Consider the following 72,089-nt stretch of genomic DNA (forward strand, 5'->3'; position numbering starts at 1 on the left):
CAGACGTTTTCAGTCGTGCTAACGATGACTGTGTGTTGAAAATGGCTCAAAGAACACACATTGATGACGTTATGAGGGGTATAATACTAGGGCGGACTGGAGGCTGGTCAAACACAGCAGGTAGAAGCACGGGCCGTCCGTGTGCCACAAAGGGTGATCTCAAGATTATGGCAACGATTCCAGTAGACAGGAAACGTGTCCAGGCGCTACAGTGCTGGATGTCCACAGTGTACAACACCACAAGAAGACCCACATCTCACCATCAGTGCCGCAGACGGCCACGGAGTACTGCAGGTATCCTTGCTCGGGACCTTACCGCAGCCACTGAACAATTGTCTCCAGACACACAATCTACAGACGACTGCACAGACATGGCTTATTCGCCCGGAGACCTGCAAGGTGCATTTCACTGACCCCTGATCACAGGAGAGCGCATAAAGCCTGGTGTCAAGAACACAGTACATGGTCATTGGAACAGTGGTCCCAGGTTATGTTCACGGACGAGTCCAGGTATAGTCTGAACAGTGATTCTCGCCGGGTTTTCATCTGGCGTGAATCAGGAACCAGATACCAACCCCTTAATGTCCCTAAAAGGGACCTGTATGGAGGTCGTGGTTTGATGGTGTGGGGCGGGATTATGATTGGTGCACGTACACCCCTGCACGTCTTTGACGGAGGAACTGTAACAGGTCAGATGTATCGGGACGTCATTTTGCACCAGTATGTCCGCCTTTTCAGGGGTGCAGTGGGTCCCACCCCCCTCCTGATGGATGATAACGCACGACCCCACCGAGCTGCCATCGTGGAGGAGTTCCTTGAAGCAGAAGATATCAGGCGAATGGAGTGGTCTGCCTGTTCTCCAGACCTAAACACCATCGAGCACATCTGGGATGCTCTCGGTCGACGTATGCAGCACGTCTTCAAACCCCTAGGACACTTCAGGAGCTCCGACAGGCACTGGTGCAAGAATGGAAGGCTATACCCCAGCAGCTGTTCGACCACCTGATCCAGAGTAAGACAATCCGTTGTGCAGCCTGTGTACGTATTCATGGTGATCATATCCCATATTGATGTCGGGGTACATGAGCAGGAAACAGTGGCGTTTTGTAGCACATGTGTTTCGGGACGGTTTTCTCAACCAATCACCAATATCGTGGACTTACAGATCTGTATCGTGTTTGTTCCACATGTGCCTATGCTATTAGCGCCAGTTTTGTATACTACCACGTTCTGTGGCACCACATTCTGCAATTATCCTTAATTTATGAGCATGAGTGTAAATGAAAATCGGTATTATTATTGAAAATTACAAAATAGTGATAGATGTTCCTTCGTATGACCTGTAAATATGCTGGGAATTACAGAAAATACGAATCAAAGGAAAGCTTGCGTCAAACGGAATCCAAAATGCCTAAAAAGTCCAGTTCCAAGTGAGTGCCAGAGCTAGGACAGCAGCGAAAAGGAAATGAAGAAACGGCGCAGAATTATGCCGTAGCTGGGCCATCGAGCTACAGCGGACAGCTACATCCCTACTTGTGATTTCTCCATTCTGGAACCGTTATACTACTCTGTGTAACCACTGTATCAAACAAATTGATAATTAAATTACATATCAATAGGAGACATCTTTTCTGGTTATTTTTCATTTAAAATCAACGGTACAGACCTGAACTGCACACACAGGAATTTTTATGACATTTCTGGAGACCAAAATTTTCATTAGTAGAAATTGACACGGGTTCCAGAAACGATGAAAGGTGTGAAACTCATCCCGGTGTATTATTCCACTAGACCCGGGATGCAGTAGAAACCGGCACCGAGATTAATGTCGTGTTCCTTGACTTACGGAAGGCGTGCGATATAGTTCCGCACTTTCGCCTAGTGAAAGTAACTTCGGGCGTACCCAGGGGAGTGTCATAACACCACTGCTCTTCACAGTATACGGGGAGGTCCATTGATTGTGACCGGGCCAAATATCGCACGAAATAAGCGTCAAACGAAAAAACTACAAAGAACGAAACTTGTCTACCTTGAAGGGGGAGACTAGATGGCGCTATGGTTGGCCCGCTAGATGGCGCTGCCATAGGTCAAACGGATATCAACTGCGTTTTTTTAAATAGGAACCCTCATTTTTTATTACATATTCGTGTAGTACGTAAAGAAATATGAATGTTTTAGTTGGACCACTTTTTTCGCTTTTTAAATTAAAATACAAAACGTAGGTACGTCTGAACATTTTATTTTAGTTGTTCCAATGTGATACATGTACCTTTGTGAACTTATCATTTCTGAGAACGCATGATGTTACAGCGTGATTACCTGTAAATAGCACATTAATGCCATTCGACGACCAATCCACCTGTCAAGAAATATGATATTCAATACCGCTTCAACCGCAGGCGAGCTATGTGCCGGACATCCATTATGTTGGAAGTCCATCGCCATTCTGTCATGCAGTGAAACATCTTACAGTAACATCTGTAGAGCATTACGTAGGAAATCAGCATACATTGCACCATTCAGATTGCCATCGATAAAATAGGGGCCAATTATCCTACCTCCCATAATGCCGCACCATACATTAATCCGCCAAGGTCGCTGATGTTCCACTCATCGCAGCCATCGTGGATTTTCCGTTGCCCAGTAGTGCATATTATGCCGGTTTACGTTACCGCTGTTGGTGAATGACGCTTCGTCGCTAAATAGAAAGCGTGCAAAAAATCTGTCATCGTCCCGTAATTTCTATTGTACCCAGTGGCAGAATTGTACACGACGTTCAAAGTCGTCGTCATGGAATTCCTGGTGCATATAAATATGGTACGGGTGCAATCGATGTTGATGTAGCATTCTCAACACCGACGTTTTTGAGATTCCCGACTCTCGCCCAGTTTGTCTGCTACTGATGTGCGGATTAGCCGCGACAGCAGCTAAAACACCTACTTGGGCATCATCATTTGTTGCAGGTCGTGGTTGACGTTTCACATGTGGCTGAACACTTCCTGTTTCCTTAAATAACATAACTATCCTGCAAACGGTCTGGACACTTGGATGATGTCGTCCAGGATACCTAGCAGCATACATAGCACTCGCCCGTTGTGCATTTTGACCACAACAGCCATACATCAACACTATATCGACCTTTTCCGCGATTGGTAAACGGTCCATTTTAACACAAATACTGTCTGCACTGGCGGAATGTTACGTGATAGCACGTACTTATACGTTTGTGACTATTACAGCGCCATCTATCACAAAGCGAAAAAGTGGTCCAACTAAAGCATTCATATTTCTTTACGTACTACACGAATATGTAATAAAAAATGGGGTTTCTATTTAAAAAACGCAGTTGATATCCCTTTGACCTATGGCAGCGCCATCTAGCCGACCCACCATAGCGCCATCTGGTTTCCCCCTTCAAGCTAGATAAGTTTCGTACTTTGTAGTTTTTTCATTTGATGCTTATTTCGTGAGATATATGGCCCGGTTACTTGGACAACGTAGGAAGTTTCTTCACCCTTCTTACGAATGATGCTGTTGTGTACAGAGAAGTCGCAACGCTATAAAATTGTACGAAATGCAGGGAGACCTGCATGGGATGGAAGTTTGGAGCAGAGATTTGGAATTGGCCCTAAACATAAACTAAAAGTAATTTATTGCGTATAAACAGCCAGAAATACCCATTGTTGTATGATTACACGATTGCAGGACAATCAGTGGAAGCTGTCACATCCATAAAATATCTAGGAGTATGCCTACGGAGCGATTTAAAGTGTAACGACCAAATAAAACTAATCGCAGATAAGGCAGATCCCAGACTGAGATTTAATAAACGTAAACATGTTCCGTATTAGGCTGTAATGTGATGTTTATTTAAACGTGCTATTGGCTAATTTCGACTAAGCATCATTATGCTTAACAGTGACGCTCGTCGAAATTAGCTAATAGCACGTTTAAATAAACATCACATTACAACCTACTACGGACCATGTTTACCATTATTAAAAATTTAGAGGCTGTGGATCCCCGCAAATGCATAATTTTAAAGACTGAGATTTGTAGGAAAAACCGCAGGAAATTTAGTCCATCAACAAAGGAGGTAGCTTACTACACTGAATATTACTCGACAGTATGGGTTCCATACCAGGTAGGACTCATAGAGGAAACAGAGAAGATCCAAAGATGAGCAGCATGTTTCATTACAGGTTCCTCTAGTACGTGCGAAAGCGTCACGAAAGTATTCAGTCAACTCCAGTGACAGACGCTGAAATACACTCCTGGAAATGGAAAAAAGAACACATTGACACCGGTGTGTCAGACCCACCATACTTGCTCCGGACACTGCGAGAGGGCTGTACAAGCAATGATCACACGCACGGCACAGCGGACACACCAGGAACCGCGGTGTTGGCCGTCGAATGGCGCTAGCTGCGCAGCATTTGTGCACCGCCGCCGTCAGTGTCAGCCAGTTTGCCGTGGCATACGGAGCTCCATCGCAGTCTTTAACACTGGTAGCATGCCGCGACAGCGTGGACGTGAACCGTATGTGCAGTTGACAGACTTTGAGCGAGGGCGTATAGTGGGCATGCGGGAGGCCGGGTGGACGTACCGCCGAATTGCTCAACACGTGGGGCGTGAGGTCTCCACAGTACATCGATGTTGTCGCCAGTGGTCGGCGGAAGGTGCACGTGCCCGTCGACCTGGGACCGGACCGCAGCGACGCACGGATGCACGCCAAGACCGTTGGATCCTACGCAGTGCCGTAGGGGACCGCACCGCCACTTCCCAGCAAATTAGGGACACTGTTGCTCCTGGGGTATCGGCGAGGACCATTCGCAACCGTCTCCATGAAGCTGGGCTACGGTCCCGCAGACCGTTAGGCCGTCTTCCGCTCACGCCCCAACATCGTGCAGCCCGCCTCCAGTGGTGTCGCGACAGGCGTGAATGGAGGGACGAATGGAGACGTGTCGTCTTCAGCGATGAGAGTCGCTACTGCCTTGGTGCCAATGATGGTCGTATGCGTGTTTGGTGCCGTGCAGGTGAGCTCCACAAACAGGACTGCATACGACCGATGCACACAGGGCCAACACCCGGCATCATGGTGTGGGGAGCGATCTCCTACACTGGCCGTACACCACTGGTGATCGTCGAGGGGACACTGAATAGTGCACGGTACATCCAAACCGTCATCGAACCCATCGTTCTACCATTCCTAGACCGGCAAGGGAACTTGCTGTTCCAACAGGACAATGCACGTCCGCATGTATCCCGTGCCACCCAACGTGCTCTAGAAGGTGTAAGTCAACTACCCTGGCCAGCAAGATCTCCGCATCTGTCCCCCATTGAGCATGTTTGGGACTGGATGAAGCGTCGTCTCACGCGGTCTGCACGTCCAGCACGAACGCTGGTCCAACTGAGGCGCCAGGTGGAAATGGCAGGGCAAGCCGTTCCACAGGACTACATCCAGCATCTCTACGATCGTCTCCATGGGAGAATAGCAGCCTGCATTGCTGCGAAAGGTGGAACTCCTAAGTAAATCCCGCTTTTTGAAAGACCGTGAAGGAAAAGTTAGTGAAATTCGAGCTTACACAGAGGCTCACCAGCGATCTGCTTTCCCGCCAACCATTCGCGAGTGGAACAGGAAAAGAGGGAAATGTCAGTAGAACATAAAGTATCCTCTGCCACACATCGTGAATTGGCTTTGGGGAATCTAGATGTAGATGCAGAACACGAGAGAAAGTGCATAGCGTGTAACTCCACAATCGCTGCTTTCCCCCCCCCCCCCTCCCCCCCTCAAGAAATCGGCACACAGGTTTCAATCGCTAGTAAGTAGGTTTAGCAGCGATCCAAAACTGCGATGACTATTTTGAATGATGAAAGTGCTGTTGTTTTCGGAGCAAGCAAGATGGTAAGAAAGTGGTAGCTATATGAAATTTGACGCGAGCGTGAAGCGAATGGAGGCAGTGCACTTATTAGTGAACTGCAGCAAAAGCATTCTTTAGCAGTATTCTACGACGTTGTACTTATGTCGGTTGACACTTTTCACATTGCTTCTCATTGCATCTGAGGGGGAAATTTCAAAGTGGGACACTAATTACAACTGAACTTGGGACTTAGGGAAAGCAGGAAAAGCTGTCAAAGGGGCCTAATCAGTTACCGTTGGTTGCACAGTAAACACATACACTTTATTTAAGGAAATAAATTTTTAAAAACTCATTTTTTAAAAAAAAATTGATTGTAACGCAAGCTACAGTGACAGCCTAAGGCCTTATTAAGAAAGAATTCAAAATTATTTGTTGGTGGAAGGCCACAAGCAATACTTCAGACAATTAGCAGCTGAACGCCTGAATTACAAGTGAGGAAGACAACTACACGCTGAAAATACCAAAATAATTTGTAAGACAATCAATAAAAAAATTGACTGTAACACAAGCTACACTAACAGCTTAAGGCTTTATTAAGAAAGAATTCAAATTATTTGTTGGCTGAAGGCCACAAGCAGTAGGAATAATTTAAACAAAATACTATTTTTAAACAATTGACACAGTCAGACCAAATAAGAAGGGAGTGATCCACAGACAGTGCTCCAAAGATCGACGTGAGAAAAGTCCCTACAGCTGCGTAAGCGGTGAGACAGGCAGCTAAGAGTTATGCTCACGTAACAGGATGGTAACTCAAACTAGGGACAGTTTAAACGCCGATCAATCCTCTTACCAAATCCACCTAACGTGTGATAACCAGTACAACGATGGATTAATTCAAGCGAGGGCGGAATGACAGACATCACTGCGTCTTCAGAATCTAAAGGCAGAAGGAACCACTACAACCAACGTAGGCAAAAAATCCACAATCCACACTGCAATCAAGGAGGCTGTAGAACTACACGTCATGCCAGATAGCATCGGCAAGACGAGGAAAAGTACACTGACGTAAATATACGCTAACCACCAGGGCAGGTAACTGGGGTGTTAGCGGCCACTAGGCAGTAAAATATCGCTGGTTGCACGTCATCAATAATAACACAAAATTCAAAAATAATCACAGGCACTAGAAGACGGCTAATAGATTACGCCAACTCGACACGCTCCACTTGTTGCTTTTCGTCTCACGGCGACCCTATGAGCAGCAACGCACGAACAAAAGGCGTGATCGCAAATAGTGGAGGTTTCACTACTGGGTTAATGTTCACTCAAATCAACGTCCTGGGTCCGGTGGACAGCGAGGTTGTGGCCCTCGCAACTACAGCCCCTCGATCCGGCAATGCCTGCGTCCTGCCAGCGGTCGCGGCATGTTTTTGCGCTGCCGGACCTCTCTGCTGCGCCGTCCCAACCGAACTACTCACACACCCCACCCGGAAAAACACCTCACGTCCTTCAAAAGATAGTACAGGTGCTAGATATCGATAAACGCTGCTGCTGCCACTCGTGGACAGACAACGCTAGCAAATGTAGTGGCGCTAGTAAAAGAAGAAGAAAACGAGACGCCACTATTCCTACTATATCCCTATTATGCGATGCCAACCTACCAACGGCACCAACGCGAGCAGCACATTGCTCAGCAACATAACCGGAAGAAAGGCTAGCATTTAACTCTAGTTCTTAGCAATTGAAGAAGGATCCTCTAATACTTGTTTCTCTGTTCGATAGCTGCTATACTCAGATAGTTTCTGATATCTATAGCAATAGATGCGAAAAATACAAGAACTTTATTAGAGTATATAGAACAGATATTGAACATGTGGTGCAGTTGTCCATTGCAGTGGATAGCTGTTAATGCCGCATCTTTTGCGCTTTTAATCAGTCCTGAGCCAGCAAATGCACACAGTCCACTCCAGTGGATACTCCCTACTGGTGTTGTGCCCTGTTTGCTTTTTCAGCCTCAGAACTGTTATAAACACCAAAGAAATGACATGAACAGGTGTCCACTGCAATGACCAACTCCACTGCAGGCCTAATGTCGTGTGCAATGTGCATAAGAACTATCGCAAGGGCTACTTGACAGAATTTGCGGAGGGGAGGCGGCGTGATCAAGGGAAAAACGATTTTTATTTACTCGAATATTATATCTAAAGCTCCTAAAGTAATAGTGATACATCTGTAATGTAATTCTAGCTACCATGGGCTTAAGCCACCAGAATAATCAGGACTTCCCCCTACATTTTTAATTTCACATTAATCAGCATAATTTATTCCTATTCATATTGCATTACTATTAAAAAATTTATTGTGCTGTCCGCTTTTAAAAAAGAGAAATACAAAAGCTTGTGCCTTGTCACTCTATTTTCACCTAATGAGATCTAGTTACGAATTTATCGTCTTAATAGCGTCCACTGTTGAACCTTCGATTGCTTCGACAATTTTCTTTAGCTACGTACTATGCAAGATGTATACTGTATGTCACCACTAAGAGCTAACACGTGCAGGAATCCACCTTGGTTAAAAAGTTTCAGCAACTCAGCATCATCTACCACCACTGGGGTTTTAGATCCTACATACGTACACAGTCGTACGGGATTTCATCTCTATAGATAGATTTCCATGCTACTACATGTGTAATCGTAATTTCTCAAGGTATGTTGCCCTGTAGGACATTGACTGCCACGAGGCCGCTGGCAAACGCAACACAACCTCACATCTGACACCATGAGCTCACCGGCGGCCACAAGCTTCAAACCTTATTCAGCATACCTGGTGTCCCAGGAAGAATGATCAGTACTCAGGGATATGACAGAAACGATCATTCGAAGCAAAACCATCTAGTAAATATCGGCTCTAAAATGCAAACCTTAAGAGCTATGAGCACTTGTTCTATCAAAGAGATTTTTTTTCACAGCATCGGAGATGACGTGCTCATTGCACTTAAGATATGCAGAACCCAACGATAAAGAAACACCGAGTGAATGGATCAACGATGAAATTGAACGAATGTCATTTTTGCTTGGAATGATGCCTCCTGTCATATGTCTGAATATGGACTATTCCTCCTGGGACACCCTGGCTCAAATGGCTCTGAGCACTTTGGGACTTAACTTCTGAGGTCATCAGTCCCCTAGACTTAGAACTACTTAAACCTTACTAACTTAAGGACATCACACAATCCATGTACGAGGCAGGATTCGAACCTGCGACCGTAGCGGTCACGCGGTTCCAGACTGAAGCGCCTGGAACCGCTCGCCCACTCTGGCCGGCAGGGACACCCTGTATAGTGCGTTAATTTGTATTTCTTGATTGAGTTAATGCCGGTGTACAGAAAATCAGGTACAATATCTTGTTCAACAATTTTAATTTTGTTTTTTGCAACTTCATCTTCAACATAGTTTTTATTACTAGTTCTTATAAAATTTCGTCTTCTCTCTATAGCCATTATAAAGTCGACAGCTTCTTTACATTTTGGTAAGAACAGTACGATTTGCTTTTTCAAATAAGAGCACAAATGGTTTTATACACTCCTGGAAATTGAAATAAGAACACCGTGAATTCATTGTCCCAGGAAGGGGAAACTTTATTGACACATTCCTGGGGTCAGATACATCACATGATCACACTGACAGAACCACAGGCACATAGACACAGGCAACAGAGCATGCACAATGTCGGCACTAGTACAGTGTATATCCACCTTTCGCAGCAATGCAGGCTGCTATTCTCCCATGGAGACGATCGTAGAGATGTTGGATGTAGTCCTGTGGAACGGCTTGCCATTCCATTTCCACCTGGCGCCTAAGTTGGACCAGCGTTCGTGCTGGACGTGCAGACCGCGTGAGACAACGCTTGATCCAGTCCCAAACATGCTCAATGGGGGACAGATCCGGAGATCTTGCTGGCCAGGGTAGTTGACTTACACCTTCTAGAGCACGTTGGGTGGCACGGGATACATGCGGACGTGCATTGTCCTGTTGGAACAGCAAGTTCCCTTGCCGGTCTAGGAATGGTAGAACGATGGATTCGATGACGGTTTGGATGTACCGTGCACTATTCAGTGCCCCTCGACGATCACCAGTGGTGTACGGCCAGTGTAGGAGATCGCTCCCCACACCATGATGCCGGGTGTTGGCCCTGTGTGCCTCGGTCGTATGCAGTCCTGATTGTGGCGCTCACCTGCACGGTGCCAAACACGCATACGACCATCATTGGCACCAAGGCAGAAGCGACTCTCATCGCTGAAGACGACACGTCTCCATTCGTCCCTCCATTCACGCCTGTCGCGACACCACTGGAGGCGGGCTGCACGATGTTGGGGCGTGAGCGGAAGACGGCCTAACGGTGTGCGGGACCGTAGCCCAGCTTCATGGAGACGGTTGCGAATGGTCCTCGCCGATACCCCAGGAGCAACAGTGTCCCTAATTTGCTGGGAAGTGGCGGTGCGGTCCCCTACGGCACTGCGTAGGATCCTACGGTCTTGGCGTGCATCCGTGCGTCGCTGCGGTCCGGTCCCAGGTCGACGGGCACGTACACCTTCCGCCGACCACTGGCGACAACATCGATGTACTGTGGAGACCTCACGCCCCACGTGTTGAGCAATTCGGCGGTACGTCCACCCGGCCTCCCGCATGCCCACTATACGCCCTCGCTCAAAGTCCGTCAACTGCACATACGGTTCACGTCCACGCTGTCGCGGCATGCTACCAGTGTTAAAGACTGCGATGGAGCTCCGTATGCCACGGCAAACTGGCTGACACTGACGGCGGCGGTGCACAAATGCTGCGCAGCTAGCGCCATTCGACGGCCAACACCGCGGTTCCTGGAGTGTCCGCTGTGCCGTGCGTGTGATCATTGCTTGTACAGCCCTCTCGCAGTGTCCGGAGCAAGTATGGTGGGTCTGACACACCGGTGTCAATGTATTCTTTTTTCCATTTCCAGGAGTGTATACGTAATGTCTGTACTTTCGGACAAGGCTCGAGCTCTTACGGGAATCGGCGAAATGTCGCGAGTAATCAGGATAATGGGCAAGGCGCACGACATTCGTAGTTTGTGAACAAGTAGGGAATTTGGATCTGACGCAGTTGCCATGAACACAGTGTCGAGTTGGAGCAGTGATCAGCGCATCTTCCTAGTAATGCCGGCACACTAGCTCAGCTCGTTCGGTCAGAGGCTTAGCTGCTCTCTGTAATACAAAAAACTGAGTGAATAAATCAGCGATGAACTTCAACAAGTATCATGGAACGTCAAGCCCGAACAAATGCAACGAACAATAACGAACAAAATGAGATAAAAAAAGTAAGCAGGAGATCCGGGTTCGAATCCCTATCCGGCACAAATTTTCAACTTTTCCCATTGGTTTAAATCAGTGCCCACTCGCAGCCACTGTCTGTAACTCCTTTCTATCTTAATTAACTGTTTTAGATTAAATGGATCCCTTACCGTCAAGCTGGCCGCTGTGGCCGAGCGGTTCTAGGCGCTTCAGTCCGGAACCGCGCTGCTGCTACAGTCGCAGGTTCGAATCCTGCCTCGGGCATGGATGTGTGTGATGTCCTTAGGTTAGTTAGGTTTAAGTAGTTTTAAGTCTAGGGGACTGATGACCTCAGATGTTAAGTCCCATAGTACTCAGAGCCATTTGAACCTAACTGTCAATTAGTAGGACTGCACAACGCTGCAAAAGTCGACAAACGACTAGTTTCATTGACGAAAAATTACTTACAATGTTGGAAGAAACAGATGTTGATGTCGGTGATCCAGCATTATCAGAGTTTTCGGGCGGAGAAGATGCGTTTGTGGACGCAACTGATAGCGACACAGTGGCGATGATAATGATTGTGTTGATAGCAATGCTCTGAAAGCAATGGACTGAAAGAAATCTACAGCTGGTAGAACTGTACGGAGCTACAACTATGACCAATGCTAAATTGATAATGCCGCACCAATCCAAGATCGCATTTACAAGCACGTTCATCCACACTATTTGTTACAACAACAAGCCGCACGTGACTGTGATTCTACTACAAAAATACCACCCAAAGATATTATGTAACAACCGGTGAAGCTTGTGGTGGACACAAGGGCGTCAGGAGTGAGCCTCTGCTTTGTCTGCCGGAACCTCGTCGCAGTCAACGTGGTAAGTAGATTTTGGTAGATGCCGTCTCATCGTGTCTTGTTCCTGCTTAGTGGGGAAAAAGGTGTGGTGATCGTGTTGGCCACAGTAGTTGACGCCGGCCGCGGTGGTCTCGCGGTTCTAGGCGCGCAGTACGGAACCGCGCGGCTGCTACGGTCGCAGGTTCGAATCCTGCCTCGGGCATGGATGTGTGTGATGTCCTTAGGTTAGTTAGGTTTAAGTAGTTCTAAGTTCTAGGGGACTGATGACCACAGCTGTTAAGTCCCATAGTGCTCAGAGCCATTTGAACCATTTGAACAGTAGTTGACGGATATCTTGCAGTCCTTGTTGGGAAATTGAGCTAGTTTGGTACCGTCCCCTGTACGATGGATCGATTGTCTCAACTCTGCATGTTATCGCCGGCCAACATCCGTTACAGCGCCTGCCTAGGTGGCACTACGAAGATATGATTCGGTGTTAGAGATGGCCTCTCGGTTTCATGCAGTCTCGACGGGCAGTCAGTGCCTAATCCTCTGTGACGTAAGACTATTTTTGAGTGTCGGCCTGTGTTTAACTATACCACACCGACATCGCTGTCGCAAGTGGAATAGTAACGATTGTGATTGGAGCTATCACATGTCTGTCGTATGTGGTGAACAAGTTCGGCAGACAACTACCTTCACAGGTTGTATTCTATTCTGTGTGCAGCTATATGAAGCCATTTTACATTCTACAGCATTTTGGCCGTTGATGACAGGCATAGGTTTGTGGAACTAATCTAAGCACGTTGAAGAAGTCGCTCCGCTGCGCTTACAAAAGCGATCATCAGATGTGTTCGATGCGTCGGCGTGTTAATAGTATAATCAAAGGTTAGCGCTTTAGCCGAGCCAGATTCTACTAGATACAATTGTTTTAAGGCATTTCTTCGTAAAGAATTTCTCTTGCAATTGGTGAAAAGGCAGTATATTTTTGTAAACAGTGTATGGCACGTTTAATGACTTTTACACTACCTGTTGTATCTGTTGTGCTCCCTGTTGCGCTACACAAGAAAGAAATGATTTATAAAACAGTACTGTACGTTCAGCTATCAGTTAGTTTTACTAGTTTTACTGTAAATGCTTCTATCGGTTCTGCTACTGAACTACAACGATTTTAATTCCTTAATGTTTTAAGATATCGCTTTGAAGGCTTGTGGTTAGTCACATATTGATTATCACTCTGTTTGTAACTGATTAACTCAGTGTCTGGATTGTTTTGCTCCCTGTTACTTGCATTAATGAGTGTAATTATAGTGGAATCCTTTCTCAGTTTTAGTACTGTTATCGAACTGTAGCTAATTATTTGTGCCCACGGACGGTGGCAAAGGCTAAACGGGCTTCCCAACTGCTATGATGAAATTTTTTTACTGGTAAATTCAAGAGTATGCAAGATACCAAGTTTTCAAGACAGTTTGATGAAGCTGGTTCATTTAGCGTAAATCATTAAAGTATTATGATTTTTAGTACTATTTGACTACTTGTGAAGTTCGTAAACTACAAATTCAAATAATGGTTTGCCAAGTTTGTTTCGAATTGAAGTTTTTTTGGAGCGCTGCTGCTTTCCAGTCACTAGCAGTCAGTTTGAGAAACGTAAAAAAAAAGTATGAATATTGCCTTATTGAAAGAGACAATCTGTCTAACGCTTTGGAAATGGCAATACTACAGCGTTTTGGATGAGTCCTACATTGTTCAGTGTACTCTCAACTAGCACGCAAACTGTAGACAACTGCAGGACGTGGCTCCCCACACTGTGGATCCCGGAGCTGTTCTTACACACGTTAACTGTCCTGGATGACATCCCACTAACAAACGGTCATCACTGACGCCAAGGGAGGAAGTGTTTTCATCCCTTCAGGGCTTCTCTCTCTCACTGCACTGCTGGAAGGGGGCCACTCAGTGAAGAGGCGTGAGAGAAAGATTGCAGGGCGGTAAGTCGCTCGTAGCACAGAATCGAGCTAATTGTTTCTGATCTGCTTGGGTGTTATTAGTCCTAATTTTTCCTGCGATAGCTGGGCGAACTGCAGTGGCTGGTCATTTCATGTGATTGTCCAGGAATAGATGTATACCGGGCGAGACAGTTAAACAGGCCACTCCACATATACCCAAGAGTAAACATACAGGATGTTTCAAAAATACTTTAACAAAATTTGAAGACAGGTTCCTTCCACTAAAACAAGAATATAAGTTCATATAAACATATCTCCGAAAATCTTTTTTTTTTCGAGTTATTAATGAAAGTTTACAATATAGGTTATTTTCCCCATACATAAAAGTCCTGAGGTGTTAAATCTGTCGAGCGTGCATGCCAGTTTGTGTCTCCCGAGCGACTGATCCAACGATCTGAAATTGTTATGTTAAGAGGATCTGTAATTAATTATCTGTACAGAACGGGCGGGAGATCCGTTACGTTTGTATCATATGAAAAGTCTTACGTCCAGTGGAATTTCTTCCAAAACTGCGGTAGAATGTCTGTTAGAGAACTGCGGGTCCTTGTGATTATTTACAGTCTCATCTGTAAAACAAGGACTAAAGATATGGCCACACGTTGACAAACCAAGATCGTTATACTCTTCGCTCAGCCATCTTGGATTTTTTCTCTGATCAGTAGTGAATATTGTGAAGATTGATTTCCCCATAGTTTGTAATCAAATTCTTGCATCACTGTATAGGTTTTGTAGCCATCATTCTGAGAACTGTAAATTATTTCGAAAGCGTGAGTGATTGGAATGTTGTAGTAGGAGAGGGAATAGAAGACAGATCTTTCAATGTGGAAAGGAGTGGGAGACTGAAGTACTGAGAAATGATGACGTGTATTTAAAGTTCTCTAATGTTGTAGATGTTGCAATAGTGAATAATTCAATGGGCAGTTCAGTTGAAGAGAAATGGACGTCTCTAAGAAGTGCAATCACAGACGGTGGACAGATAAATATCTGAACAAGGAAAGTAATTACGAAGTAACTTTGGCTAACAGATGAAATACTTCTATTGATAGACGAAAGAAGGAAGTTGTTCAGGAAAATACAGAAATAGTGCAGTACAAGTCACGTAGGAACGAAATAAATAGGAAGAGCAGGGGAGTTTAGGTGAAATGGCTGCAGGAAAAATGCGAAGAAATTGGAAAAGAAATGGTTGTTGGAAGGAGTTGCGAGACGCCGTCTGAACTTCGCAATGAAGTTCGATTGAAGCGCCTGCCACTCCTGGACCTCCGGGAAACAGACCTCTCATGAACCTAATTGCTATAAAAGTGTCACACGAGGAAACTGTAGCAAGTACCCCAACTGCTAACAAATTAATGTAATGAAACTCTAGTTCCTAATAACAGGGTTACAGCGACGACCCTATATACAATAAACGGAAGCTGCGAAGCCTAGTTACGAAATTAATTTCAATGTCCAGGATATTACAGCTTTAACGTTTTATAAGACCTCAATGTTATAAAAATTGAAGAAAATGCTAGTTATAAAAGAGATGCCTCATTCGAAAGAACACATCATAAACAACAAAAATAACACTAGTTAACAGCCATTTTTCATCTGGGATGTGATACATCAACTAGTATGTATTTTGGAGTGTAGAACACGAATAGACCTTTCAAAATGTTCTAGCACGTACCATTTTTTGAGTTTTTAAAGGTTTTTTATTTTTCATATACAGTATTTCGATTTTTGCTGTTCTTCTGTTTTGATGTTTAATTGTTTGTTTTTGATTTACAGAAGAGAGCTAGAAGATCTACAAATCGTCAGTAAACGGTTGGTGTGGTAATCCAGTGGTGTGAAAGAGATTCTCAGTGAGTTTTCCTGTGAAATAGGGCGCAAACTTTTTGTGTTTCAAACTTACACTAAGAAAAAGGCAACTAGTAATTCTCGTTGCTGTCTAAATCACCCCGACAACTTTTATTATGTGTGTGGGATATTCACTCCAGAAACCCAAAGAAAACCAATCACTGATTTAGTTACGAAGGCATATAAATTGTATTTTGATTGTCATAATGGTGATCAAGATAAAAATCTTGCATCTCATATTGCCTGCATAACCTGTACTACAACCTTAACCAAGTGGTTGAAAGGAAAACGCCGAGCAATGCCATTCGCTGTTCCGATGGTGTGGTGAGACCCTAATGACCATTTTTCAGACTGTTACTTCTGTCTTACAAATATTTCTGGACATTCAAGCAAAATTAGACATAAAATAAAGTATCTTCAGTGCACTTGCCTGTGCGCCATGATGAAGGGTTGCCTGCTCCTGTCTGTAACGAAAGCCACGGAACCAGACACCATGTCAAGTGAATCAGAATGTATGGAACATACAGAAGAGTACTGCCCTCAGTATCATGCCACTTCGCCTCAGCTCTTTAATCAAAAGGAATCGAACGACTTGGTTCGCGATCTGAAACTTTCGAAACAGCAAGCTGAATTCCTGGTGTCGAGGCTGCAACAACGGAACCTTCTAGTTTCAGGGACAAAAATTTCCTGTTTCAGATCAAGAGGTGCTTCCTTCGCTCAATATTTCTATATGCAGAATTCAATGTAGAGATGTCAATGGTCTGATGATGCAGCTAAGTGTACAACATAAACCACATGAGTGGCTACTATTTAATGACTTTTCGGTGATCTAACAGAACCAGTGTTACCACTGCGGCAGGGCCGTTACAGACGGGATTTTACGTGCAAAAAATTTTTACAGGTGCTTTAGTACTACAGGATGTGGTTCCCAGATGATAACCGAGATGGCCGGCCGAAGTGGCCGAGCGGTCGCAGGTTCGAATCCTGCGTCGGGCATGGATGTGTGTGACGTCCTTAGGTTAGTTAGGTTTAAGTAGTTCTAAGTTCTAGGGGACTGATGACCTCAGAAGTTAAGTCCCATAGTGCTCAGAGACATTTGAACCATTTTTTGATAACCGAGTTACTTTACATGCATATTTCTCCGTGCTACGTTTCTTCATAAAATATACTTTCGCCTCAACCGGATCTTACGTGTTAAGTAGGGTAACTTTGAGCCTCTGTATCTCGTAAACGAATAAAGATATGAAAAAATTTTCAAGGTTGTTCGAGATCCGATTCTTAGAAATATATTGTAAAAAATTACAGCTATTTGTTGCGTATAGCCATCTTTGAGGCCGCAGCTGGGATTTGGTACCAAAAAATAAATTTTTTGTGTTTTTCCGAAAACAGATAAAGATTTTTGAAAACGTAGAGATGGGTGCTCTAAATAAATTCATAGACAATAAACCATTAAAATTTGAGCAATTTGCTGCGGTTATTTATTATCTACACTCATGCTCGTAAATTAAGGATAATGCTGATACACGGTGAAATACCTCTCTGGTGGGCGGTTTGCGGGTTTATATCACCACGGGGTATGACCTTGCGGTACATTTGACCTGCGGTCGTCGTCGGTGGCGCTGGCAGCAGTCTACTTAGACAGAGGTGTCATGGTGCATGTCACAGTACGGTGCAGCGAGTAAGTGTGCAGACGTTTTCAGACGTGCTAATGGTGACTGTGTGTTGAAACTGTCTCAAATAACACATATTGATGACGTTATGAGGGTAGAATAATAGGGCGACTGGTGGCTGGTCAAACACAGTAGGTCGTAGCACGGGCCCTCCGTGTGATACAAAGGGTGATCTCACGATTATGGCAGATAGGAAACGTGTCCAGGCGCTACACTGCTGGAAGTCCACAGTGTACAGCACCACAAGAAGACGGATATCTCACCATCAGTGCCCGCAGACGGCCACGGAGTACTGCAGGTAGCCTAGCTCGGGACCTTACCGCAGCCACTGGAACAGTTATCTGTAGACACACAGTCTATAGACGACTGAACAGACATGGCTTATTCGCCCGGAGACCTGCAAAGTGCATTTCACTGACCCCTGATCACACGAGAGCCCATAAAGCCTGGTCTCAAGAACACAGTACATGGTCATTGGAACAGTGGTCCCAGGTTATATTCATGGACGAGTCCAGGTATAGTCTGAACAGTGATTCTCGCCGGGTTTTATCTGGCCTGAACCAGGAACCAGATACCAACCCCTTAATGTGCTTGAAAGGGCACTGTATGGAGGTCGCGGTTTCATGGTGTGGGGAGGGATTATGATTGGTGCACGTACACCCCTGCATGCCTTTGACAGAGGAACCGTAACAGGTCGGGTGTAAGGGGACGTCATTTTGCACCAGTATGTTTGCCTTTTCAGGGGTGCAGTGTGTCCCACCTTCCTCCTGATGGATGATAACGCACGGCCTCATCGAGCTGCCATCGTGGAGGAATACCTTGAAACAGAAGAAATCAGGCGAATGGAGTGGCCTGCCTGTTCTCCAGACCTAAACGCCATCGAGCTCTCGGTCGACGTATCGCTGCACGTCTTCAAATCCCTAGGACACTTCAGGAGCTCCGACAGGCACTGGTGCAAGAATGGGGGGCTGTACCCCAGCAGCTGGTCGACCACCCGATCCAGAGTATGCCAACCTGTTGTGTGGCCTGTGTACGTGTGCAAGGTGATTATATCCCATATTGGTTCAAATGGCTCTGAGCACTATGGGACTTAACAGCTATGGTCATCAGTCCCCTAGAACTTAGAACTACTTGAACCTAACTAACCTAAGGACATCACACAACACCCAGCCATCACGAGGCAGAGAAAATCCCTGACCCCGCCGGGAATCGAACCCGGGAACGCGGGCGTGGGAAGCGAGAACGCTACCGCACGACCACGAGATGCGGGCTGTATCCCATATTGATGTCGGGGTACATGCGCAGGAAACAGTGGCGTTTTGTAGCACATGTGTTTCGGGACGTTTTTCTAAAGTTATCATCAATACCGTGGACTTACAGATCTGTGTCGTGTGTGTTCCCTATGTGCCTATGCCATTAGCGCCAGTTTAGTGTAGTGTCACGTTGTGTGGCACCACATTTTGCAGAGTGTAGATTTCGCCTCATACTGGATTTTAAGTGTACATGCAGGGTAACTTTGAACCGCAGTATCTTGAAAAGGAACAAAGATATTTAAAAAAAATTGAGTTTGTTGGAGATCTTAATCTGAGGAATATATGATAAAAATTTCAGCCATTTTCTATGCATCGCTGCTTTCGAAACCTCGGCTGGGTTTTGGTCCGCAGGTGACGGCAAAATATAGTAAGAAACATTTTTTGTACAGTTTTCCGAGGAACAGCTAATAAACTAATGGTGCCTCCATAAGTCCCTTCAGGCTCACAGTATACCACATCAAATTCAAAAAGAATCAACCTGTTTCCTCCACTTGCCTACGCAGGCGGAAGTGTGTAATATTCATACTTTATCCCCGTACTGTAGGATGGTGATACTGATACGATCATTATGTTGGGTATACATATGGATGCTAGCCCAAGAGCTGTCCGAAACACCTCTTCCTACCTTTTAATCACCGACAGAAATCGAGGCATGAGCAGCGGAAAACCCTGTTTTTATGCCCGGCGTTTTGGAACATATTAAGTACATATCCTTGAGAGGTGGCATGAGCCCCCTCTCATATTTCTATCTTACGATTCTCCTCTCTAATTGCATGCGGTGAAAAGTTGCTATTCCTTCACACGCGGACTTCCCACGCAGCGTCTCTCGTCACCTGGGTGGTCCGGTGACAGGCGGGCTCTGCTAAGCCGACGGGTGTGAGGAAGTCGAGTGAATGCTTTGCAGACGCCGACATTGTCAAAAGACACGCCCGGAGGGGTCTGAAGTAGCGGCTGGGCTAGAGGTTCCGTTACTTCGCAGAATCTTAGCGAAAACACTTTCTGGCGGGCTACCAGCGAGGCGTGGGAATGACTTGTGTACCCAGGCAGCTGTGGCGGGAAAATTCCCGCGCTTTCTGCAAAATAGTAACTGTGATTGGCTTGCTCAGGGCATAGCTCCGTGATATAGCAAAATCAGCGCAGAAATTGGCGCCAAGAATCTCCTTTGGTGGAATGGTAGTGCTCCGGCAATGGAGTGGAATTTTCCGCTGGTTTTCGAGTTGCTGATTGGAACGTTTAACCACGGCCACTGTGGTGGGGGCGGGAATGTTCGGTGTTCGGCATTGTACGGGTGCTCTGGGTAGTCGGCTCTCGCCTTTCGGTCGAGGACGTCGAAGCAACCAGCCATCGCCTGCGGTACGCCAGATCGTGTTCTTGCAGTTAAGAAGACAGTTTGGTAATGTATGTCCGCAGCCCCGGCAGATAGGGATTTTCCTAGGTGATAATCAGAGCTCAGCAGAGCGCGCCTGTTCGTCTTTTTCTAACTTTGTTCTGTCTTGAGTAGCAGCAATTAATGTTGGGTTGGCTGTGTGTTTTCTCTTAAGATTTGAGTTGCAAGGAATTGGCTCCACATACCACTTCGTCATAATCCTCACAATCTAGTTTAGGGACAACTTCACATTCACAGCGTTTGTTTGAGTATCCAATTTGAGTCAATTTGATGTATTGTAAAGGTTTCAAGTGTTTTTGTTTATTATTTTGTGTTTAGTCTTAATAAATCATATTGTTATTTTGGACAAAACTTTCATTCTGTCAATCGGTAGAGCAACCCTATCATTCCTCACTATGTTAATGAAACCTTCGTTTATTTAACTTATTTATCAAATTAAATTATTGCAGGTGCCAAACTCTCTTCTACTCCACTGGCAGGGTTGATTAGAGTCAGTTCGTGTTTTTTTTATCCTTGTGCAACAGCAAAAGTCGGAGTTAGAATAGGGGGGGCTTAGAGCATCATTTACATATGTGGATTCTAGAAGAATTTAGTGTTAAATACACTTCTAGCCCCGGCACCTCGCATCCTGTCGCATGCATACAGATAATTGCTTAGTGGCAGTGTCGTAGAGAGATGAACATGCGTGGAGAAAGAAAACCCGTATTCCTCTGCGTCATTACAGCCTTGGACTACTATGAATGTGTCCCATGGGCGGCGATTCTGCAACTGCTGCCAGCAATAAATAAACACCCGTTCCGTCAGAGCCAAGGAAAAACTGCTATTAAATTATCAATGACCAACACATTCGTAACTCTTCCTTATCGCACTGTTTTACCAGTACTCTCGGATCCTACATAAATACTGGGGAAAACAAACAAACAAACAACCGAAAAGGAAGCTTAGCATCCTAAATGTCGACAACGAGGTCATTTGAAACAAAGCACTGGCTAAAAAGGGGCAAAAATGTGAAACTGAGAAATGTATAGTTTCACGACCAAAAATGTAACTTATTATGCGTTAACCGAATGAGCTTCTCGGGGAAAAGCGTCATTTCGTCCCCATCTGCAGAGGACATATTCTTGGGCGTTGTAGCTTTTGTGAAGGTGTAATACTGTTACTGATTGTGGCAATTCTGGGTGTGAATCTGAACTTGATAGGCGCTGCGCCCCTCTTGAGGATAACCTCTTTAAATGGAGACGAAGTATCGTATTTTTCCTGGAAATACATTCGACCACGGTTAACAGCCGGCAATATTTTAATAAGTGCAAAGGATAGGAAAGGCAACCAGACGTGTCCTTTTCAAAGGAACTGTTTCCCACTTCGCCTCAAATGCTTTCAGGAAACAAAGAAAGAACTTCGGCATCGCGTCCCGAACATCACTCGATCTCAACCGGCCGCCGTGTTGTTTTCCGCATTACGTCGTAGATGGATGCCGTGAGGATGGTCATTTTGTCAGCACACCATTGTCCGTGATATTGTTCGCTTTCTACATTTGAAGTCGTTAACAATCCTCCAAGTAGGTCCCCAATCTGCTTCCCGTTCCAGTCCTCCCACCAAGGAAGAAATCGTGACAGCAGTGGGAACTGAACCCGCGCCCTTCACGTGGCAGGCAAATACAGTGACTGCTCAACTACGGAGGTGCACGAAAGCCTCAAAGGGCGGTAGCAAAGTATCTCGTGCAACAGACAGACTGCACGTAGCTTCTGAGACAGAATATAATCCAGTAGTACGACAATGTGAGGGGTACTATTACAACATTGACACTCCGTTTCGATATATATTGTTGGAGAAAAACGTCTGTTTTATAAGCACTGCGTTGTATACAGGGATTAAACAGTTTTGACACAGAGTCTTACATTCCAGGTGGCGCCTTGGTTACCGTAATGGCCTCTCATTCGGGAAGAACACAGTTCAAAATCCCATCCAATCACCCAGATTTAAATTCATTTACTGTCGTTCTTCCTCCCATGTCTTTAGAAAGTTAGACGTATTCTTTCTTTTTTAAGTTGGCTACTGGTTCTGCTGTTGCGTGCATACAGAAACTCTGAGTCTGTGATATTATTATCGCGAGTGGTAGCGAGCGAACAGATGGGAGTAGTCGGGAGTGAAGCCCCACGGCAGTAGAGGTCGCAGCCTGCCCTGCCCGTGCTAGTAACGCCAGATGAGATTTTGGTATTAATCTAGAATTTTTGGTAATTTGCCTTTTTGCTGCGCGTAGTTGTTGGTGGAGGGATTTTGTCACATTTGTGTATGCATACATCGTAAATTATTTCGTATCTTTGTTGTGACCAGACACGTGATTATTGATTAAAGACATTGTGGAAAAATTAAAGTTTTTGCTAATCAGATTGTCGAGGAAAAATAAAGGGCTGAGTAAAATCTGTCAGTGTTTGAATCGACAATTTTCAGAATATAGTAAATTAAATTTTTTTATTGGTTCCTTTCATTTTTACCCCTATTAAGGCTTGTTGACCAAACCCTTCCTGATAATTCAGTTTTTATATATGTATAAAAGGGCAGTCGTGTGACAATGCACTGCACTCTGCATGGATGGCAGAATTTCTTTTGAATTATTTTAGCATGTTTCTGGATGCACAATATTCACTCAGTTGCAGCGGCAAGACTTTCTTCTACTGCCAATCACTTGACTTGCTTCCAGCCGACCTGCAACGATTGTACACGTTCTGAGCTGCGCATTTCTCTTGCTTATGCTGTCTCTCGGAGCCAGTTAATCGCGGCACCCGTTATTGAGTTTTGTCGAGACAAACCACCATGTCGTCGCCAGGCCAGTAGCTCGTAATTAAGTAAATTTGAGTTGTTTCGGCGATCTGCCAGTTACCGCCATTTCTAAAGGAGTATACAGTGTTGGCCTAGTCACAATTACTAATAATCTTATGTCTGTGCACAGTAATTATCATTAAACATCCACTAACACCATTGTGCGCGTTAGGTGTGTACTGCATGACTTTAGCCATGAATGAACCCTATTGTGGGGCTCGATCTATTACTGCCTTCCGCTCATTTCTTTATAGTTAAGTTTTGACGCACATTAACTTTGTTATAGCAGGTATGAAAGAAGATCAGACTCATCCTTTGTTAAAGGATTCAGAATGAGTGGCCTACTTCGTACATCTTTCTATTGTCAACTGTTGGTTTCTGTACGGAGAGCACTACCCTGAAAGCCAAAGTGCAAAAACAGAGCATTATGGATCTTCTTAAACGCAGGACGTTTCCAATAGTGGCTCTTTCGTCTTGTCAAGGCAGAAAAAGGAGGATAGAAGAGTCTGTGGCACTGTTCTAGCACCTTCAAAAAAGGCACCGCATTCGAAACAATCTAGAAGAAGCCATACGTTGAGTCTTATCACTGGTTCACAGTGGATAACTTATGCCAATAAGGGCACTTTATTAATAGAACTATAAGGGGCATTTCAATGGAAACAAGACAGATGGAGAAATTAAGTAAACTGTTTATTATTTCAAAAGCAACTGCCGTAATTGTTAATACATTTATTCCACTAAGACAAGATGGTCAATGCCTTCATAGAAAAATGTTAGTGGTTAGCTACGGAACGATGGTTGTGCATAGGCGTGCACCTCTCCGTCCGAAGTGTCTTTCTTCAGAACTCCAAAAATATGGAAATCGCATGGGGAGAGATTGGAAATTTATGGAGGATGTGTAAGGCCTTCCCAGCGAAAGTTCTGCAACGTAGTCGAAACAACTGCCGCAACATGAGGGCCCGCTCATTTTACTCATTTTTTTCCATCTGCCTTGTTCTCATCTGATTGTCCCTTACAGAAGAAAATCTTTCACAAAAAGTGAAGCAGACTGCACCAAGTCTATGTATCACAGAGGCTATAATTATTTGTGATTATTACATCATATTTCCATAAAACATGAGTTTCAAATTGTGTAATAAATTGCTATGATTTCTAGTTAATAAAAGTAAAGTAATAACAAGCTTTTATTCATTACTGTTCCTCATAATATCAACTATGTAGCGGTAGATCGGAGGACATTTAAACTGAAGTAAAACTTCGTCCGTGAGATCGTGCTACTGCTTTTCCCATTAAATGTTTAGTGAAAGCATTCTTTTTTTCACCATGTCGTTCATCCTCCTATACGCAAATATATTAATAGAATTCAACTTAATTCATCACTTTCTTTGAAACAAAGTGCTCAGGGGGGAAAAGTTATGACCTACTGGTCGACGTAACTTTAAACATAATATTCCTTTTTTCTTTACAATGTAGGACGCGTTCCCGTCTGTGTGTGCCTACTAAATTCAAATCGAGCGAGGTAAGATACAGGACTCACATTCGGGAGGAAGATAGTTCAAATCCCTTTCCGGCCTTCCAAATTTACCTTACCCACGGTTCCCCTAAATCGCTAATGGCAAATGCCTGGATGAATCCTCTGAAAAGGACACGACCGGTTTTCTTCGCTATCACTTTTCTGTCGGATACATAATCAGCTCAGTTACGAGAAGAGATTAGGAGGCTCAAATGGCTCAAATTGCTCTGAGCACTATGGGACTTAACATCTTAGGTCATCAGTGCCCTAGAACTTAGAACTACTTAAACTTAACTAACCTAAGGACAGCACACACATCCATGCCAGAAGCAAGATTAGGAGGAGGAGATTAGTGTTTAACGTCCGTCGACAACGAGGTCATTAGAGACGGTGCACAAGGTCGGGTTAGGGAAGGACTGGAAAGGAAATCGGCCTTGCCATTACAAAGGAACCATCCCGGCATTTGCCTGAGGCGATTTACGGAAATCACGGAAAGCCTAAATCAGGACAGCCGGACGCGGGTTTAAACCGTTGTCCTCCCGAATGCGACTCCACCGTGCTAACCACTGCGCCACTTCAGTCAATCTCAGTCACGAAGTGGTGCTGCGGCTGTCAACATTCTTAACGTTGAAGTACCGTGACCTACACTTCTTTCATATTACAGTGTAGCCCATAACATACAGGGTATTTAAAAAATGTGTCACATATTCCAACAGAAGGTAGTATTAGTCGAAACTAGAAGAAAAATACCTGTAAGTGACCGTAAACCAATACGTTGGAGATATGGACCGCTGGAGATCCACAGTTCACAACCTAAATTTTATTCACAGATAAGGCAGTATTAACAAGAGATAGTACAGTAAATTGGCACAGTACGTACTTATGGGCAGATGTGAATGCTTGAGAAATCATGAAGGTGAGGCGCCAGGATCGCTTCACTATCAGTGTACGGGCAGGAGTTGTTGATGATTCATAGGGCCATATACTTTACCAACAGGTGCCGTGTAATACCGATTTCTGCATTATGAATTACCTGCTCCATTGGATAACGCTACCCTTGCAGAAAGAGATAGACCGTGGTTTGTGCACGACGGGACACAACCCACTTTCTACCGATCGTGCGACGGTACCTTAGAGAATCCGGCATGGCTGGTGGCTTGGTCGAGGAGTCCGGTAGCATGATCTTCCGGCTCGCTGGACCTGAATCCTTTGGATTTCTGGCAATAGGGACATTTAAAGGCGTAGCGTATGGCCAATTCATCCACAGTATGCAGACTTTACAGGAGCTTCTGAACAATGCATGTGACGCAATAAGAACGGAGCGAGGTGTATTTGAAAGAGTTGTGACTGACTACAAAGAAGAGCTGAAGGACTTGTCAGGATGCATGGGAACCACATGCAGCTTTGCCTATAGTGTCTGCCTCTGGGTAACAGATGGGAATGAGGGGACACATTGGCCCACATCTCAACGGGTATTGGTTTCGCGGCATATTATTACGGCAGCTTTTCATCTAGTTTTGATCAATACTACCTCCCGCAAAACAGTGGCACATTTTATACACCCTGTATATAACGTTGAATTTTCTTTCTGTAGTTGATTCCACAATGACTAATTTGTATGCACTACCTTTTTCTGACCTCTTGGCCCCAACACGCCTGCTACTGAACAGTCCTCTGCTACTAAAAAATGGTTCAAATGGCTCTGAGCAGTATGAGACTTAACATCTGAGGTCATCAGTCCCCTAGACTTAGAACTACTTAAGCCTAACTAAACTAAGAACATCACACACATCCATGCCCGAGGCAGGATTCGAACCTGCGACCGCAGCAGCAGCGCTGTTCCGGTCTGTAGCGCCTAGAACCGCTCGGCCACAACGGCCGACTCTGCTACTAATAACAACTCTGGAAATAGAGTCTCCCATCACGAAACCGACAACGACTGGCAGAGCGGTGTGCTGACCACAAGCCTCTCCATATACGCATCCAGTGACGCCTGTCGCCCGAGGAAGACAATGTGGTCGGTCGCTAACGTTGAGCCTTCCAACGCCTGTTCGGAAGGAGTTAAGTTTTTTTTTTTTTTTAAAGAATAGAAAGAAAAAACAAAGACACAAAAATTATGTATAGCTTTACTCTTAGATGATGAGCACTCAATGATATTTATATGCACTCTAGACTGACATAACACTTCGTTTAAAGTATTACACTATAATTTACGCGAGATGAGGAGGTTCAAAATGGTTCAAATGGCTCTGAGCACTACGGGACTTAACTGCTGAGGTCATCAGTCCCCTATAACTTAGAACTACTTAAACCTAATTAACCTAAGGACATCACACACATCCATGCCCGAGGCAGGATTCGAACCTGCGACCGTAGCTGTCCTGCGGTTCCAGACTGTAGCGCCTAGAACCGCTTGGCCACTCCGGCCGGCAGATGAGGAGGCAACCGCCATTTTGTCCATTTAGAGACAAACTCTGATATATCCTTCAACAGGTAGTGATGATTCCTTCAGCATCACTTCCATCTGTCCCTCAACTTCTTTGTTATTGTCAGGTAAGACCTAACCGTCTCCTATGGATCCCAATAGCCAGTTCCAGTTCACTGGTGCCGCGTGCCAACTAGCAGTCGACGGGATGACATTCTGATCACTCGCACCACAAACCGACGTGTCAGGTGCTTGAGAAATGTAATCTTCCTGAGTTCCTTTTGAAATTAGTTCTGATAGGTTGTTTAATGTCATCTAGTTTCCTCGGCTTTCTTTTGAGTTCTCTGTCCCCACTCTTGTGCTAACCTCTCCATCTCAGAGTGATATTTGCACCCACCCCACTACTTCAATTATTTGTTGAATGTTTTACAATTTCAGTCTTACCCTATACGGCTTCCTCTAGTACCATGGAACCTGTTCCATGATGTCTTAAGACGTGTCCTGTTGTGCCGTGAACGGCATTTTGCTCTAGTTTGGCAACAGCCTAACTGCGTTGGCGGTGTAGCGGAACCTCTCTGCTTCAAATTGGTTTATCTTGGAGAACGAGGGAGCTTTGGAGGAAGAAAGAAGTTGGCGGCAGAGTATGCAACAGTTTTCTCGACGGGGCGCAGGTTTGAAGCGCCACCGTTTGTTTGCTGGAGGCTACGCTGGACAAAGCGGTTAGCGGCTCGCACGGTGTGTATGGGAGACAGAGCTTGCGACAAGCGGCCTGCACATAACGTGGCTCTGAAGGACAGATGCGGAAAGTGAAAGTCAGCTGTTGTATTGATGTTATATTTGCTGCAGGTGGTGTCGTTCGGCAATAATACTGTTGGCCCTTTTCTTTTTGCGCTGCGGTATTAGACTTTGCATCCATTTCTCGCTGCTGATCTTGATGATTAAAATTTGTGTTCTGTTATTGTGCAGCTTTATTTTAGAGACTAGATAGCTGCTCAGAACATATTTGATAATGCTATTGGGTAATGAGGATGGTACTACAGAGCCAAGTAGTTCAGGTCAACTTGTGGAAACAGCTATTAATACGAGGGTTGTAACTTAAATAGTGGCAACTATTTATTCATAACCGATACAAAAGAGTTACATGTTTGCACCTGTTTCCGTCCTTCAAAGTAGTTACCAGCGTTGTGTAGAACCCGTTGTCAGCGATGCAGAAGGCGTAGTATACTGTTAGCAAAGCCTGTTCTGTTGATGGAGCGAAAGGAGCGGTTTACTGCCTGTCGAATCTCTGGAACAGTTCTGAAGCGAATGCCACGAAGTGGTTCATTCATTTTCGGAATCAAATCAAAGTCACAAGGACTTAAGTCCGGGGAGTATGGTGGATGGTACAGTACTTCCCAGTCCCATTAACCGAACACAGCAGCCACAGCTTGCGCTGTATGATGGGTGGGTTGCGCAGAAAGTGTGGCCTCTTCTTCCGCAAAGCTGGTCGCAGTTGATGCTCCTAAAACGAACAGTAATACAGTGCACTGACGTTCTGCCGTGGAGGAACGTAATGCGTTAGGATAACACCATCACAGTCGTACACGAGAACGACCATAACTTTCACCATACTGGGGCTCTGACCCACTTTCGACTTTCACGGCCACTGATAATGACGCCATTCGTTGGACTGGCGTTTCAGTTTTGGCTTCGTGGCATTCCCCTTCAGAGCTGTTCCAGAGATTCGACAGGCAGTAGACTGCTCGCATCGCACCATTAACAGAACAGGCTCCGCTAACGGTATACTACGCCTTCCACATCGCTGGCAACGAGTTCTACACAACGCTGGTGTCTACTTTGAAGGACAGTAACAGGTGAAAACATGTAACTCTTTTCTGTCGGTTGTGAATAAATAGTTGCCACTATTTAAGTTCCAACCCTCGTAAGCTGGTATTAGGCTACGACTGTCGCTATAATCATTAAAATTGAAACAACAACCGTGCTAGTGGGTTCAAGGAGATTGTTTATGCAAATGTCTATTACTGAGCCGTTTCACGTGTAGGAGCCGACGTTGTATCGTATTTCTATGGAATGACATAGACTGATGTTGGATTCTAATGGACCTGTTACCGATGAGGCGATGGCCGGGTCGGGTCCAGCCATTTTTAAAAAAGGGAAGCTATATTCCATCTCAGATTATGTATCACTCAGTGAGCATTAACCTCTAGTGCTATTAGATTCTTTTCTAAAGTGTGAAACTGTTAATTGGTTATTGATTTGTCCTGGTATCACTTGCCATGTTTATGTGGACCTCGTAAATGGTGCTGGTGGGAAGTGACACCATGAATCCTGCAGGTCTGTCCATAAATCCGTAAGGGAACGAAGGGGTGGAGATCTCCTCTGAACAGCACGTTGCAAGGCATCCCAGATATGCTCAATAGTGTTCATGTTTGTACAGTGTGGTGACCAGCGGAAGTGTTTAAACTCAGAAGAGTAGAAGAGTATTCCTGGAGCCACTGTGTAGCAATTCTGGACGTGTGGGGAGTCGCATTGTCCTGCTGGAATTGCCCAAGTCCATCGGAATGCACAATGGACGTGAATGGCTGCAGATGATCAGACAAGATGCTTACGTACATGTCACCTGTCAGAGTCATATCTAGATGTATCAGGGGTCCTATATCACTCCAACTGCACACAGCCCGCATCATTACAGAGCCTCCACCAGCTTGAACAGTCCCCTGCTGACATGCAGGGTCCATGGATTCATGAGGTTGTCTCCATACCCGTATACGTCCATCCGCATTTGAAACGAGACTCGTCCGATAAGGCAACATCTTTCCAGTCATCACCAGTCCAATGTCGGTGTTGACGGGCCGAGGCGAGGTGTAAAGCATTGTGTCGTGCATTCATCAATGGTACACGAGTGGTCCTTCGGCTCCGAAAGTCCATGTCGACGGTGTGTCGTTGAATGGTTCGCACGCTGACACTTTCTGATGGCCCAGCATTGAAATCTGAAGCAATTTGCGGAAGAGTGGCACTTCAGTCACGTTGAACGATTCTCTTCAGTCGTCGTTGGTCCCGTTCTTTCTGAATCTTTTTCCGGCCGCAGAGATGTCGGGAATTTGATGTTTTACCGGATTCTTGGTATTCACAGTACACTCGTGAAACCGTCGTGTGGGAAAATTCTCACCTCATCGCTACCTTGGAGCCGGCCTCTGTGACCGAGCGGTTCTAGGCGCTTCAGTCTGGAACCGCGTGACAGCTGAACCATTTTTTAGCTACCTCGGAGATATTGTGTCCCATCGCCCATGCGCCGACCGTAACGCCACGTTCGGACTCACTGAAATCTTGATAACCTGCCATTGTAGCAGCAGTAACCGATCTAACAACTGCGCCAGACACTTGGTGTCTTATATAGGCGTTGCCGCCCGCAGCGCCGTATTCTGCCTGTTTACATATCTCTGTATTTGAATAAGTATGCCAATACCAGTTTCTCTGCCGCTTTAGTGTACATACACTGTACTTAATTATGTACAAAACAACTAAAGTCCACGAAATCAATTCTTTCTTTTTTTCAGACATATTACTCAAAATGGTTCAAAGGGCTCTGAGCACTATGGGATTTAACATCTGAAGTCATCAGTCTCCAAGAACTTAGAACTACTTAAACCTAACTAACCTAAGGATATCTGTGACCAAGCGGTTCTAGGCGCTACAGTCTGGAACTGCGCGACCGCTACGGTCGCAGGTTCGAATCCTGCCTCGGGCATGGATGTGTGTGATGTCCTTAGGTTAGTTAGGTTTAAGTAGTTCTAAGTTCTAGGGGACTGATGACCTCAGACGTTAAGTCCCATAGTGCTCAGAACCATTTGTTGAACCTAGACTGAAGCGCCTAGAACCGCTCGGCCACAGCGGGCGGCTCAGACATATTACTATTATTATAATATTATTATTATTATTGACGGTGATTGAAGTTGTGTAAATATCTTTATAAGCATAACTGTTATACAGTCGATGCTATTAATTTCATACTCTTATATGTGTCTGAATTTAAAAATTTGTGAACACGCAGAAGGTATAGTTAAGAGTCGCCACTGCCCGTATTCGTTTTGTCGGAACAACGGGACATTTAAGCTAAACAAGGGACGATCCCGCAAAATACGGGACTTCCGGTAAGGTTAGCCAAGCAGGGCTGGCAGGGGCCGCGGCCACTTTGGGAGCGCGCTGCAGTCGGCGCCGTTACTCAGCCGGGCCGGCGAGCTGCGCGTCATTAGCAGGGGTCGCTGATCGCTATCCGCCAGCTGCCGCGTGAACACCGGCCTGCGTCAGGGCAGCCAGTGAAGCCGCAACGCACCGCACCTGGTCTGTTCTGGACTGGCCGCCGCCGCCGCTGTTTCCATTACCGTCGCAATCTGTCGCGGCTGCTAGCGCTCTGTGCAACCACTGTGCGTCGATCGACTAGAAGCTAATCTGAATCAATTAACGCGGGGCTCATTAGCAACAGCTCTGCTCAAGTTGAGGGCGTTCTCAAAGACATGACTTGATATCTTTGTTAAAGCATTGTTCAGGGGAGCCTATGTAATTATTTTTTCCTGCTATTATTTCGTTTTGTTCTTAATATTCAGTTAATATCAATGCATTCAAACAACACTTCTTTCTGAACAAAAATGTTTCAATGTATCTGTATCTATCTTTACTATAAAAGTGCCTGTTTTTCACTACTTAAACTGGACAGTCAAAGACACTGGTGACGTAAAGCCACGTTTCGTGATCTAGTTTTCGTGCACAAATTAAACATTTAGGTCAATATGTGGACCTAACCAATGTGAATTGTAGAACGACAGTGCTTAATATTGAGAAACCGTAAACCTTGTAGCTACAAACAGGCCTGACCTTATCAACGACGTCAGAATAGAGACAGGGACTAGTGACCATGATGTCATCTAGAGCCCCGGATGTACGATATTTTCGAATCGGGACAAAAGCTTGGTAGTGCCTCCCACCCCACCCCTCCCCCTCGAGCGTTTGACACAGGGCGACAAAATTTTTTAAAAGGTCGATTTTTCAAAAATATGTTCATTTTGTAGTGCATATCTTTACGAAGAGTTTGATGTATAAAACATATATCTTTGAGAAAATGTAAGACATGTTATTTGGCTCAAAATGGTTCAAATGGCTATGAGCACTATGGGACTTTACTTCTGAGGTCATCAATCCCCTAGAACTTAGAACTACTTAAACCTAACTAACCTAAGGACATCACACACATCCATGCCCAAGGCAGGATTCGAACTTGCGACCGTAGCGGTCGCGCGGTTCCAGACTGTAGCGCCTAGAGCCCCACGGCCACTCCGGCCGGCTGTTATTTGGTCTTAAGTGTCCCAAGTGCAGTGCCATGCCCCTTCACACAACATTCTCCTATCGCTCATCACTGTATTTGGCTGTGTGGAATTCAAAAGTGCATATAGGTCTGAAGGCATCAATTATAAGATGCCTTCAAACCTAATTCAGGACAGTGGATATTAAAATTTCCAGTGGTGCATCTCCTGTTGCCTGTCGGCCGGTTTTACATGCTACCACCCATAAAAAAATCTCACAATGAATACTGGGTGGGATTAATTGTGACCAGAAGAATAAGAACTTGCACTCTTTATTTCCTCACCATCTCCTCCGCCCATCGCCCCCCTCCCCCCCGTTCCCCGCCGTGATGGCCCTCCGAAGTCCGTCCATAACTACCGCCGCGCCGATTGGGTTGCCTACAGGGAATCCATTGCCTCACAAGTCGAAAGCCACCTCCTTACCTTTCACCATCCCACTGACGTCACCCACGCCTCTTCCTTCCTCCAGAAGACCATCACTGACGCTGCGAAGGCCCACGTTCCTACCAAACTCATCCACCTTCGCCATCCTATGCTTCCTCCACATGCCATCCTTCTTCTCCATGAATCCCACAGGCTCTACCGCTCGTTCCTCCGCACCCGTGATCAGGATACACTCCTCCACCACTAGCAATTACAATGACACATCTGAAACCTCCTCACAGCAAAGAAATGCCGCGACTGGCGCCAGACACGTACACGCCTCAACTCCGTCCTCCCTGTCAACTCCTCCAAGTACTGGTCTGCGTTCCACCGCCTTAATGGTAGCCATCCTGTCCCGCACTACCCTCTTCTCCATGACAACTGCCCCTTCTCTGACAAACTCAGTAAGGCTAACCATTTTGCTTTCCGCCTCTCCGAGGTCTTCTCCATTCCTGACGGTCCTCTTGCCCTTCTATTCACATTTCTTATATGTGTTATAAGATATGTTTTATGTGTGTTTGGCCGCCCGGAGTGGTCGTGCGGTTCTAGGCGCTACAGTCTGGAGCCGAGCGACCGCTACGGTCGTAGGTTCGATTCCTGCCTCGGGCATGGATGTGTGTGATGTCCTTAGGTTAGTTAGGTTTAATTAGTTCTAAGTTCTAGGCGACTGATGACCTCAGAAGTTAAGTCGCTTAGTGCTCAGAGCCATTTTTTTATGTGTGTTTGAGAAGTGCCCGTACCTGCTTTACCCGACCAGTGTGTGCTGCGACGCATCCAGACTAGTGGACGATGCCGGGGCTAAAAACCTGTCTCTAGGTGTGTCACTGGGGAGCATGTAACACCATGGCTCTAATGCTGTACGGATTTATTTTGCCTTTTGTTTTCATTTAATGTTACATCGCTGAGCTTCTGTAAATGTGTTTGTTTGGATCGATAACACAAAACTGTATACTCCTTTTTTTTGTAAGAACTTTAATGTCTTGGTTTGGTTCTATGCAATGTAGTGTATCTGTCATTTAAATTCTTTGTCCCATTTGGAAGGAACAAAATTACTGTATATAATTGTAATTTTATGTGAATAATTTTTTGTAGAAATGTCAATATGTGCAAATGTTCTGTTTTATTTAAAATGTTTGTTTGCTGTTATGTAAATTGCTGATCCTCACTTAGGGTTCTTAGTTCTTTAGTATGTAAAAGATGTTGTGGTTCCCCTCGGGAACGGAACTGAGTAGCGCGCGCAATTGTGGTTGGCCTAGGTAGAAAAGGTGGAATTGAGAGTCAGTCGGGGACGAGTCACCAGTCGGGGACGAGCTACCAAACTGTGCACTGCTATGTAAAAATTGCCTATTGTGCCGGTTCCGAGAGAGGCTTTTTCTGCTACTTTCCAATGCCTCGGATGGATGGATAAATAGCTGGAACTATTCTGGAATTTGTATCTATCATCGCCACCAAGAAATGACAGAGTCCAGCAATTCTACCTGCAGTTTCACCTACCAACATGCAATCGCCACCTCATTGCGCAATCACTGTAATGGAGCGCAACAGTAATGTACAGTGAAGGATCAGCTCATTGGATGTTTTAGTGTGCATAAATATACGGTAACTTATAACTGAATTTATGTACCTACCTTGATTTTTTCCTTATCATAACACCTCCCAGGTTCCTCTCCGTTTGAACTAAAGTGATTACCGAGTGTCCCTACTGAAAGAACATTAAAGACCAGTGTTTTTGCTAATTAATGCCTCTTGAACATAGTAAAAAGAAAGTTAATGTGGCAAGAGAGTGAGTTAAAGTTAATGATGCTTGCTGAAAATAATTTTCCTAGTAAAACTGCTTATTAATGTGTTGTTGCCAACTTCAAATTAAAAGTACTTAAGACTGAGGCTTATAAAGTTTTGCTTAGTAAATGATCACATTACTGCCTGTTGTAAATCGCAGAAGGTGAGCCAGTAACTTACATATATATTAATTTTGTCTCTCACGGTAGTAAAAGTGGAAAACTGTAGTTGTGAAACGTTATATACTCATGTTTGCTAAGTGTTTGCCTCTCTTGTGTATTAGAAGTGCATATTAATAGTATAACAGGATTCACAGTTTGTCTATTGTGTTAATGCTAGGTAACAAGTAACGGAAAGACCACTGATTATGAAAACCATAATTTCTTTATTCAAATGATAGTGAGAAGCAACTTGTTAGTGGATTCCAATTAACTTTCATTGTTAATAGTAAAGTACTTAACTGAGGGAGACTTTACCTATGTCCAATTTATGATCCTGCAGTGAATGTTAATAGTAATGTTATAAAGACCATACAGTTTGAACAAACTCTGAAAGTAATAGTGTGTTTCGGTATCTGTTATAATTTTGCAAATAGTTTGTGCTGCTCTAACTGTTAGTTTCAATCTTACCGTAAACATATGTATGTGTCAGAGTTCATTGCACTCGCGTGTGACAAAGTATAGGTTGTGTTTATCCGTTAAAATTACTAATAACTATTTTCTTGAACGAGAATGTTAATCATTCTCTTGCCTAGTTAGGCTGGCGACCGTTTTCTTTATACGTTAAACAGTGCAGATAGGCAAAATTTTGTTTGTTACTGTTCAAATATTTACGTAATTCTGACTTTCATTTCCGATAAGCCACCTCCGTTAGGTACAACACGGTCAACATAACGAAATTCCTCTCAGAGGGTAACACTGCTCTGTTGCTTTATACCATAATTGCTTTAATAAGACAGTTTTACTTCACAACCTGCCTCCAGCTTCGAGGATATGGTATAGCAGTAGCAGAGGGACAGGAGTGTTATACGTGGCTTTTCCGTGACAGGACTGATTTGTTCTGTTGGGACACCGTACGTGCTAACCCAAACTTGGTATTTGATTGAATAAGCTACGTAAATACGCGGATGCAGTGTCATAAGCAGACTAGTTGTGTTGTGCCGGGCCTGACGCGGTCAGATCTAAAGCTTCCAGGAAAAAGGGAAAAACTAGTAGAAAGAATTAAAATAATACAGCAGACAGTTTCGGCTCATATCTACGGAATAAAAGAGATGAGGCAGCCAGTCTGGAACACACTAAAATCTCACGCCTAAAAGTTTAGGCCAAGATCCAGACGCATCACAAAATTTTAAAAGGTTGTCCACATTCATCTCGTCATCATTTAAAATAGAGGCCAGATCCTCACCTAAATTTGCTTCTGTTTGCTTATCATAATATAAAGTGCACTTGGGCGTACGTGACGTCAGAGACCGCGAGGCCGCGTGGGGCAGCCGCGCGGTTTGAGGCGCCTTGTCACGGTCCGTGTGGCTCCCTCCGTAGGAGGTTCGAGTCCTCCCTCGGGCATGGGTGTATGTGTTGTCCGTAGCATAAGTTAGTTTAAGTTAGATTAAGTAGTGTGTAGACTTAGGGACGGATGAACGGATGACCTCAGCAGTTTGGTCCCATAAAACCTTAGCACAAATTTCCAAATTCTTTTTAGAGACTGCGAGGGGGGGGGGGCGGGAAAGTGGGGGGGTCCTCTCGCCGGAGCAAAAGGCCATGCATTACTTGACAGTGCCCAAATTCGGAAGCGCGTCAGGGCCACTTCATCCTGTCGGAGCGACCAGCATGAGGAACTCCACGGCCAGATAGTTGATCCCACAACCTCCTCACTGCCAGCCACATGGATCTATGACGCAGTAAAGAAAAGATACCCTGCAGGGGAAAGGCACAATCTGTCACGTCTCCCTGCAGCCGTCCTGCACGGCTATGTCTGCTCGCTCCTTTCTCCAGATTCCCACATGTTCGCTATCCCGCAGAACGATGCCAGCTTTCCCCCAGGGTTGATGGAAGTTCGGTCGGTCGTTTATTAGGTGGACCATTTTCTCTGCTGGGTACATGCGCGGCAATGATTGTAAGGCACTAAGGGAATCGGGGCAGATGGGAAATTGTTTGCCCTGAAGATGCCTCATCTGCTCCTGTGCCTTCAGGATCAATTGGAGCTCTGTGTTAAATACAATATATTCATGGGGAAGGCGAATTCTGAAGACGTGGTTGTAAACGCTGCTGAACAGCCAAGAAACCCCCTTGTTGGGTTCAGTGTGCATTACTGTAAAACTGAGATGTTTAACTAAAATGAAACTTCCTGGCAGATTAAAACTGTGTGCCCGACAGAGACTCGAACTCGGGACCTTTGCCTTTCGCGGGCAAGAGCTCTACCATCTGAGCTACCGAAGCACGACTCACACCCGGTACTCACAGCTTTACTTCTGCCAGTATCTCGTCTCCTACCTTCCAAACTTTACAGAAGCTCTTTCGCAGGAGAGCTTCTGTAAAGTTTGGAAGGTGGGAGCTCTTTCGCACGAGAGCTTCTGTAAAGTTTGGAAGGTAGGAGACGAAATACTGGCAGAAGTAAAGCTGTGAGTACCGGGTGTGAGTCGTGCTTCGGTAGGTCAGACGGTAGAGCTCTTGCCCGCGAAAGGCAAAGGTCTCGAGTTCGAGTCTCTGTCGGGCACACAGTTTTAATCTGCCAGGAAGTTTCATATCAGCACACACTCCGCTGCAGAGTGAAAATCTCATTCTTTAACTAAAATGATAAATAACAGAGAATGATACGTAAAAACTATAGCCCAATCTTTATTATTATGCGTTAAGTCTCAGCTAATTTTGGGCCAATGTAGGATCCAAGACGGAGATCTGCTCCAGTCTTGATGCAAAAGTTTAAAACCACTCATACTCATCTCTGAAAGGCAATGCTTTGCACAAATCCCCTAGTCTCTCGTCACTTGTTGTCGATTATAAAAAAGCCCTTCTACACTTTTAACAATAAGAAATACAAATACATTGTATGCAAAAGGATTCATTACTATCACCACTTTCTCTACATTCACAGACATCTCATGAGGACTAGTCATGCGAGGCCTCTTAAGGCTCTGTTCATATTGCCCAACAGACCACCCAAACTGCAGAGAGTCTAGGATCGAGATTTAGGCTTCATGGAGTTCTGACGAGCTGCTTAGACCCATGTGCCTGAGTGAGCCTTATACAACCGAGATGCATGTTCTTGAGAGGTTGCCCGGTAACAACTTTCTGCCCCGTCCTCACAATCTGAGCGGTTAAGCCAAGATCCCTGTTGCCTGAGACATGATACGGTAATCGGCGTGCTGCACAGTTGTCTCTGAAGCATGCCCAGAGCTTACAGTTACAGAGGACTGGCAGCACTCACCAGTCCCGAGATCAGGAAACCCAGAACGACAAGCTAGCACCTAGTAAATGTGGAAGGCTACAAGCCGTCTGGGTTGCCTTCTTCAATTTATACTAAATGCCCTTTCCGCGACTGGCAATAGGCAGGACACTGTAGTTGCATCTACTTAGTCTCATGACATTTGTTTACTACAGGAAAATGTATTTTATAAAATTTCAGTGGTCGTTGGTAAAGGGGATAAGAATTCCAGTCTCTGAATATGTGTACGTGAGAAATGCACAGCTCGCACACTGCTCTGAATGCGGCAGGTGTATCGTGTGCACTCAGTGCTTTGTGCTGGCTTGTGCATGACAAGCGGCCACCTACGGAAGCTTGGGGAACCTATCGCTCTTTTTCACTAAGTTGTGGTTGACGGCATGTGTCACGACTCGTCCCTTGAGATGGCCGATGACAACAGTTTCAAGTGCTTGCTGGGACACCACAATTTATGGCGGAAAAGTACAACTCTTGGAATGTGGTTTGGCCTGGAAAATTCATTAGCTATGATTTACCCTTCGCTAGCTGACGTCAGACGGAAATGCCTCGGACAAAGTAGGGAGGAAGGTGTGCTCTGATTAGCCCGTGACTGGCAACATTCCGGGGTGGGGATTTGGTAAACGTGACACTGACACGCTAGTGGCGTTTTCGCCCAGATTAGTGCATACTGCCAAGTCGGAAGCTGGTGGAAGAAAAAGACACACTACTGGTTTGACAGTGGATGAGGACAAGTTGTTAGTTTGAAGCGCTTGGAGGTTGAGTCCTGACGAGCGAGATTCTGATTTTCCACTTTGAGCACGGTCTTCCAACTTATCGCTACAGTAGATTGGTGAGAGTATACAGCAGCACGGCTCACTAGATGGAGTTTACTGTTAAGTAAGAAGCGTACCATTGCCAGAGCTCCACTAAACCAGATTCGTGCCCTAGTATCGTTTATTGTGGTATTCAGTCGATCGCTGGAGTTGCTAAAATTATCGTTGCGTTTGTAATGCCACAATGAAGCATAGCCAAGGCGCAGCAGTTGAATAAGTGAACACTCATGCCATCTGTTGGATAGTTGCGCAAACAACAGCACAGGTGCTTCCGCCTGGCGGCAGTCAAATGAAATAGCTCTACGAGTAAGACAGTATCTGAATAGTGCTGCGCTCGGAAGAGGAAATAAAGAAGCATTAAACTGGGATGATATTATCACGTATAGTAAAAAAATTAATTTAATATTATATATATATATATATATATATATATATATATATATATAATGACTGTAATTGAATATGGTAATGTTATGGTATGTCCATTTGTGAATAGAGTACTTGGCATAGTGTAAATTAATGTTTAAATGTGAGGGAAATCCCCGAGAACGCGGACAATGCAGGTTGGCGCGTGATTTTGGCAGTAGAGAGAGATGTTTTGTGGAACTGTTCAGATGCGTAACAGAGATTACGCTGCGCGAAAGTGACGGTTTTAGTACGGTACGGTAACGTTGCTTATAGACAGTTAAAAGTGAGCTTACAACAAACACGAACTGGATTTATGGTGTGTAAGCAAGTCAAATGGATAATAAGGCTTGCAGGATGCAACAGTTCGACGGAGACGGCTTGTGAGCGATATAGTTGCTGCTCCCGCTCAAAAAGCACATGGCACGCCTTGTGGAAGTCTGCGTAATTTACGACGAACTGCAGCGACCAGCAGCAAGGTATGAAGTGACCAGTGCCTGCAGCTAATGTTGCAATGTGATCTTACTACCATATGAGATCCATTGATAAGCTCACGCACGCACAAGCAACGAACTAGTAGTTATCGTACGACAGTGTTTTTATGAACAGTGCATTTTATACCGCCGCCATAACAAGTACATTTATCCGTAGCGAACCAGTTTATGTATTTATCAAGTCAAGTTCTCTACAGTTTTCTTTCGGTTTTGGTTCTCTACAGTGTAATGTCTGAGTGAAATAATAAGTTTGTGATTCAAAGTGCATTCCAGGAGTGTTATCCATTATTTACAGAAAATAGTTCATTATTATCCCAAGTCCATCACTGTGTGTGCAACAATACCAGTAAAAAGGTTATATTACGTGAGTATCGGCGTATTAATGCAACAAGAGGGTATAATCGGAGTTAACGCCGAAAATTTCCAACAAACGCCGGATTATACAACTGACAGAAGACGCCAGGTACTGTGCCACATTAATTACAGTTCAACTCGATGTGGTGGCTTTTCAGTACATTATCAACGTAAAAACTCATTCAGTTTCGTTAGAACAAAATGATTCTAAAGTAATGGTTTTAACATCTCTAGTAACCATCGGTTCTATAGTGTTCTTTGATTATTCAATTAAAGAATTTGTTGCCACCACAGTATTCATTGTACCTTCAGTACAATGCAAATTCAGTAATATTAAAATTATTACTGACAGTTGATGTAGATCAATCTAACGTACAGTAAGTTCAAGTGTTTATCATATGTGTGTGTATATTGTGTTACGTAAATGTTGTTCACCTTCTATGCGTGATTAACGTACACCAGTTAGTGCATTCTGTTCAGTCACTTCAAAGAGGTTATTTTTGTTAATGAAAATCAGAATTCATTTAACATTCGATTTCTTGTGCGCCATCGCCAATATATATTCAGTAATTCCGTGTAGTAGTCTGAACTACATAGCAAAGCTATTCACTCTTATCACACGCGATAGCCGCTTTCCAGACATCCGATGCCGCATGGTCTAAAAATATTAGAGAACATTCGGATAGTGGCATCGCAGGTTGTATCAGATTAATGATTTAATGTGCACCTAGGATATGGTAGCCATCCCTTCGGTTGCCTGTCCTGTTTGCTGTCACCAGCAATTAAATTTGTTTTTACATAGAATGTTGATACAAATTGTGACATTCCTGGCTGTGGCCGCCAGTATTTATGTTGCTAGAAGCTCGCCTTGATGCAGCTCCATACACGTGAAGTAGCATGTGGTACAAAAGTGGAGTGAGGTACAAGCAGCGGATGGTACAATATGGTCCATTCCCATGGGAGAGTCCGTTTCTTTGTATTTAACCCCGCTAATTCTGGCACTACTGAAAAGACGAGTGAAATAGATATTAGTGTCAGCGGCATTGAGAAACAGCTGAAACGGTTAAAATAGAAAAATAGAAACCCAACTCGCACTTTCCTCGCATGAGATCCTGAAAGCCATGGATCAGGGTAGTCAAGTAGATGCATTGTTTCTTGATTTCCGAGAAGCATTTGACATCGCACGACACCTACGTTTATTATAAAAAGTGGGATCATATGGGGTATCAGACGAAATATGTGACTGGATAGAGGATTTCTTAGTAGGAAGGACACAGCGGGTTATCTTGCATGGAGAGTCATCGACAGATGTAGAAGTAGTTTCTGATGTATCACAGAGAAGTGTGTTGGGTCCATTGCTGTTCATATTGTATATTGTATATTAACGATCTTGCGCACTATATCAACCTCGGATGGTTCAAATAGCTCTGAGCACTATGGGACTTAACATCTATGGTCATCAGTCCCCTAGAACTTAGAACTACTTAAACCTAACTAACCTAAGGACATCACACAACACCCAGCCACCACGAGGCAGAGAAAATCCCTGACCCCGCCGGCAATCGAACCCGGGAACGCGGGCGTGGGGAGCGAGAACGCTACCGCACGACCACGAGATGCGACCTCGGATGGTACTGTGGGGTCTCCCCAGATCCTATTTCATTGTTATACGTTCGCAGCATGCGCTAACCAACTTCATTGGCCAAATGTCCTTGAATACTGTTTGCACCCGTTGCCAGCCAACTATGAACGAGTGCGTGTCATCTGTTGTTTCCAACGGAGACAAGGCTATTGTGGGGTCAGAGCGGACCCTACGGTACCTTATATGGAAGTGCTCTTTGTAGCAGGAATTTGGGGACTGCATTGGGGAAGAACCTTTCTTCGTAGGCGTTTAACCTGCCAGTGCATGCATGTATTCTCTTCTGTTCGACCTCTTTTCTTTCTTAGAAAAATGGAGCACTTTTATAAGGACGAAATTAGTGTAGAAGACCTACAAAGGTGGCAACGAGAAGAACCGCGTAGTATTGGTGATGAGCCTGAAGAGTTGTGGAATGAAGGAGAAGACAAGATATTCATGATGAGGACTGTGGGGCCTTGCTCATTCGTCGCTAATAGGGTACCTACGGGATGCAGCGTTCTCGGAATGCTGTAGAACAATTTCAAACAAATAACATTAGTAGTTTTATTTCCAGTTTATGATAGAAAGATCCTCCATGGCATACATCAACTATAAAGTTCCTTCTACAGAAACAGAGACTACTGGGTAATAGGTATAAAGCAAAGCATGTGGCTATAGATAGAGAGATACTGAATGAAACTAGATTGGAATTTGGGGATTTAAATTTCTCTACAGCAAATGTCACTAGCGAGAGGCGATGTGAAAACGGAACAGTTCTTGCTATACACGGAGTCCAAGGAACCACTTGATACGGATCTGACAGCGTAGCACTAACCACGTTGCAGACTGGGGCCGATCTTGTGCAGCCGAGGCCAGCAGGAGCTGCGTTTATATGCAGCTGTTGTAGGGGGCGCGACTGGCGCGGAGCGGTCCGATTCCGCGCACCATTGGTCGTCGATTCTTCACTGCCTTCTCTGGTCTTTCGTTTCGCATCTTTGTTCCGACGTTTGTGGTTATGCCAGAACAAGGACCAAGACGATCAATTCGACGTCCTCCCTGATGATAAAACCTCACTTCCAGAAAGTTTTCCACATACTCAGCCTTCACCGTCCTATGATGACAGATGTAGAACTTTCTATCTGGGAAAAGACTAACCAACTAACTAACTTCCAACGGAGACAAGGCTATTGTGGGGTCAGAGCGGACCCTATGGTACCTTATATGGAAGTGCTCTTTGTAGCAGGAATTTGGGGACTGCATTGGGGAAGAACCTTTCTTCGTAGGCGTTTAACCTGCCAGTGCATGCATGTATTCTCTTCTGTTCGACCTCTTTTCTTTCTTAGAAAAATGGAGCACTTTTATAAGGACGAAATTAGTGTAGAAGACCTACAAAGGTGGCAACGAGAAGAACTATTTGGACAGATACGACTATTGTCCCAATGGCATGCCAGAGTACTTGCTAGGAACACTGTTATCCATCTCCCGACCTCCCTGAAGCTAAAGGAGATGCTGAAGTTGCAGTCGCCGAGGTCGACGACCAACGAAGAAGTAACTCGCACGGCATCCACATATGAACCTGGACAGCCGTTCACGAGGCTCATGAATGAAATTGATGTGAAAAGCTTTGATAGTCTTGATGACATGTACTGCCGGAGGATTGCCCTCCCCCCTTCCCTCTCCCCCTCCCCCCCCCCCCCCCCAATACCCAATATTTCGTTCTGTGATTTCAGGCATGAGACCGAAATTTTTTGTTGCGAGTATTGAGGTTTGGCTCAAAAGCTAGCTGTGAAGAAACAAAACAAGACAAAAGGATAAATTCGCCGCTTTCCGAGACTTGTGGCCCACCTTTTGCGAAAACCGCCAGCGCAACTACTCGCCGTCTGAATACTTCACAGCTGAAAAAAACTCTCCTCAGTTTTAGAGGGCGGTGTGGTTTCAAAAAGTATTTCCAGCAAAACCCGACAAAAACGGTTCAAAACTTATATCTGGTTTTGACACAACAACGTTTTATTTCTACGGCGGGATCCCATACATTGAAAATGGCACCATAGAACAAAAGAAAGATTTATTAATGCCAATCCAGTATGTGCCGCAGCTAATGGAAAACTTCCATGGCAGTCACAGTAACATTACCGACGGTAACTGGTTCTGCTTATATGAATTAGCAGAACAGCTACAAAGAAAGAAACAAATACTGATAGGAACCCTCCAGAAAAATGAAAAAAAGAATCCGCCTTCGTTCGTCTCAGCTAAGGACATACCACAGGGCAGTTTAGGATTCTTCTTTCAGCCCAACAGAATGGTGGTAGCTTTCAAAGAAACTTTCTACCATGCATGATAAAGAGACGATAAATCCACTAGGTGGAAAACCGAAAATTGTTGAATTTTAAAACACGTCAAAAAGTGGGTGTAGACATTTATGACCAACTTTGCCACAGTTACTCAACTAAAAGAGCAAACACACGTTGGCCCATGAGGTATTTGTGTCCTTGATACCGCCGCCTTAAACAGCAGTATTTTATTCAAGCTGAAAGAGACAAAATGTACCTGTGCCAACTTCTTGAAGTCTCTGGTTTATTCGCTAGCAGAACCCCACATGAAAATACGAGTGTACAGTGCAAGGCTACCTATAGTTCTCCGAGCCGAGATAAGGAGCATCCTTCATCTTGACGAAGAAATCACGGCTCCACCTGTTGACATGGAGCCTCTAGAAAAACAACGAAGACGGTGCAGTTTTTTCCTTCACAGTCAGGAAGGAAAAACCAAGAATATTTGTCACCTTTGCAAAAAGCCGGTTTGTAAACGCCGTGTACATTCTGTCCAGGTTTGCAGATCTTGCCATAAAGTCCAAAAATAATGCATATACCGCACTTACAAGCGGTTTGTATTTTTATTATATTTTGCCATTTTATTTGCGTAGGTTAAACAAAATTTTGTTATGAGACTGGACAAGTGGGTGTTAATAAGACCACTACAATGAAAACGGAGATTCACTCTTTAGTTATGTCGTATTTGTGTTTTGTTTTTATTTTTTTTTTTTCAAATGAGCTATTTAGGGCACAAATATTTTGTTCATTGCAATGGTTTCATGACTGCGACAGAGCTTTCAGTATTTTATTTTGTAGATGGGCGCAAATATTTCCTGTCCGATGTATAAATTAATATTTGTATAAGATGAATAATACGTTTATGTTTCTGTCTTCTGTTACTGACTTTTTTTGTTTCTCCTGAGCATGTCACCCTGCACCTATAGTAGCTTCCATGTGCTGTAACGGGACAGGTCAGCGAAGACATCACGGTATCTTGTGTGTCCCATTTCTCCACTGTACCGCCGTAGGGTCAAGGGTAACCTCAGACTTTTCGCAGATGATGCAGTCATCTACAACGAAATACAGTCTGAACGAAGCTGTTCAAATATTCACTCAGACCTTGATAAGATTTCAAAGTGGTCCAATGATTAGCAGCTTGCTTTAAATGTTCAAAAATTTAAATTGTACACTTCACAAAACAAAACAAAAGAAACATAGTGTTCTATGAAAATAATATTGAGTTAAAGCTGGAATCTGTAAACTGATACAAATACTTGGGTGTAACACTTTGTAGGCATATGAAGTGGAACGATCACATAGGCCCAGACGTCGATGCAACAGGTAGCGGACTTTAGTTCATTGGTACAATATTAGGGAAATGCAGTCAGTCTACGAAGGAGATAGCTTACAAATTACTAGTGCGACACAGTCTACAATACTGCTCAAGTGTGTGGGACGCCTGTCTAGCAGGGCTTGCAGGGAATATGAACGTATACAGAGAATGGCAACACAAATGGTCACAGCTTTGTTTGATATACAGCAGTATGTCACTGAGATTTGGAAAAAACTGAACAGGCAGACTCTTGAAGACAGACGGATCCGGAGATAGTCTACTACAAGGTTTCAAGAACCGGCTTTAAATGATAACTCGAGGAACAGATTACAACCCCTACATATCGCTCCCATTGGCATCGTGGCGGTAAGATTAGATTAATTACAGCATGCACTTAGTCCTTTAACAACCATTTTCCTGCGCTCCATACGTGAATGGAACGAGAAAAAGTCCTAATAACGTACCCTCTGCCATGGACTTCAGTGGTTCGCGGAATATAGATGTAGATGTCTGAATTTCTGGTTCTCTGAAGAATAACACGACATACAGTATTAAACGTCCCCTTTTGAACAATTATACAGGACTGTGCTTAAACTGACACACAATATTTTGTTAGCGCAACGCAATCTGACTTTCAATCATCCCTACAATAGAATGGCCCTGACTAACATTAAACTATACCTTTCACAAATCACTTACCTCACAAAAATCTTCGCTACTCAAGCTACTGCAATACAGCGAGCGCCACTACTGCCAGCTAAATAAAAGATTCAAACTACTGAAGGCACTAACTACTGATAGGGATAGTTAGCAAATGAAAGATATTAATAGAGAACAAGCAATGTATTTACCTTGATATCATCATATATAAATATAGCAGTTCATGACAAATTTCAAAACTCCGCCATCTCTCTCCCCACATCCACCACTGCTGGCGGCTCACCTCCAACTGCGCAACACTACGCGCTGTTCACAGCCAGCTGCCTAACACTACAATGGCGAGTATTACAACAATGCAAAGCAGCCACAGACTGCACACAGCACAGCCAGTGATTTTCATACAGAGGTGGCGTTACCAATAAAAAACCTAAACAGCCTACTTACAAGTATAGACAGATTACATTTTTAGTTTCATGCACTAACGTAAGCGTTTTGCGCAGCTATGCAAGCGAATAAGCTGAGAAGTTCGTATAAAGCACTGCACTGTTGACATTTGCCGATTTATCACCACGAACTTCTTCCGTGCTCGCCGCTGAGAACCCTAACTGTCTGCTCATTTTGCCTCGGCCGCCAGAGTGCAGCACCTCACTCGCTTGTGGAGCAAGTTCTACAGCGTCCACATTTAAGAGATGCTTTACAAAAGTCTACATGTAAATAAACAACTAAACTTAACGCGTAATACTCACGGTCGGACGGGAGGTACTCAACTGTATTTTTAATTTTGTACTGATCGTCATCTTTTTATTTCAGCAAAATAAATGTAGTTTCACATGTTAGTTGTTCACTTGGAAAGCACACCAGTAGAGCTACCTAGGCCGAGTTACATTTAAATGGTTCTTTGATGCCCACAGAATACACATGTTATACGTGAAGTCTTATCTGAGAATTTTGAAGCAAAAACAATTATCAGAGAACAGTGTGCATAGGAGACACTGTAAAAAGAATAACTTCAGGAACTTAGTGCAGTTCCGAACGACCTCTTAGGCGTATTCATATGCAGCATGTCGATACACAACTCACGTTTTTCAGGAAGAAATTATGTGAGTTTTGTTAAGCGTAGTCGCAACAATAAAATCAATTCTGAATTTTCATTTTCTGCATTATTCACTTCAAAGCTTTTAAAATAGTAAGGGTGTAGAGCAGGTATGTAGCAGGTAACTTTTTTAATAGGATTTTGTTCATCATATTTTCTTGAAAATCGTAAGGTTACAGGAACTGTCTCTCCTCCTCTTTCTAGTAATGAAACATTTAAAAAGTGTACATACTGGTGTTTGGCCTTCACTGACATTGTCGCCCGCAATCCACATCATCCTAGATTGTACTCATGCCTAAAAATAAACATGTACAAACGTTTCTGAAAAAAATAAAAAAGGATAAAAATTGCATAACATAGAATTTTGACATTAGGCCAAAACAATGCTAAACCTCAACCACGTTTATTACAGGTTTTGTTACCGTTACAAGGGAAAACCAATCATCTACTGCAACAACGTAACAGGCGCTGATTCACGTATATTACTCTACATTTATATCATGCTAACATTAAAAAGTTCCCCAAAATTTTAACAAACCTTTTGAGGTTAGAATGGTGGCAATATAATGTTAATCCAGTCTTAACGCTGTTTTCAGCGACTGAAGACTTTCCTAATGCGTAATCAGGATCAGCAACACCGTCATCAAAAAATAGATCACCATTGTCAGTGTCATCCTAGCCAAAAATCCATCTCTTTGCTCGATTACAAGATTTCGACGTCAGTGCCGTATTCACACTGTGGCATGGCACTCTTTTCATCAAAAGACAAGGAAATATACAGTGTATACAGCTGACAAATGCTTCCTAACAGTTCAGATGGAATTAATAGCTGCTAGTATGTAGTTTTCCTGAAAACACAACAGACAATGTGATCAGCCTAATTCTCAATACACTGAGGGCTGGCACTTTCTTTCACCGATCCCTTCAATGGCAGTCGTGGAGCCTAGGAGAAAACGTATTTTTGAAAGCGCAGCGGTAATTGTCATTGGAGTTCTTTTGCTGTCTGTCACTCCTAGTTGACGAGGCTTTCAAACGCTGGAGCAATACTCAGTTTCCAGAAGCGCTCCACTTTCCAGAATCCTTCCATCAACCTTGAAGTCTTCCATTCACCTTCCCTATTACTACAGATTTCATGGGGGTCTTCCCATTTCAGATCGCTTCTTAGCGTGCCTACTTCCCTAATGTTTGTCCTGTCGAATGGAGTCTGCCATTTCCATGAAATGCAAAACTTATTTTGTTTAACTCTGTGATCCGTTTCAGATCCCTCAGCCGTTTTCACATCTGTAACTTCTCTTGTATAGCTCACTCCTTTTCCTTTTTTTTTTTTTCTTTATACGGAATGTGAAATATTTCGGTCTCGCCTGTCGGCTAAACCTGCTATAACGATACGGTTTGAAGAATTAAAACAAAAAAGCCGACACGCATAAAGATCACTCAACCATTTTAATATTTCGTTTTTGAAGCTATAATTTCTTGCTCCTGGAAACGACTAAGTTGTCGTTGACATTAACAGTTGCCAGAAAAGTTTTAATCTAGTTACAATTACTTTATATTCTTACGAAATTGTTGTCTCTGAAGTGAGGCGGAGGTACCGGTACCAAAACAATCAAGCGAGCTAAGCAAACCAATGTAGGACATTAATAACAGAACCCCAGATGAATTATTCAGGAGGGCGACAATTCAAACCCGCCTCCGGTCATCCAGATTTACGTTTTCCGTGATTTCTCTAAATCGCTTAAGGCAAATGCCGGGATGGTTCCTTTTAAAAAAGGACACGGGCGGTTTACTTCTCCATCCGAGCTTGTGCTCCGGCTCTAATGACGTCGTTGTCGACGGGACGGTAGACACTAATCTCCTCCTCTCCTAAATTGGTTATCTGTAACATTTAAATGGCGAGATGTAACTGGCTGAAGGAATATTTGACCAAAATAATGCAGTACGTTATACCGGACAGCAAATGTTGCACAGAAATGAAAGCAACTCTGGATGTACTACAAGGGAGCTTACTAGGACTTCTAATATTTCCAGTATAAATAAACGAGTTATCATACAGGAACAGCTGTACGCTGAGATCGTCACTTGACAATGCCGTTGTGTAATTGACAGTATCTTCGTTAGGCGATCGTAAGGAAGTGCAGGAAGACTTGTACAAATTTCCACTTGGTGTAACTAATGGCGTCTGTCTTCCCGGAAAACAGCTGTCTTATCAGGAAATAATCCACAAAATTTAGCTTTTTCTCATAGCGAGCATAAACTCAACAGACAGCAATCATTTCGGGGCAGAATCTTGCGGAGCATTGTCAACGCCGAGAGCTTCACGCCAAATACACACGTTAAGGACCTCGTAGGCGAACTATCCATCTTCATCTACATAAGCAGTAGTCTGAAAACCTCTAGGAGAAGGCTTTCACTTCGTCTCACTGTCTCATTCCTCATTTAGATACGCATTATGTCAACGCTTCAGATAAGAGACCCACGTCCACTCTTACCAGACAGTTTAGGCTATAAAAGATTACAGTCACCATTACAAATAAACGTCCAGATAAATATAAACCACCATCTCCAGCAATCATTAAGACATGGTAAGTCAGACGGGCGAAGCCCTGTGGGGCTCCTCTGAAATAAAATCACACATAGAGACATTTCCTCAGGAAAAACTTCTTTCAGCTGCGTTAACTGAGTTCTGTAAGGGTGCTATTGGGGGTCATATCGGACATTTAGCTGTGCTGAAATATATCCTATGTCCAGGTCTTGGAAATGGCTAAGAACAGACTTCACTAGACTACCAGTTAGACAGCCACGAACGACGACATGTTTTGCACGGATCGGGCAGAAAAAGTGCGGCCAGAACTCTTTAAGACGCGTACGCATTAGGTCAACGAAAGTCAAATCCATAACCAACCGCTTCGCTATCAGAGATAACGAATAGGAGCCAACGAAGCGGTTGGTCTCGATTGAGGTTCGTTCTTCTGGCGGTAACATTAAAGCGCTGGCGGTTGGTTGGCGTTGCGACCCCTCCTCTTGTGTGAATGCCGGGTCGAATCTTCGCTGGTTTAGTAGCGACTTGTTCTGTCTCTAGAACGGGTGTGCATTTAAGTTTATCAAGACTGCAACAAGTCGCACTTAGTATGTTGGTCGGTTTCGTCCTTTAATTTTTTGTGAGAAACTCTGGAATTTACCGTTTAGAGTTCAGTGGATGGCTGTTAAATTAAAGTGTAATACCAGTCAGTAAAACATACTGAGTGCAATCTGTGGCTGTCTTGAAAAATTTAATTTCAAACAATCGCTGTTTCCCCTTATGCAGTGCCTGCTCTCGCTAAGGCTGCGTATTTGTGTTTAAAAATACTGGCGTATGGAGTGGTATAAGAAGAGTTATAGAGTTTTTATCGTGGTTGGGGGTGTTTAAGGGCCTCTACGAACAGCGGTTGTAAAAACAAGCTGAAAGGCTGGACGCTTTGAGGAAAATAACTCTGCTATTAGACAGTGATATGTACGATTTTTTGTTTATCAACATCTTGTCGTCGTGAACGACAAAGAGGAACATACAAAACTGGGAGTGACTATTAACTTTCTGCTGCAGGTACAGCTCTATTATAAGAGGTGTTACCTTTGGAAATTTTACGGCCTGCAGAATTCAATAACATTTCGAAATCTGTAACTTTCACTAGGGTAAACAAATGAGATAGCCCATATTCCAATCCAGCTTTAAAGTAGGCATTAATTTTGTCTCATCACACTGCTCCCTACTTTTAAAAGAGAGGCCGTCCACCAGCGTCGTTTCTTCTTGTACTTCTTTTTCTGATGATCAGCTCCTTGCAGTAAAATAAATGCTGCACATGTGACGACTGCTAAATCCACTTCTTCCCTCACAATATCGGTCGCTGAAACTGTAATTAAAACTCTATAACAATAACAAAACGGGAGTTATGAAAGCCAACTGTGATTCCACATGGACGAATCCCTTGGGGCCAATCCCCCTTGGTCGTGTGGATGAGAAACAGAAGGCTAATGCATTGGCGACCAACGTTCGGTCGAATACATTCTCCTTCGCTCGTTGGCCTTCATTGACCTAGTGCTCACACGCCTTTAATGTTCTCTTTTGAACAAGTTTCATTCACCTTTACAAATTGTCTGCGAAGTGTTGATCACTCTGCCCTAGAATTGCGCGAAAATGTCTCACGGTTGCTGCATAAGTTTTCCGTTCTGATAAAATGTTTTCACTATTAGTACACGCTGCGCCATAGTAACCTGCTCCATAGTGCGACACACAAGGAAGAAATGCGAGAAATTCAGACTGAAGGAACAATCTGATTATCTATGGAAACCGAAATGATGCACAAAAATTTGGCGAACCGAAAAACAAAAATATATTACGCGATTAAAAATCTTTGACCTTTTAATCCACAGATCGGTGATTTACATAAGGTACAGGGAGTCCCACATAAAACCGATACGTCTCGCCTATTGGTTAACCATCTCTAGTCGAAGTGCTTGTGAAGTGGCAACACATACTCGAAAGTTGGCTGCACTGCATTTTATGGGGAAGTTGAGTGCAGCTGTGTGTTCCTGCGTCAGTTGTTGTGAGAAGCTCGTACTGTTGAGTTGTTACAGAAATCAGGCAGTTTGCATTAGAACAGCGAATTGATGTTGTGGAGTGTAACATAAAAACAGGGTCCATCAAGGAATTTAAGGAAATGTTTCAAGCGAAGTATCCTGATAGGAAACTCCCCAAGACTAGCACTATTCTAGATTTGTACGAGAAATGGAAAGCTGTAGGATCCGTTCAGAATGTGCAGAGGATTCTGAAACCGACCGTGAGGAACCCTGAAACTATAGACACGATTCGCATGGACATCACGAGAAGTCCCCGCAGGTCGCCAAGAAGATCTTTGCAGCAGGCTGGTTTATCTCGTACATTGTGTCGATCAGGATGAGAGTTCATTATTGTAACTGGCTGTTAACATCAGTTGCTAACGGTTATTTGAATCCCTAGCTTTACTTTATGTCAGATAAGGCCTGGTTTCATTGTCAGGCTTTGTAAACTCCCAGAACTGCAGATACTTGTCAAGGACAATCCACATATTCTGCATGAAGAACCCCTCCACTCAAAGAAGATAGATGTTTGATGTGTATGTTGTCCGGCATGCACATTATTGGCCTCATATTTTACAATTACACCTTAAAGAGTGACAGATGTCTAGAGATCTTTGAATCTGTCTACGCACAATTAACAGACACAGAGAAACTGTATGCATTGTTTCAGCTAGATGAAGCAAACGCTCACACATCCAACCAAAGTATGACCCACATCACCAACGTGTTCCCTGAACACAGACTTGTCAGTAGACACCTCTGGCGTCCAGGACCCCGGACTTAGCAATGTGTGATTTTTACTTATGGGGCACACTAAAAAGCAAAGTGTATCTTCACAATCCTCGCACAGTAAACGATCTTGAACGGAACGTAACTAGAGAACGATACGATTGTTAGAGTAGATACACCAGATAGCTGCGCATAATAAGTAATCTTTACTTACGACAGGCTGTTTCGACTTAATCGCCATTTTCAAGTACCTGCAATTATAATTTTGGTGAGAACAGGTATGGATGCCAATGTCACTCATATTAAAGCAGCTGTCTCGTACTCATGTCTAGATTGATGTGATCTCCATATTGCGTCATTAGTGGAGTGCTGTGTAACTGTCACTACTTTAATAAGATCGTAAATGATGTCAAGATATTGCAATTAAATGTTAATTACGACGTGACACAAGTCTGACAGTTCCACTCATACGACGCTACATGTTTACAAAGATTGTGCAAATGAACATCGATATTATTTTATTAACTACAATTTGTTGCTATTATCTTTGGTTCTTGTATATGTCACTTCCTATTTATCCTTTTTGTGTTCTAAAAGTTCAATAAAGTTTTTAAGGTAGTACTTGTGTCTAAATTCTGTACGTTCGTTTAATATTTTTTGTGGGCATTTTCTCGTGTACATATAAAGCTCTAATTCCTCAAGAATGTTCATTGCAAAACATTTTGATATTCTGTGCAGAATCTGTAGTGCATTTTCGATCGTATCAGCAGTGTGATTTTGATTTTACAAGTGTAGAAAGAAGCAAAACTGATAATATTCGCTCTCTCTAGTATGTTCTTTATATCTCACATTAAAATTTCTTCCTGTTTGGCCAATATAAAAGCTATTACAGCTGCCACATGTGATTGATTCTAAATTTGCCTGCATTATAAAATTTCGATGTTCTAGTGATGGCGGAACGTAATTTTGTTGAAAGGTTGTTATTGGCTCGAAAGGCAAGTTGGATATTTGTGGCTTTAAAAAGTGCACTGCTTCTGTTCGAGATTCTACCAACGTAGACTGCTGGCACGTATCTCATTTTCTGTGTCGGTTATGTCTTTCGAGTTAGGTATATATAGCTTGTATTATGTTCTGCTTTCGTGTTTTACATTCTAATATAATTTTGTGGCTATGTTGGGGTCAAAATCGTTTGTGTGGGCTATATAACGAAGTGTGTTATTTTTTAATTTCTGGCTTTTCTAATTGGAGGTTATTTGATTTGTTAATCACTGAATGGAAAAATGCCAGTTTATGATCCATTGGGTGACAGGAATCGGCATTTGTAATATTGTCAGAACTGGTAGTCTTCCTATAGATATCAGAGATATATTATGCTGTTGGCCCTAAAGAAGAAAGATTTTAACTACAGAAATTAACATCACGCCTGCAGAATTACAGCGTGTTGCTGGTAACGTCATCACACTGTCAGTGATGTCTGGAGGCCCATGGTCACCACTTCCAGCATTTCTAACAAACAGGTAGCTACACGTTTTTTAACATAACTGTTATTTATTCTCTTGAGGAGTGAGGAGTAACGGTTTTACACGGGAAACCCTGCGGGAGCTGGGTACACAAGTCGCCGCCTGCCTCTTGCCCGAGAGCGGCGTCCGCGCGCCGAAGCCGCTGGAGGCGCGAGCCGGCTCGGCGCGGCGGCCCACGGGCCTAGTTAACAGAAAAAGCGGCCCCTCGCAACGCTGATGGCTCCGTATATCATAGCCGTGACACGCTGGAACAATAACTCAGCCGCTTTACTACCGAAATAGACAACGCGGACGGCCCCCCGAGCCTCCATGCAAAGATGCGCAGCCAACCTCGCCGCGATGAAAACCCCAGCCGCTGCGCAGCTCGCCCCGCTGTAATTACTTTCTTCCGTGCCCGCCGTAACTCCGAAATTAATTTTATGAGTTTTAATGAGCTCGCTATTCTGCCAGGACGGTCCGAATGGCACGTCCGCCGTCAAAGAGTGTCCGTATGACGAACGCCGTTTTACTGCGGACGCGCATTTCAGAGCGGCTCGGGAAAGACGAACGAAACACAAACGCGCAGGCGACGGCTGTGAAATTTTGAAATCGCCCAACGGAAACGGCTGCGCGTCCCCATCAAAGGTCTCTCATTCACTAGTGGGTAAATACGAACCGTCCTGTTCATACAAATATCGCGTCTTCCTTGTTACGTTCGTAGAGTTACGAGACAGTTGCGTTTATCAAACGAAATTCGCAAGGGGTACAAAACAGTCGTCGCATTGTGCCTCGTTATCCTAACAACTTTGTAACCTATGAATAACACTGTGGTATCCTATTTTGGGCACAGCTAAGATGAAGTGTTCCTCCAGCCACACACAGTGTTTCGTTGTTTCAGCTCCAGAGAAAGTCGAGGTGAACAATTGAACGAGCTTATTATCAGTCACTTTTTCCTTGCTGGTCGAAGTGACCTAGTGCATTATATCTTACGGCTTTGATGTGGAAATGGTGCAGCTCCTTACCTGATTTCTTTGCACCTATATCGCGTAATGTAACAGACTGAGGTTCACTTATAGTAATATCCGAAATGTCGGATTAGTTAACATGTAACGTAACAATTTTATTAGGCGGTATTGTACAAGGCGTATCTTTTAAGAGTCGTCAGACGCATTTTCTCTGGTCCTTCGGCAGATATTTCCAATTTTGTTCTTGCAACGTGTAGGTGGAATCAGCCCAAACAAATGCTGCCCATCATATCTTCCATGCAACGCCCAGCGTTGATGGAAAGCGTCGGTTTGTTTTCCGTGCTGGCCGGAGTGACCGAGCGCTTCTAGGCGCTACAGTCTGGCACCGCGCGACCGCTACGGTCGCAGGTTCGAATCCTGCCTCGGCCATGGATGTATGTGATGTCCTTAGGTTAGTTAGGTTTAAGTAGTTCTAAGTTCTAGGGGACTGATGACCTCAGCAGTTAAGTCCCATAGTGCTCAGAGCCATGTGAACCACTTTTTTTTTCCGTTACAAACAAAATTATTTTTAAAGTGGAATTTTTCGTGCTCATTCGATAGAGCTATTAGATTAGTCTGGCGCGTTATTCACTACATCGATACGTACGGAAGATGTGTGTTCGGGTTGTTTTTGTGTAGTCTTTCTGAGACGCAGACACGCTACCAACATAGCAGTTGCCAAGCTGGGTGTGGGAGCGAGTCTAAAGACTACAGTCTGGCCGACATGTTAACAACAGTAACTGCCTTTCAACTGTTGTGCATTTATGTGCGGGTCTTACTCACTTTCCCTCTTGCAAGTCAACCCGCTGTGCATTAAATGCAGGAAGTTCATGTGCAAAAAATGATTCAAATGGCTCTGAGCTCTATGGGACATCGGAGATCATCAGTCCCCTAGAACTCAGAATTACTTAAACTTAACTAACCCAAGGACATCACACACATCCATGCCCGAGGCAGGATTCGAACCTGCGACCGCAGCAATCGCGCCGTTCCGGACTGTAACGCCTAGAACCCCTCGGCCACCGCGGCCGGCAGTTCATGTGCAGCGGAATGTGGATTACTTATACTTCTTCCCAACAGTGCATGGAACAGAGCCGGGAACAACTGTTGTACTTTCGCAATTCGCTCTACGGTGTGGAGACTTCGGAAAATAGGCAAGTCACCGCTCACTATGTGGCAGAAAGTAATGTCTTTCTTTCCTTTTCTGATCCACTCACGGATGGTTGTGTGTGTGTGTGTGTGTGTGTGTAAGAGAAAGACAGAGAGAAATAACTCAATTTTTCCTTAGGTTGTGTGAGCTCTCTTTCCTTACCATGTTCGTACGCGTTTCATGGGAAAGGTACATTGGAGATTGCAGAATCATGAGGATCCTGCCATGAAATTAAACTTGCGTCACAGCGTTAACCTTCGCCTCCATTTGAAAGATTTTTTTCAGAACGTCGTTTCACTTATATTGTTACGGCCTGAAGTCAAGCGCCTTACCATTAACCTTCGCCTCCACTTGAAAGTTATTTCCAGAACGTCGTTTTACTTATATTGTTACGGCGTAAAGCCATGCGCCGGGACGCCAGTCGCTAATGAGAAAGCAGAAAGGGCTGTGCTTGCCAACTGCACGCTGACCGACCCCTCTCCGCGACAACAACGCGCCGGCAGCGACCTCTATGGAAAGAGAACATTTAATATATTTTTAATATATTTTATAATATGTATTAAATACCTAATCGCCTCCGACTGGTCGCGGCCCGCTTTTACAGCAGCATCACGATTAGGCACTTCAGGACCAGTGACTTAGGAATTGTATATGTTACAGTCAAAACCCGTTTCTAGTTAGAACGCGTTCTTACTAGTTAAAACTAGTTTGTAATGAGGCACTTCGTCAAAACGCGTTTTGTCTAGTCAAAACTAGTTTTAACTGACTTTCGCTTTTGACCAGCAGCAAATTCTAATTGTAACTAAGGCTATCAGTATCAACTAGTTTCAACTAGTAAGAATGCGTTCTAAGTAAACTAGACAGAACTATATACGCGGTGATCAAAAAGTCAATATAAATTTGAAAACTTAATAATCCACGGAATAATGTAGATAGAGAGTTAAAAATGGACACACATGCTTGGAATGACATGGGGTTTTATTAGAACCGAAAAAAAAAACAAAGTCCACAAAATGTCCGACATATGGCGCGTGAAAGATCTCTTGCGCGCGTCGTTTGGTGATCATCGTGTGCTCAGCCGCCACTTTCGTCATGCTTGGCCTCCCAGGTCACCAGACCTCAGTCCGTGCGATTATTGGCTTTGGGGTTACCTGAAGTCGCAAGAGTATCGTGATCGACCGACATCTCTGTGGATGCTGAAAGACAACATCCGATGCCAATGCCTTACCATAACTCCGAACATGCTTTACAGTGCTGTTCACAACATTATTCCTCGACTACAACTATTGTTGAGGAATGATGATGGACATATTGAGTATTTCCTGTAAAGAACATCATCTTTGCTTTATCTTACTTTGTTATGCTAATTATTGCTATTCTGATCACATGAAGCGCCATCTGTCGTACATTTTTTGAACTTTTGTATTTTTTTGATTCTAATAAAACCCCATGTCATTCCAAGCATGTGTGTCAATTTGTACCTCTCTATCTACTTTATTCAGTGATTTATTCAGTTTTCAAATTTATACCGACTTTCTGATCACCCGGTATATACTAAGATGGAATCTGTTCTTTCGGACATGTCCGAAAGAACAGATACCATCTTAGTATATATATAGTTACGGCTCACTGGCCACTTGACCATCTTCTTCCTCTGTGCGAATGCACAAACAGTGCCCGAACTCTTACGGGAATCGGCAACGCGCCGCGAATAATGAGTATAATGGGCGGGGGCACTACGAATGTAGTGCGGGACAATACGTTGAGAATGTGGGTTTCGCCGGAGGCGTGCCAGAGATAAATCCCTGCAGTCGCGCTATGCTTTGTGTCATCGGTGGTCAGATGGATAGAGCGTCTGCCATGTAAGCAGGAGATGCCGGTTCGAGTCCCGGTCGGGGCACACATATTCATCTGTCCCCGTTGACGTATGTCAACGCCTGTAAGCAGCTAAGGGTGTTTATTTCATTGTAATTTAGACAGAACTAGTTTTCACTAAATTTATTTAGAGGCAAATATTAAAATTAAGAGCAACTACATGTTGATTGAAATAAAAAATTATTGAAGTTGTTCTTCAGAAAGATGAATAGGGCTTGGACAAGACTGGAACGAAATATGAGATAGTCGACAAATTGTATTGCAGGTATGTATTTCTGAATTGATTTCAATAATTAAGGACAAATGTCAGACATATTCACTACTTCATTGATTTAATGCTCTGAAAATGTTGCTACCTATTCAAGTAATTAATTAATATTTTAAGTTTTAATACTTACATTGTAATATATTTTATAATTTGTATTAAATACCTAATCGCCTTTCAAACAAGCTAATTAAAAGTTCTCTTCCAGATACTAATTCGACGTGTCCAAAGAGAAATTCTTGCTGCTGGAAGAAGTACCAGATACAAAGCTATCATTAAGAACTGCTGCCAAGATGGCAGCCTTAGGATCAGGACAAGAATTTGTTCGCTGTGGCGCGGGATTAGCCGAGCGGTCTGTGCAGTCGCCATAGTGTAGTGGTTATGATACTAGATTGTTGCATGGAGGGTCATGAGTTCGAAACTCACCTGAACTGAAAATGCCGGCACGGTAACTCAGCGTGGTCGGTCAGAGGGTTAGCTGCCCTCTGTAACAAAAAAAACTGAGTTAACGGATCAACAACAAACTGAAATGGGTGTCTTGCGACGTCCGCACCGAGCAGATGAAACGAACGAAAACGAACAAAATGAGATTAAAAAAAAAAAAAAAGCGAACTAAGGCGCTGCAGTCATGGACTGCGCGGCTGGTCCCGGCGGAGGTTCGAGTCCTCCCTCGGGCTTGGGTGTGTGTGTTTGTCCTTAGGATAATTAGGTTAAGTACTGTGTAAACTTAGGGACTGATGACCTTAGCAGTTAAATAAGTCCCATAAGATTTCACGCACATTTGAACATTTTGTTCGCTGTGTGCGTAAGAAGGCATGTATTTCAAAAAGGTGCTTTTGTAGGAAAAAAAGGAAACTTTTGTAACTCAAAATATCACGACAGTTTGCCTTGCAATAACAAATAATCAAAATTTAATTGTTAAATTTTTTTGGTACATTTCTATTTTATTAAGACTGTAGCAACTTTTGTCAAATCTATGAGTAATTAATATACTTATACTGTATGATGATTTTGTTTCCACTTTCGTAACTAATACTGGTAATATGGCTCTGTAACGTTCCTTAAAATTTCTTCAGTGTATGGTTATTTTTGTATTTCTGTAGTTAATATTAATGACTTAGATGTGTGATAAAGATTCCCAATAAATATTGCATTGCACGATACAAGAATGCTGTTTTTTATTTCAATCAACACGTAGTTGCTCTTAATTTTAATATTTGCCCCTAAATAAATTTAGTGAAAATTAGTTCTGCCAAGTTTAGTTACAAAGCGTTCTGACTAGTTGAAACTAGTTGATGCTGATAGGCTTAGTTACAACTAGAATTTACTGCTGGTCAAAAGCAAAAGTCAGTTAAAACTAGTTTTAACTAGGCAAAACGCATTTTGAAGAAGTAGCTCAGTAAAAACTCGTTTTAACTGGTAAGGACGCGTTCTAACTAAAAACGGGTTTTGACTGTAACATATATACTGAAGAAATTTTTTATTTGCATGTCGCTCTTCGCTTGCGTCTCTTCTGTGTTATTGTCAAACTTAATTAATGTCATTGTTCATTTCGTAGCCGGCCGCTGTATCCGAGCGGTTCTAGGCGCTTCAGTCCTGAACCACGCTACTGCTACGATCGCAGGTTCGAATTTCCTGCCTCAGGCATGGCTGTGTGTGATGTCCTTAGGTTAGTTAGCTTTAAGTAGTTCTAAGTCTAGGGGACTGATGACCTCAGATGTTAGCTAGTTAGCTAGTCTTCATTCCTGCTCTGCGTGAATGTCTCGCAATTGATATCTTTTTCAACATGCTAGACAGGGAGTTCGGAAATTCCCGTTACAAACTTCCAAGACTTGTAGAGGGGAGTGAGTACATGATGTTTTGAACAGGTACCCATGTCCGGAAACACACGGTTTCCGTTCTACGGAGTTTTCGTATCAGATGTTTAACTCGTCCACTTCTGCTGAGGGAAGAGACAAGTCTAAGATTTGCTTGTCTTGGTAGACAGGATGCTGTATACTTCGTCAGACGGACAGCAGATGTCACCCAATGTCTCCTTTGCTGCGAGACAGCGGAACATCTGGTGGCACGAGTTCTGTTCGGTGCACTCGAAATTCAAGAGATACCAGGTGGGAAGGAGAGCATGTATCAGGACATGCTTCTTAGGTACAATGTCTGTAACAACGTTTGACGGTCGCCACATCGAGCCGCTGTTGTAATGGATCAGTACTGTTCTGTACGTTGTAACATTTTGTGATTGCCTTATCATTTTAAATCATTCACTAATCGAGCAGTCGCTCGGCAACAGCTACAGTTAGCAAATAATGTTGCGAGAATGTAAAAGGTGAACGACCTGTGACGTAACTTGTTTATTGTCGAAGCGCCATCAGAGATGCTGTGAGTTATTGACTTTGAAAACCGCGGCGCGAAAAACGGACAGAAGAAGAACACTTTTCTACACATTTTTTTTGATGTACGAGATATTCTCGATGAACAGCTACTCATTCTTCTCTTGTCTCCTGTAACGTGTGTCGGACGCGCATGTCTTGCCGCCGTATTATTATTGTTAAAAATAATATTGTTCTAGTGTAAAGTAAATGTGTAATACTAAAAGTGCCTAGCAGTAGATTTATTGTGCGACGTGTATGTGAAAACGTCAAAGGAATTGTTTTCATTACGAGAAGTGCCAGTCAAAACGGCATCCATGTTAAATCCTTCATTGCAGTGTAAGTTCGTCTATTAATTGCCATAAATTCAGATTTAAATGGAACTGGTGTATGGACTATTTATTTAATATAGAATCTATGTCTCACTCCTTCATGAAGTTATTTAATTTTCTTTATGTTTCTTCCAAATAGAGTTCACAGTCACGAATTCTTTCGTCGAGTTCGGACGGAAGTTGCATGCGGCGAAATATTTTCTCCGCGCCATATTTTACTGGTAAATGCATGATAAACTACGGTCCCTTAGGAAATTCATGTTGAGCTATCCAAAAATAATTATATTTTGAATAGGCATTTACTCTCTTCCGCAATGCAACTTCCGACTGATCAGACGATCCAACAAGAAACAGCCGCACACGGTCGGCGTTCGCAAATATGTTTCCACCGCTGATTATAGCTATATGTTACAGCACAAAAGTAAACATATTGTTATAATTAGCGGCTACGAACGGGGACATTTATAACTGTATGTTTATGTATACACATTACGTAAACATATCGTTATAACGTACAGTATGCTGGGTTCTTTTTTGTTTTGGAAAAATGTAGAAACGTAATGGTTAAGTTTTAATACAAACAAATTCGCTAAAGTGATAAATGTATGACTCGTCATGTTTAGTTTCGAATTGTTACTTAATAGTTGTACTACGTCAAGTCTAATTCTATTCCTCAAGTAGAAGTGGATGAGTTAAACATCTGAACTGAAAGCGTCGTAGAACGGAAACCGCACGTTTCCGGACACGAGTACCTACTCAAAATATTGTGTTCTCACTCCCTTCTCCAAGTCCTACAAGTTTGTAACAGGAATTTCCGAGCACCCTGTATACACAGTAAGACTGAAACATGAAATATACATACCCATTCTAACTTAGTGCATCGATTTAGAACGGATAGAAGGGATACGCCAAAACTTTTCCTGTAAGGTATGTTAGAATGAGCTATTTGCAGCCGTAAGCGGAATAATAACAGGAGTGTAGGATCGAGTAACAGAAAGTTGTGGTTCATAGGCAGTTCTTAGATATTAAGTTTTTTCGATTATTGGTTTCCCTTTACGGGTAAAAAAATTTATTTATTTTCTCGTTGATTAAACAAAAACTAATAATCGAAAATACACAATGTCTCAGAACTGCCTTTATACCACAACTTTCCAGAAAAGCAAGTATAGACTATTACCCTGATTTTATTTTTGCTGATGTTCATCTGATAACTTCTTTTCAAGACACTATCCATTCCGTTCAACTAATCTTCCAAGTCTTTTGCCGTCTGTCACAAAATCACGATGTCATCAGCAAAGCAGTTCTTGAGTCTTCTCCGTGAACTTTAATTCCGTTTCTAATTTCACCTTTGTTCCCTTAAATGGTTGCTCAACGTACAGACTGAATAATATGGGGTTTTAACTGTTTCATTCCCTTCTGAACTACTGCATCCCTTTCATTGCCTTCGAGTCTTCTAACTGCAACCTGGTTTTTGTACAAGTTGTAGGCAAACGTTCACTGCTCATATTTTATCCCTGCTAACTTCAGAATTTCAAAGAGAATATATCAGCAAACATTATAACAAACTTTCTGTAAATCTACAAGTGCTATAAACTTAATAGATAGGGTGTTTCACAATCCTTGTTCTAGAGGTTGTATGGGGGGCTTGATACATATAGTTTTGACAAGGAACCCATGTCGAGAAAAGTAAGTTTGAAGATCGTATCACTTTCTAATATCCCATTTCACAGTAAGCACAAAAACAGAAAAGAGGACGCCGGCATCAGTCCCTGTTCTAACAATGACGTCACTTACCATTTTCATCCGACTTCTACAACAGCTGCAAGAGTAGCGTGCGTGCAGAATAACGTGGCCAGCAGACCCGCAGCCGGCAAGGCAAGCCTGCGGAAAGTAGCAGTGGTGTGGATCGCACACAGCCGCTATAGGGGAAATGCCGAGAGCTAGAGGGGAAGTGCCATTCTAAATTGAAACCTGCGCTCATATTTTTTGTAAATATTGGGTGTAGGATCTCCACGCCCACATTTACATGGTCACCATCCAAAAAGATCAACTCTCACTTCTGCTTCACTTAGTATCTAAAAAAATTCCGATGAAACTGCAACAAAAGCATCGACTTATTCTCCCCTGATTTGTTAACCATTTTTAGCTTTCAGAGAAGCGTCATGAGTAGCAAAGTTTTAGTACAGACTACATTTTTCTTGTTGCCATGCTGAAATTGCTAAAACATAGCGCAATTTACACAATGTCACTTCACTAGCATGTTGTACAGTCGCAGATGGGAAGGAATTCTGAAACAGTGGTTATTAAGTGGGGAACTGAGGACAAAGAAGGTAAACAGCTGATGAAGAAGCTCATCCTCAGTATAAAAATTAACGTGTAATGTCTTCACTGATGTTGTTCCAAAACCCACAGCATTTTTCGTTTGACCAGCTATCGAGGGCCCTTAGAAATTATATCATTTAAAGAAAAAGTCTGTAGTTAGTGGAATAACACCTTATATAATAAAGTTTTGCATAATAACAGTATGGCAAAATACTATCCTTGAGCCATGCTGACCCCAGCTTATGCGTTGCTTTAAAACCTGGCTGTTGTTCCAAGTTTGTTTTCCCCGCAGTTATTGGGGTTATGGCGTGGTTCTTCATCTTTCTACGTGTGGCAGCAGCGGTGTGTATCGATATTTGCACCGTATACCATCTTTGGTCTGGTGTTTATAGTTCCGGTTTGGCGGAGCGCAGCCAGTCGGTCGGTTGGAGCGGATGAGCAAGCAAGTCTCTGCGCGGCGCAGTCGGCCAGGCCCACTGGCGGCCTCTATGCAGTGTCGGGAGCGTGTGGGGGCTCATCGACCCAGGACATGAAAGTTGAGTGGTGATTTAATTACCGAAGCCACGTCTGTTCACGTTGTCCCCTTGGTTGGTGGTTCGTTGTTGGCGGTATTCCTGGAAGCAACAGCGAGTGTTCGAGATGGTGAAGATTGAGCCGCCGTGTGGTGGAATTAACTATATTTGTCGGTTTGAAATTCAATTGCACCAGCGGAATTTTCTGCTTTGTGACCATTAGTGTCCCGCTTACCTGCCCTGGTCGCTGATGTACATTTCGGCAGTGTCCTTTCCTCACCTGTTGTCGTTGTCCAACGTGGTTTTTGATAGCTTAATGTATTTTTGGTTGTGGGCGGCTATGTCTGTAACGTTTTGGCTTTGGAATTTTCGTATACTGTCGGTGGTTAGCAAGTCCTCTTCTAGATGGGTCCTTGACTGTCTCTTGGTTGTGCTGCCGATGGATCGAGTATAGTTTGGCCGACTTCTTGTCTCATCTAAGCGAACGATAAGGTTTCAAGGGCAGACCGAGCCCCCTGGAAACTTCTGGGCGCCGTTGCCTATACGGCCTTCCTTATTGGCGTTTAATTGTGAATTTTTAATGGCTCATAGCCCATGGTTGGGATTTGTATGCTTGTAATTGTGTTTTTAAAATCAAAGGCCTTCAGCCGTTTTGGAGTAAGGTTTCTTATTGGTCATAAAGCTTGGGCCTTCTGCCTATTGAAAGGTTATTGTAGTCACGTTGTTTTAAATTTATCGCCCTTCAGTCGCTTTTAGAAACTTAATCGATCTGACCAGTCAATTCTTACGTCGCTTGCCCTTAAATACTATTTAAGATTAAAGCCTAGAACCTTCTGTCTAAAGGAAAAAAATTTAAAAAAAATGTTGTTGTGGTCTTCAGTCCTGACACTGGTTTGATGCAGCTCTCCATGCTACTCTATCCTGTGCAAGCTTCTTCATCTCCCAGTACCTACTGCAACCTACATCCTTCTGTCTCTGTTTGGTGTATTCATCTCTTGGTCTCCCTCTACGATTTTTACCATCCACGCTGCCCTCCAATACTAAATTGATGATCCCTTGATGCCTCAGAATGTTTCCTACCATCCGATCCCTTCTTTTAGTCAAACTGTGCCACAAAGTCCTCTTCTCCACAGTTCTATTCAGTGCCTCCTCATTCATTACGTGATCTACCCATCTAATCTTCAGCATTCTTCTGTAGTATATTTTGAAAACTTCTATTCTCTTCTGGTCTACACTATTTATCATCCATGTTTCACTTCCATACAAGGCTACACTCCATACAAATACTTTCAGAAATGACTTCCTGACACTTAAATCTATACTCGATGTTAACAAATTTCTCTTCTTCAGAAATGCTTTCCTTGTCATTGCCAGTCTACATTTTATATCCTCTCTACTTCGACCATCATCAGTTATTTTGCTCCCCAAATAGCAAAACTCCTTTACTACTTTAAGTGTCTCATTTCCTAATCTGATTCCCTCAGCATCACGCGACTTAATTCGACTACATTCCATTATCCTCGTTTTGCTTTTGTTGATGTTCATCTTATACCCTCCTTTCAAGACACTGTCCATTCCGTTCAGCTGCTCTTCCAAGTCCTTTGCTGTCTCTGACAGAATTACAATACCATCGGCGAACCTCAAATTTTTTATTTCTTCTCCATGGATTTTAATACCTACTCCGAATTTTTCTTTTGATTCCTTCACTGCTTGCTCAATATAGAGATTGAATAACATCGGGGAGTGGCTACAACCCTGTCTCACTCCCTTCCCAACCACTGCTTCCCTTTCATGACCCTCGACTCTTATAACTGCCATCTGGTTTCTGTACAAATTGTAAATAGCCTTTCGCTCCCAGTATTTTACCCCTGCCACCTTCAGAATTTGAAAGAGAGTATTCCAGTCAACATTGTCAAAAGCTTTCTCTAAGTCTACAAATGCGAGAAACGTAGGTTTGCCTTTCCTTAATCTAGCTTCTAAGATAAGTCGTAGGGTCAGTATTGCCTCACGTGTTCCGATATTTCTACGGAATCCAAACTGATCTTCCCCGAGGTCGGCTTCTAGTTTTTCCATTCGTCTGTAAAGAATTCGCGTTAGTATTTTGCAGCCGTGACTTATTAAACTGATAGTTCGGTAATTTTCACATCTGTCAACACCTGCTTTCTTTGGAATTGGAATTATTATATTCTCCTTGAAGTCTGAGGGTATTTCGTCTGTCTCATACATCTTGCTCACCAGATGGTACAGTTGTCAGGACTGGCTCTCCCAAGGCTCAGTAGTTCTAATGGAATGTTGTCTACTCCCGGGGCCTTGTTTCGACTCAGGTCTTTCAGTGCTCTGTCAAACTCTTCACGCAGTATCATATCTCCCATTTCATCTTCATCCTCTTCCATTTCCATAATATTGTCCTCAAGTACATCGCCCTTTTATAGACCCTCTATATACTCCTTCCACCTTTCTGCTTTCCCTTCTTTGCTTAGAGCTGGGTTTCCATCTGAGCTCTTGATATTCATACGAGTGGTTCTCTTTTCTCCAAAGGTCTCCTTAATTTTCCTGTAGGCAGTATCTATCTTACACGTAGTGAGATAAGCGTCTACATCCTTACATTTGTCCTCTAGCCATCCCTGCTTAGCCATTTTGCACTTCCTGTCGATCTCATTTTTGAGACGTTTGTATTCCTTTTTGCCTGCTTCATTTACTGCATTTTTATATTCCCTCCTTGCATCAATTAAATTCAATATTTCTTCTGTTACCCAAGGATTTCTACTAGCCCTCGTCTTTTTACCTACTTGATCCTCTGCTGCCTTCACTACTTCATCCCTCAAAGCTACCCATTCTTCTTCTACTGTATTTCTTTCCCCCATTCTTGTCAATTGTTCCCTTATGCTCTCCCTGAAACTCTGTACAACCTCTGGCTCTTTCAGTTTATCCAGGTCCCATCTCCTTAAATTACCACATTTTTGTAGTTTCTTCAGTTTTAATCTACAGTTCATAACCAACAGATTGTGGTCAGAGTCCACATCTGCCTCTGGAAATGTCTCACAATTTAAAACCTGGTTCCTAAATCTGTCTTACCATTATATAATCTACCTGAAACCTGTCAGTATCTCCAGGCTTCTTCCATGTATACAGCCTTCTTTCATGATTCTTAAACCAAGTGTTAGCTATGATTAATTTGTGCTCTGTGCAAAATTCTACCAGGCGGCTTCCTCTTTCATTTCTTAGCCCCAGTCCATATTCACCTACTACGTTTCCTTCTCTCCCTTTTCCTACTGACGAATTCCAGTCACCCTTGACTATTAAATTTTCGTCTCCCTTCACTATCTGAATAATTTCTTTTATTTCATCATACATTTCTTCGTCATCTGCAGAGCTAGTCGGCATATAAACTTGTACTACTGTCGTAGGCGTGGGCTTCGTATCTATGTTGGCCACAATAATGCGTTCACTATGCTGTTTGTAGTAGCTTACCCGAATTCCTATTTTCCTATTCATTATTAAACCTACTCCTGCAGTACGCCTATTTGATTTTGTGTTTATAACCCCGTATTCACCTGACCAGAAGTCTTGTTCCTCCTGCCACCGAACTTCACTAATTCCCACTATATCTAACTTTAACCTATCCATTTCCCTTCTTAAATTTTCTAACCTACCTGCCCGATTAAGGGATCGGACATTCCACGCTCCGATCAGTAGAACGCCAGTTTTCTTTCTCCTGATAACGACGTCCTCTTGAGTAGTCCCTGCCCGAAGATCCGAATGGGGGACTATTTCACCTCCGGAATATTTTACCCAAGAGGACGCCATCATCATTTAACCATGCAGTAAATCTGCATGCCCTCGGGAAAAATAACGGCCGTAGTTTCCCCTTGCTTTCAGCCGTTCGCAGTACCAGCACAAGGCCGTGTTGGTTAGTTTTACAAGGACAGATCAGTCAATCATCCAGACCGTTGCCCCTGCAACTACTGAAAAGGCTGCTGCCCCTCTTCAGGAACCACACGTTTTTTCTGGCCTCTCAACAGATTCCCCTCCGTTGTGGTTGCACCTACGGTACGGCTATCTGTATCGCTGAGACACGCAAGCCTCCCCACCAACGTCACGGTCCATGGTTCATGGGGTATGTATATATATATACAAAAATACTTATAGCAGTTGTATTTAATTCATGGGCCTTCAGCCGCTTTAGAATTAAAGACGTTTTCCGTCGATAGTCAAGCTTAGAAGTTGCACTGTAATGTTTGGGCAACTAAATAAAGTGTTATATTTGGAATGTAACTAACAGCCGCTATTCTGTCCCCCTTCCATAATTCCTACTTGTCCTGTCCTGCGGGTTTAGCAAGGCGTTTCAGTCCTCTTTGAGTGCTGTCATTTGCTAAAATCTCGTTTCGATATCTCAGACCCTTTGAGATATGAAGAATATTGTGAATATTTCATTTAGTCTTTTTCGGGATTGTAAAAGAGTGAGTTACGTAAGACCAATTTTCTCGAGATTGGTAACAGATAGACCTGCATTCAAGCACAAAGAAAAACTCAGTGTGTTAGCTAAGTTTCATACACAGCAACATATTATGTAATATGCACTATGTGCAAAATCATAGCGACTCGTATTTTCATTGCAAACTTTTTCGAATTTTGCGCAATGTCTTCAGCAGCGGAATGTAAACAGCTACAGGCGGAAAACTAGCATCCCCGAGCCCAATGCAACTCTGTGAATGATCATATAGATTTACTGACCAGAGGGCCCCGTCTGGGGATGTTTGGTCTCGTGGTGCAAGTTACAGCTACACTATACAACAGAAAACGCTGTTGAAAAAATACTTTCCAACTGGATGGAGATGAGTCAGTGCCCTATGCAAATTGCATCCTATGTGTTACGTCCTACGTATTCCCTCCTCTGTGTGACCAATGACTGCACGTCCCTGTGAGTACTGAATGTATGAGAGGTCTAGTTGTTCTGAGGTGTGGGGTTGACCTGTTATTCTGTGCAACGGATTAATCTGAGATGTACCCTTTACCTTGTGGCTCCTGCAAGATGCAATTTCCACCCCCACACTACTACAGAAGTCAGACAGACGCTCCTAACGTTCTAAAGAGAAATGCCTGAAAAACTTTCAGCAATAAATATCTTCTGGAGTCGTCCGCTGACACAAAAATTCACAAAATTTCTTACGTAACTAGTGGGATAGGTGGGTACTGGAGTAGTGTAGTTAGTGTAAGAAAAACATGAAACTAACGAAAATTATTTATTTTGCAAAAATTCTGAGAAATCACAATGTTATGAACTGAACAAGTGATTTCCGGGTTCTTTTCGGATTGTGAAGTTACCTCTTAAGGATAGGATTCGCTAATGAAATTTCTATACAAAATTTAAGATGGTTGTTGACTTGGCAGAATGGCTGAGACCCCCCCCCCCCCCCCCAGGGGATCCACAACTCTCTTGTGGATACGTGCGTAGCGAGCACGGGACCCCGAGCTAATGTGGCCTTCCTTCCTTTCCGGGTTGCATACCTTCCCTTTCCGCATCCTTCCCCATCCCCCATCTTCGCCCCCCCCCCCTCACCTCTGGCTCTTTCCTTCCCTTTCTCCCCCTCTGGGAGTATGGTTTGTGCCTACGTCCGGAGACGGACGCTTGTAAATGTACCGCATTCTTCGCCTTCCTTGCTTGTATGTCTTCATCCTTCCTTTGTCTTTCTCTTTTCCTTACCTCTTCTCTTTACCCTTTTCTCCGCTGCAGCGTTTGAGACCTCTCTTCTTTCCTTTCCCTTTCTTCCTCCCTGTGCGTGTCTGAAGGCCGACCCACGCACTTGCATGCGTAGCCGGTGACGGGGTAACGCGTAATTCCCCGCCCCGGGTAGACAGGTAGGACATGTACGTACCCCCTGGTAACGGCCAGGCCCAGGGAGGGGTGATTACCCGAGCTGATACCTTCCGAAAGTGCCGATTGGTCCCTCCATCCGTTTGTCGGGAGGTGTGACCTGAGGTGTGAACAATCACCTAAGGCGGGAGTGCCCTCAGAGAGGGCCCCCACAAGGGAGGAGCGCGCCATCGGAGACGCCGGTAATCATGGGGGATTCTTCCGCAATGGTTTCCTCACCTTCTACTATGTCTGCTAACAAACGTAAGTTCACCGAGTCTCAGTCAGTCAGTTCTTCCATCGTTGCCACAGTTCCTTGTTGTTTCTCGGTCTGACGAAGGTCACGACTTCTCCACGGTCAACCCTTTCATTATTTAGAAAGGTGTCGACGCAATTGCAGGTCCTGTAAAGTCTTGTTCCAGATTACGGAATGGCACCCTGTTGTTAGAAACAGTGCCCTCCAGGCACAAAAATTGCTGCGTACCTCACTACTACACATCTTCCCTGTCTGGGTGGAACCACACCGTACTTTAAATTCCTCGCGCGGAGTCGTTTATACACGCTCCCTAGATGGATTGTCTGACGAAGAAATTCAGCACTACCTGTCTGACCAGGGCGTAACGGCTGTTCATAGGGTTATGAAAAGGGTTGACACGAACATCATTCCAACCCGCACTGTATTCTTGACATTTGACAAAGTTAAACTCCCATCGACAATCAAAGCAGGCTATGAGATAATTTCCGTTCGCCCTTACGTCCCAAACCCTATGCGTTGCTATCGGTGTCAGCGGTTCAATCACACCAGCCAGTCCTGTTCCAATCCGGCCAAATGTGTTACATGTGGCAAGGATGCTCATGAGGGTGCTTGTCCACCTCCATCCCCTCGCTGCATCAACTGTATGGGTGACCACGCTGCTTCCTCTCGAGATTGTCCCGTTTTTAAGGACGAAAAGCTCATCCAGGAAATTAGAGTAAAGGAAAAGGTGTCGACCTTTGCTGCTCGAAAATTATTCGCCAGTCGACAGCCCACCGTGCCTCAGAAAGGAAAATACAGCACTGTCCCTGCTTCTCCTTGGCCAACAAAGGAGGCGGCCACGCAGACTTGCGACCTCACCTTTAGTGCCACGGTCGTCAGTTCGGCCAGCGCAAAGATCGCCCGTTCAACCTCACCACTTTCGCCTGCCCACTCTCTGGCTCACCCTTCGTCGAGTTCTGCTAAATCTCGAGCCCAAAAGTCAGACACCAAGACTTCGAAAAAAGAGCATACTCGTGAAGAGTTTTTACGTACCCCAACTTCACAACCATCGGTTCCTCCTTCCTCTAAATATCATACTTCCAAGAAGGCTACAAAGAAACCCAGTTCCTCTCCTTCTCCGCCAAGGCGTGTCCCATCTACAGCACCACCTGGCGGAAATCGCCCTCGGCCGTCCTCTGTGTTGCCGAGGCGCACTGCTGGCGGCCGCTCAACCGGCCGATCGCTGGTGGCAGGAGCTGCTCCTGACCAACCTATGGATCAGGATCTCTTGCCTTCGACTGAATGCCATTCCATGCTGTCGGTCGCAAGCTCTGAGCAGTCGTTGAGTTGACAGCGACCTTGGTCACATTCTTCCATTTTCTGTTCACCCTATGTCCATTATCCACTGGAATATCCGCGGCATTCGAGCCAATCGGGATGAATTGTCGGTCCTCATACGATCCTACTCGCCGGTAATCTTCTGTCTTCAGGAAACAAAGCTGCGTCCCCATGACCGCTTTGTTCTCCCTCATTTTCAGTCCATCCGATATGATCTCCCCTCTGTTGAAGGCACTCCAGCACATGGAGGACTCATGATTCTTCTCCATGAAACTCTCCACTATCACCCAATCCATTTAAACACTTCCTTCCAAGCTGTTGCCGTCCGTCTTTCCCTTTCCGGATACACGTTCTCTCTATGTACTGTATACATTCCATCGTCCACACCAATGGCACGAGCTGATCTCCTTCATCTTCTTGGTCAGCTTCCACCCCCATATTTGCTGGTTGGGGAATTCAATGCCCACCACACGCTTTGGGGATCTCCACATCCTTGTCCACGTGGCTCACTATTGCTAGACGTCTTCCACCAAGCAGATCTAGTTTGCCTCAACACTGGGGTCCCTACATTTTTGTCTGCCTCCACAACAAATTTCTCATTTGGACCTTGCGGTCGGTACTGTTCCGCTAGCTCGGCGCTTCGAATGGTTCGCCCTTGATGATACACACTCGAGTGACCACTTTCCATGTGTCTTTAGACTGCAGCCTCAACTGCCCTACATGCGCCCACGACGCTGGAAGTTTGCCCAAGCCGATTGGACACTTTTTTCATCTCTAGCGACTTTCGATGACCGTCACTTTCCCAGCATCGACGATGAGGTCACACATATTACCGACGTTATTCTTACAGCTGCGGAACATTCAATACCACGCACCTCCGAATTGCCCCGGCGCCCCCCAGTTCCTTGGTGGAACGAGGCATGCCGTGATGCAATACGTGAGCGGCGACGTGCTCTCCGCGTTTTCCG

The sequence above is a fragment of the Schistocerca serialis genome, chromosome 1 (assembly GCF_023864345.2).
Source record: "Schistocerca serialis cubense isolate TAMUIC-IGC-003099 chromosome 1, iqSchSeri2.2, whole genome shotgun sequence".
Classification (NCBI taxonomy): Eukaryota; Metazoa; Arthropoda; class Insecta; order Orthoptera; family Acrididae; genus Schistocerca; species Schistocerca serialis.